The following is a 72,089-nucleotide window of genomic DNA, read 5'->3' as shown; positions in this document are numbered from 1 at the left end:
GATTTAATTATAATGTAGGGTGACAATGCATTATGGTTTGATTGTTGGCACACAAGTAGATTTCATTTGTTTAGGTTTCACTCTTGTTTTAGATTAATTTCTTATCCGTTGTGCTTTACTTTTGTAGATTTAGATTCAAACTTAAACTCCCCCATTTACATACTAAAACCCCAAAAATAGGAAATAAAAGACAATCCTAAATTACATTCTACCGTTGGTTCCTCGGGATCGATCCTGGGCTCGTTACTACAACATTATTGTGAAATTAAGGGGTTCAGTGGAAAAATACATTTGTACAATTTGATTAGCGGATGTGACAGATTCGCCTCATCAATATGCCTCAAAGGAAGTAGGCTAATATCGGCTAGGATATACTTTCGAGTGAGTAGGCCAATATCAGCCAGGATATACCTCCAGGGGGATTGGCCAATATCGTCCGGGATATATTTCAATGGAGGTAGGCCAATATCGGCCGGGATATGCCTCAAAGGAAGTAGGCCAATATCTGCCAGGATATACTTCCGAGTGAGTAGGCTAATATCAGCCAGGATATACCTCAAAGGTGGTAGGTCAATATCGTCCGGGATATACCTCAAAGGAGGTAGGCCAATATCGGCCGAGATATGCCTCAAAGGAAATAGGCCAATATCGACCGGGATACTCAACCATGATACTCATATAACACTCATATAACAATCCATGATACTTTCTCATGGAGGGGAATTCAGTATACATTCTCCAATACATACCCATGTGTCAACTTGATATCTCTATATCCATGACTTGTGAGATCAAGTCATCGAGTTGACCTACATGCTAGTCTTATTGCATTTACATTGTCCCTGAATGTTAATACTCGACTAGGAATGATTAAGAGTAGTGTTCCCTATATCATCTCACTATCGGTTCAACTAACCGATTGATATAGGTGAGAACCTTCTACTCAAGGACGCTATTATACTTAGTTTATTTGGCACCAATACAATTAAGTATAATAACAAAAAAAAATGCCTTTATTTATATAAGAATATGATACAACAAGTCCATAATACAATCATCAAATGATTGGCTCTAGGGCTCTAACTAACAGAGAGTATATAAGAAAATTCAAAAGAAGTTAAGAAAATTCAAAGAAATTTAAAGAGGAGCTTTTATTAAGGGGGAGTTCTTCACTTACTTACTGTACTTAATTTATACTATCATGCTTGTATTGTTCTTTGAAAATTCTTTATAGCATTATATTACTTAACTTTGAATTTTTGTTGCTATAATCAAAAAGGGGGAGATTGTTGGTGCGGGAAACATCCGATGATCGAACCCGAGTTTTGATAATGGCAAGAGGATTCAAAGTTAAGGTGTATTGTTATTTGATATGTTGATTGAGCTTTGTAGGAAAGTCCTAGCTGTGGTTAGGCAGGTGGAAAACCCTAGGGGGCGGTAACCCTAGGTCTTAGGGGGTGACAACCCTAAGCAGAAAGTCTTGGCGGGTCAGAGCTTCGGGTAAAAATCCTAGGAGGCGTAACCCTAGGTGGAAATTCTGGTGTCGTGAACCAGGTGAAAGTCTGGACGAGTCGTGGAGCGGGGGTCCAGCATGAAGACAGGAAGATTCGAGCACCGAGCAAAAGTCCAGTCGATCTGGAGGACCGAACTGGCAAAAGGTAACTTCTCCTGAGTGGAGTAGGTGAGGACACGTTCTCCAGAAGAGGGAACAGTAGGCGTCGGTTCGACCTAGGATTTCCAGTTGAAAATCCGAAGTCAGAACTGGACAGTTGGAAGACTGTCAAACTTAAGTTTCTTATATATTTCGTTTTATTCTAACTCTGTTTTGCAGGAAACTAACAGTTTTGTGCAGGGTTAGAACTGACCGGGATCTGTCGATCGAATCTTGGGATCGGTCGACTGAACCCCCAAACCAGTAGATCAGAATTCCAGAGATTGGACTAGGCTCGACCAGAGGATTGGTCGACCGAACATTGGGATCAGTCAACCGAACCAAGGATCAGTGACGACTGGATTAGGCGAGGTTGATCAGATCAAAGAAGCAGATCGGTCGACCAAACAACAGGATCAGTCGACCGAACCTGGGATGAGACTTGACCAGATCAAAGCGGAGTGAACGGATTTGGCGGATCGAATAGAGGAGATCGCATGATCGGTCAACTGAACGCAGGGATCGGTCGACCGATCCGCCTCGGGTCAAGCTTGATCCCGAGACTTGGGGATCTGGATCAGTATTACAGAGCCTATAAAAAGGAGCCTCGGGAAGCAGCCAGAACATCAATCTCGAACAGAACAACCGGTGCTTTTGAACGCTCTCCGAATGCTTCCACCACGCGCTGCTACTCCGATAACCGACGACCTCGTTTCTTCAATTCTTGTGTATTGTCGGTATCATTTCTTTATTCAACACTTGTAATCCTTAATTGTAAAAGTTTTTCGAATTGATAGTGATTGCCCACTCATTTCCGCTGCATTAATTCGAACGTGTTACGATTACAAAGATTGTGAAAGCCACAAGCGCTATTCACCCCCCCCTTCTAGCGCTTTCGATCTAACAATGAAAAGTTTAATTGACTAACTGAAAAAGCATTAATTTGAAATGCTTTAAAGGATTACTCAATTTGTTTTAGACAATTCTCAAAAATATTTATGTTTGTAAAAACTTAGAGAAATTTTCTTATTTTTTTAAAATTATCTTTAACTCAGAAATTTTTTTACTTAGAAACTTTTTGCAACCCTTAGCACTTATTAAAATTTCTTCTAAAAGTTTCACTTAGAAAAATTCAATATTATTTCTGTTAAAATATGTTATTCCATTACACAAAATGTTATGTTTAACTTAGAAAATTAAATTTCTTTTTACTTAGAAATTTTCATACTTAGATTTTTTTTAACACTTAAAATTTTCTAATTTATTACAAATTCTTTTAAAAAAATTAATGTTAGACTTGTTAAAGAACGCCATTTTTTTATGTGATCAAAGGGGAGATGAATGTTAAGTCTAGAGGGAGGTGTATTCAAATTTTTTTTCATTGAAAAATCTTACTTACACTTATTTATAAAATTATTTGTTTCTACATTATGTTTGTTTTACCCTATCTTAACTTGGGTTGCTCATATCAAAAAGGGAGAGATTGTTGGAACCCCAATATGTTTTGATGTGATCAAATAAGTTAAGTTAGGTCCTGTTTAGTTTAACCCTTGTGTCTAAGTGTGTAGGAGCTTAGGAGCACAGGAAGTCGAGCGGAAGAGGCGGCTAGCGAGAAGGATGGCATAAGGAGAGAGCCGACGGGCTCGGTGCGTCCGAGAGACAAGGTGCTGCGGAAGAGTACATCGGTGGACGAGAAGAACGTACACGACGTTCTAGGGATGAGAAACTGGGGAGAAAGGCTACTCGAGGAGAAGGCCGAAGTTGGGTTCGGGTGAGCCTTATTCCGGATGGCCGAGATCACCCAAGCTAGCAAAGCCGGAGCGGAAGACCTGTACCGAGGCGAGCTGAACTGGAGCAGAGGTCCCGAACAGAAAAAGTCAACCAGATTGACTTTGGCGGTCTGGGCGCCCGGAACAGTCTGGGGCGCCCGGAACCCTTCCGGACACCCGAAACAGTCCGGGCGCCTGGAACAGTCCGGGCGCCCGGAACAGTCCGGGCGCCCGGAACAGTCCGGGCGCCCGGAACAGTCCGGGCGCCCGGAACAGTTTTATCCAGATAGCGGTCAAACCGTGATTCGTGTGAAAGAGATAAAATTTTATCCCCCCCAGGGCGCCCAGAACCCTTCCAGGCGCCCCGAACAGTGCTATAAATATAACACTGATTTTCATAGTTAAATCAATTCACTTGTAATCCAATTCTTTGTGCTATACTTTTCTGTCTGTACTGTTAATGCTGTAAGAGGCTACTCCGCTCGAAGAAGATCTTCATATAGTGCACCATATTCTCCTTAGATTAGCAATTTTCTGATTGCAAATCAAGTAACTCCTTTGTATTTGCTTTCTTTTAATTAGTCTCTTTACTTTTTATTTACAAGTGTTCTTTATTTAGTTATAAGCCAAGAAAAAGTTGGTTTATTTTTCAGGGCAATTCACCCCTCTCTTCTTGTCGGCCTCCAAAGGGACTAACAAAAATCCTTTGACACACACATCAAAACCATGATCATACCCAATCAAACCTATGTCGATTGCACCCACAGAAGCTAGCTCCTCAAAACAAAAATATGAAACACAAGGTGAAGATGATGATGAGAAACCAGTTGAGGTTGAGCTTAGACAGAGCAAAAGAACTCATATAAAAAAATCCTACGGATCATATTTTATCACTTTCATGTTAGAAAGTGAGCCCCAAAGTTACTCAGAAGAGTAAGCTCTTCTGATGAACCTCACTGGAGAGAGGAAATTGCAACTAAGATAGAATCTATCTTGCAAAATCACACTTGGAAACTTGTGGATCTTCTTTAGGGAAGTAAATCACTATTACAAGTGGATCTTGATGAAGAAAATGAAGTCAGATGACACAATTGATAAGTATAAGGCCAGATTGATAATTAAAGGATACCGACAATGAGCATGCATTGATTAGTTTGATACGTATTTTTCGATATCGAGAATAACTTCCATTAAAGTATTGTTGATTATAGCTGCTCTATAGAATCTCAAAATATATTAGATAGATGTAAAGATAGTCTTTCTAAATGGGGATTTAAAAGAGAAAATCTACATGGAACAACCTGAAGGGTTTTCTATGCCATGATAGAAAAACAAGGTTTGTAAATTGATGAAATCATTATATTGCTTGAAATAGACACCAAAGTAGTGACATGAGAAATTTGACAATGCCATGAAGGAATGTGAATTCAAGATTAATGAATATGATAAATATGTCTACATGAAAGCCACATAGAATGACTATATCATCTTGTGCATATATATAGATAACATATTTATCATTGGGTGTAATGATAAGATAATCAAATCTACTAAAAATATATTGAACTCAAGATTTGATATGAAAGGCATGGGCCTAGCTGATATAATTCTAGCAATCAAAATTCTTAAAACAATAGAAGGACTTGTCTTAGTCAGTCTTATTACATGGACAAGATTCTTGAGAAATTCATCAAGAGTGATACTGCGTTGGCACGAATACCGATAGATACGAGTCAACATCTATCAAAAAATTGAGGATAAAGTATCTCTCAAATATAGTATTCTCAAGTGATTAGAAGTCTGATGTATCTAATGAGTTGTACACGACTAGACTTAACTTACGCAATAAGTAAACTGAGTATATATACTAATACTCCCGGTGTTGAGCATTAGAAAGGGATAACAAGAGTAATGAAGTATACTCGTGAATATGGACTGCACTATATGAGATATCATGCTGTGATTGAAGAATGCAATAATGCGAGTTGGATATTTGATATAAAAGACTCTAAGTTTACGAGTGGATATGTATTCACTCTTGGAGGTGCAACAATTTCATGGAAATCTTCTAAGCAAACTGTAATAACTAGATCCATGATGGAATCTGAGTTTGTACCTCTTGACAAATGTGGTGAAGAGGTTGCATGACTATGACAATTCTTAGAAGATATTCCAAGAAAGATGAAACTTATGCCGATAATTTGCATACATTACGATAGTCAATCGGCAATTAGCCAGGCACAGAGCCATCTGCATAATGGTAAGTCTAGACATATACATCATAGACAAAATACCATTTGATAACTAATCTCAATAGGAGTTATCACTGTTGACTATGTGAAGTCAAAAGATAACCTAGCGAATCCACTAACCAAAGGGTTATATCGAGAGTTAGTTGCAAACTCATCACGAGAAATGAGTTTAATGTCGTTGTCAGTGATTAGTATAGAGGACACCCAACCTATACTAATTAGAAATCCCAAGAACTATGTTTAAAGGGACAATCAATTTGCACTGACAAGACACACTGTGGGGAATAACCCAATAAAATGGTGATCAGACCAAAGTAAGCCAATGGACTTTTAATGATTAAGAAGAGTAGGTGACTACTCTCGAGAGATCACCTATATGAGAAAGAAGTGGGGCTTCTTCAAAGAGAATTAGAGGTATAATTCTTAGAACTTCTTACAGAATCAGACGTGTTTATGGCCAAGAATGAACACACTCATGAGAACTAAGTTGTATCAAAGAGAGTTTTGTGTGAGATATGTCAATACTTACACAGACGATAGTATAGTTCAAGGGCATCATATCTACTATTAGCTAGTAAGCAAACGGATTTTCATAAGAAAGGGTTCAAAGGATAAAACATACTTATCCTATACTTACTCAACTGTTGAATGTTATCATATGATCTATCTCCATTCATGTGGACGATTGTTCGATATATGTGAATGAAAAAGAGGTGGAAAGGAAAGAGGCTCCATTGTGAATGAAAATTTAGTCCCACATTGAGAGTTTCAAAGCATATTGGTTGATTTATATTGGTTCACATGCATGTATGATGTGAGCATATGCATAGAGAGACTCTCTCACGCATGGGTACGCAAGGGTGAATGTAAATTAAGGGCTCGGATTGAACTGAACCAAGGTTGACTCGTGTGCAAGCACAACTTACACAAGTCTAATATCAGACCAGTCATGGCCATTAATTGATTCAATTAAAACTATCAGTAATTAATGACCATTATTTTGTCATTTATTACGTGCATGGTTTTACCGTTGTATCCTAGAAAGCAGACAACCCGAGAGAACCTTGAAGCACAACCGAAAGTGGGGTGAATCTGTTTCAAGAAAACTGCGTTGAGCGTAGGCCTTGGTATCTTACTCAGTGAATTCTCATCCCGACTCGACAATCAACTCTCAATTCTGCTATGTACCGCATTAACTCCACGACTCGGACCGCCAGAAGTTTGGCAGAACCAACCCCGCTGACAGCCAGAAAAATTAGAATTAATTTTATATAATTTTAATTTAGTAATTTTAACTAATATCTTTGATAACAAATTGCCCAACATTAGATGTACTAGAGACGCTGACTACCCTGCTTGTGACATTAGTTGTTTCCATGACACCCCAATTTGCATCACTAAATCCTGGCACCGTACGTCGGCAAGATCTGCTCGTGTACGAAGGAAATGGGAATCCATTAATTAGAACAAAAGAACAAGATTATATTGTTAGTGACTATTTAATCTTTCTTTCATGGTAAAAACAAATTAATGTTTTGACAGAAGGTCTGGTAATAAAACCCATACTCATGCTCTTGAATATGAATTCATTCCCTCATTTTTAAATCTCCAAATCAAACGTCATTTTAGGTGTATTCAATCAAGAGATTGAATGACTTTACTTTTTTTTAATGATAGATTTTTGTGCAGTTGATAGATTTATATTTATTTTTATAGAATCTTATATAGTTGTGAAAAGAATTCTATGAAGTTTTATAGTTTTTTTACAAGACTTTTACAAATATTTATAAATTTCACGAAAACTTATGGATTTAACGGGTGTATTCAATCTTAGAAAAGCGTAGGTAGTCATGGTCTCACACGATATTTATTTTCAAATAAAACCTAAAATATCTAATTAAATTAATTTTTTTAATTAAATAATAAATAGCATACTTGTCCATAAAAAAAATTTAAACTTTTTATACTTTTATCTTATTTTGGCTAAAACAAAGAATTTAAACTTTTTATACTTTTATCTTATTTTGGCTAAAACAAAGAGAGAATAACGTCTCACTTTATAATTTTTAAAAAACTTTAATAATATAATTTTAAATCTAACAATATTGTAATAATTTTAAATATTTTTATTTGCAAAATTAATCCAAATTATCATGAAATGTTGGTTCACTCTTTAATTTGGTCAAACTTTTAATAAAGTGTTGAATTAAAAATTTGATTAGTAATAAAATTAATAATAATATTATTAATTTGATTATTAATAATATTATTAAAATAAATAAATATAAATATATAAAATTTATTTACTAAGTTTTAAAATTTAAATAAATTTTATAGAATATTTTAGGGTCTAATTGTATTAGACTTTATTAAATTATGTATTAATTAACTTAAGAATTAATTTGATTTATTAATATATATTTTATATTAAAACCTACTAATATCTCAAGTTTCTCTTCCTTGTACTCATAGTGCCACTGTCCAAATCAACTTTAACTTTGACATGCTCGCAAGTAGCCGACGGAAGCATCGTTGATCACCTCAAATAATTTTTCTATTTGTTTTCCTCCTTTTCGGCACACTGCAGGCTTCACTAGATGGCACTACTCATTGTTTCCCATCACAAGCAACCAGAAAATAATCTTAGCTGACAGCCTACCACCATGAGCCACCAAAGAAAAGGCTGCAAGCGGCTGTTATTCCGCTTTGATCCGTTCTTTTATCGTTATAACGTCGAAAAATAATATTTCAAAAGACTCTCAGCTTCACATGAAATGCATGCTGAGAGGTTGATGGAGGCTGTCGAGAGGTTGATGGAGGCTGCCGAGAGGTCCTTTAAGATTAAAGAAATAATCAAAATTAAGGAGCGAGAAGAGAAAGGACTTATTCGTAAAAAATTAAGACGATTTGAAGTCTATAGAAATCTCAATGGTGAGAAAAAGATTTTTTATTTTTTTTTTAAAGTGGTACCAAGTGTTTTGGAGAGTTCTTATTGGTTAAAATTTATATCCAAAGAATTCTAAAAGAATCCATGAAAATTTATTGAAACTTTAGATGCCAAAAGATTTTCATAGAGTTTTAAAAAATCAAGTTTGAATACCACATGACTTTTTAAAATTCTATAAAAATCTAATTTGGATATTACCATATTTCTATAAAATTTATAAAAGTGTAGATTAAATATACAACTTTTAAAATATGCAAAAGTCTTTTAAAATAATTAAAAGTCCAACATTAAATATACCCCTAAATCTTAATTAGTTTCTTTCATGGCTATCATTATATTTAATTGTAACAATATATTTATTTAATTATAACAGATGCATGGTAAAATAAAATGACAAATTAATCATAATTTATAGAAAGTACATTTATTTTGATAAAGAAATCATTAAATTATAAATATTTTATTTGATTGTATGAATTTGTCTTCATTTAATTTTGTCTGATAAAAGATATTTTTATATTTTATATAAATTCAAAGATTTGTGAGCAAATTTTTTCCCTAGATAGGAGTCCAGATTCTCTTGTCCTCTTCCCCTCCCCTGTTAGTCTCTGCCATAATTACGAATCATGATTAAAATCTGGTTATAATTAATTATGATCACTCAGTTATAATTTAGGTAGGGACATGTGGCCGGAGGCCACCTGCAATATAATGGGCGTCTAACAATAATGTAGATGAACGAATATAATTTGACCGTCTAATTAAATTATACTATTGTAGCAATTAATATAGTAGATGAACGAATATGATACGGTGAGTTAACAATAATGGATTGCATTTAACAAAAAATACCAAAATAAAAGTAATCACCAGTATCTTGACAGAAATAGCGCAATTTTCGCCATTAATGGAAGGCATTTAATTATAAAAACTGCAAGGAAAAAACAGAAAAAATACAGTGAGAAAAAGAAAAAAGGGAAGGATTAAGAGCCCACAGTAATCAAATTTCCTGAGATGTCCAACATTTAATTGAATATCAATTTAAAAAAAATGATAATGCCTGGGGCAATTGAATACCAATTCATGTGATAAAAAGTGATTCACTTATCTCTAACTCATCTCCCTTCAAGTACAGGTGGTCAAGACATGAGAAAAATTGTATTCAGACATGTTAAGTTTTGACTCCAAAATTTCATATGACAATATACTATATCTTAACCATGCACCGTTCAAGTGAACTTATAAAAAAATAGATCCGCTACCGGTCCTTTAGTGTCGGTCTCATAGATATAGAGGGATATAAATATAGGTATACAAGTCATAAACGTATGATGAGATAAATTATAAGTCGTCAGTTCTTAAAAGTCAACCCTTAATCATTAGTCAGAGATGATATACGTCAACCGTTACACCTGGGGGCTTCCAAGTTAACTATAAGAGAAGATTGCTGTGGGCTCTAATCCTTCCATTTTATCTTTTTCTTTCTATTTTTTTTTCTTTCTATTTTTTTTCTTTCTGTAATTTTTTTAACTAAATGCCTTCCATTAATGGCAAAACTTGCGCTATTCCTGCAATTGAATATCAATTCATGACAATATAAATATGATGGTAAACTCCTGTCGATCAAATTAGCAAAAGTCTTACTCTTCATTCTCTCATCTCATCACATCAGTTTGGTTCAGAAAGAGATCGTCTAAAATGGCTTCCAAGCACTCAGTTCTCTCCATCGCCCTTCTTCTCTCTTTTCTGTTGCTTGTTACATCTGGTTCTAGTGCACGCTTTAATCATCAAATTTCTGATCTGGATCCATGTATGTATATATGTGTATATATATACATATTTCCCCCTCATAAGAAAACAGTTGATGGTTTATTAATTATATATAATCTTGAACTTCAAATTAATTTGGTTGTAATTGATATGCAGACATAGGTTGCTACTGGTACGTTGAAGTTTTGGAATGCAAGGACACTCAGGACTGTGCAGGGCCCTGCTTTGCAGCTAATTTTGGTGCTCCTCTGACCTGCTTCAACGATCCACGCGGCAAGGGGGATATGGTATGCTGTTGCTATCAGAAATGAGAAGCAGCCGAGGAATTAATTGAAGGTTTAGGTTTTTGAAAAATAAAGCAGTATTTGATTGTTATATGGCCAAGATCTAATGTATCAGTATCTGAATCTTTCTCAATAAATAAACTTGATATTGAAAAGAATCTAATTTTCTCTAGAAATCCAATCCTCTTACATGGAGCGCATTTGTGTGACATAGATCATTATTTTATAAGTTATCATCCTAATTAAGTTAGCTTCTTGATTGAATGGGAGAAGATCCTGTCCAAAATCTAAGAAGATGGTAACCTGATGATGAAGCTCACAGCTTGACTCAATGAAGATTCCACGGGGATCGGCTGTCCGCAAGTAGACTCCGCGCACTCCCTGAAAGAAAAGGGGAACGTTAGTACCGAGCCGGGAAGGAGTTCCCGACGTTGGTCATCCGACGTTCAAGTCAATCTCTAGTAAAGAATAGTGCAAATATTGTAGCTAGGGCGTGTGAGTAGAAGATGTTGCGCAACCGCTCCGGTGAAGGAACCGCCCCTCCCCTTTTTTTTTTATAAGGGTCGTGTAGTGTCTGTGCACATATCTCAAAGCACGAGCACATTTTCCCATTTGTCCTTTGAAAAGACAACTCCAAAAAGTGTCCTTGACACTATTCATTAAGCAAACTAACCATCCTCTGACATGCCGAGCGGACTCCCTGCTTCCTGGATGTTTGTTGTTATCATGCTCTGACCGGGTGTAAAGCTCGGTCGGCCTAACTATCTGCTGCTTATATCTCATTGTCATCGGCGGGCCATTTACCCGACTGGGAGAGAGCCTGGCTTCTTGCCTTCCTTGCTGGTACCATCTGCTCAGGCGTAAGTAGTCTACTCGACTGTGCTAAGCTTGCTCGGCCTCAAGTAGTCCGCTCGACTCCACTTAACTCTTTCCTCCCCGTCAGTCGGCCTTCAAGACTTTGACCTATATTTGGTGAGGCTCCTTATCATTACTGGATCACAAGCCTCCCTCTCAAGTCTAGTTGAAGGAGGTTGCAAGTCTGACTGACTGAACATTTGGTGTTGTCCTACGCTTCATCTTCCCGTGCGGTTTATATCTGTCATTCGGCTCCTGAGGGGAAGACATTTGGTTTTGTAGTCGTTGTTTGACTACTGATGGTGAAGACTTTTTGGTTTTAAAGTCGTGGTCCAACTATCGAGGCGATTGGACCTCGCAACATGGTGTATGAACCCAAATGCTTTTAAATCCTAGAGTCACGGTGTATGGACCTGAGTGCCTTCATCTTTGAGATTTTGGTCCGCGCAGCTATGTGAATTGGTCAGCCGATTGCTAAAGGCACGGTGTATGAAACCGGATGCCCTTAACTCTCGAAGACACAGTGTATGAACCCGAGTGCCTTCATCTTTAAAGCTACAGTCCGACCAGCTATATGAACTAGTTGGTCGATTGTTGGAGGTACGGTGTATGAACTCAAATACCTTTATCACCCCAAGGCACAGTGTATAAACCTGAGTGTCTTTATCTTTGAAGCTATGGTCCGACCGGCTATGTGAATCGGTCGGATGATTGTTAGAGGCACGGTGTATGAACTCGGATGCCCTTAACTCCCGGAGGCACGCTGTATGAACCCAAGTGCCTTCATCTTTGAAACTATGGTCCGATGGGCTATGTGAACCGGTTGGCCGATTGTTGGAGGCACGATTATGAACTCGGAATCCTTTATCTCCCAGAGGCACAGTGTATGAACCCGAGTGTCTTCATCTTTAAAGCTATGGTCCCACCGGCTATGTGAACAGGTTGGCCGATTATTGGAGGCACTATGTATGAACTTGGATGCCCTTAACTCCTGGAGGCACGGTGTATGAACTTGAGTGCCTTCATCTTTGAAGCTATGGTTCGACCGGCTATGTGAATCGGTCGGTCGATTGCTGGAGGCACGGTGTATGAACCCGGATGCCTTTATCTCCCATAAGCACGGTGTATTAACCCGAGTAGCTTCATCTTTGAAGCTATAGTCCGATCGGCTATGTGAATTGGTTGGCCAATTACTGGAGGCACGTGTATGAACTCGAAATCCCTTAACCTGGAGATACAATGTATGAACCCAAGTGCCTTCATCTTTGAAGCTATGGTCTGACCGGCTATGTGAATCGGTCGGTCGATTGCTGGAGGCATGGTGTATAAATTCGGATCCCTTTATCTCCCAGAGGCACGGTTTATGAACCCTAGTGCCTTCATCTTTGAAGTTATGGTCCAACTGACTATGTGAACCAATCAGCCGATTGCTGGAGGTACGGTGTATGAACCCGGATTCCTTTAACTCCTAGAGGCACGGTGTATGAACCTGAGTGCCTCTGACTAGCTATATGAACCAATTTAACGATTGCGACCAAGCAACCGTTGGACTTGGAAATTCTTATTTGTAGTTCATTTTATATATATTAGATGAGAGACCACCCTTGATCCTCAGCAGGTCTCTTCGGCCCACTCGGATGTTACATGGCGAGGTCGATCAAGAGTTGACTTGGGTTGTTCTTTTATTTACCTCCTTCTGACTCTGCCATTCGACGAAGCCTCTTAGCGCGCTGATGGCATTTGTTGGTAGAGTGGTGATGGAATTGGTGATAGTCACAAAATGGTTTACGCCTCCCGGTCGGTGGTCGATCCTCTTCTCGCCCTGCTCTTTTCTCTTGGATCACCGGAAGATCCGCGTGAGCCTCTATGGGTTTCCTGCAGGTGGGGGTGGTTTTATGTTGTCCTAGCCAGACGGCTAAGCAATGGTCCCCTCCTTTTTCCGAGCAGCCTGAGCTTCTTCCAAGTTAATGTACTTCGTTGCTCACCCGAGCAGCTCCTCAAAGTTCTTCGAGGGCTCCATGATGAGTGAACGAAAGAATTTGCCCTCTATGAGTCCATGTGAGAATGAGCTTTGCAGAACCTCTTGGGTGGCTGTCGTCGGGACCTCCATAGCCACCTGATTGAAACTCTTAATATAGATCCTGAGCGGCTTTTTGGGCCCTTGCTTAACCGCAAAGAGGTTTACCTCCTTCCTTTGGTAACGACGGCTGCTAGCAAAGTGTTGGGTAAACGCCACTCAAAAGTCCCTGAAGCCATGAATGGAATCAATTGACAGCCGTTGGAACCACCTCTGAGCCAACCCTGAGAGCGTAGTAAGGAATACTTAGCATTTAACTCCGTCTGAATATTAGTGCAGGGTGGATACCATATTGAACTCGAGCAAGTGGTCCTCGGGGTTGGTTGACCCGTTGTACTTCCCGATCGTCAATGGCGTGAAGTTGGATGGCAACTCATCCTCATGAATGGCCCTACAAAATTGATGGTTTACCCATTCGGGGGAGTCATCGAGCCATGGAGCTTTGCCCTTTCGACTGTCCCAAACAGGGATCTCTTCTGAAGATGATCCTTGTGCCTGTTCAGCGCGTCCTTGCTCCTCTTGTGGAGTACAAAATAGCGCACGATGAAAGGGGATCAGCGCGTTAGGTGCCTCCTGATCGCCCCTGTTGGTCGATTGTATGTCTATTGATTAGGAGGGTTGTCGGCTCGGGAACCGTGATCGACTTGCTGAGCAGGTGCCGATACCACTTGGTCGTTCGGCGCTCGGATGTCGAGCGCCACTTCCTGCTGTTGCTGGTACATTTTCACCACATGGGCTTGTATCAGCGCCTCTAGCTCCTCTTGTGTGAGTGTGACTGTTGTGAGCCGTCTAGCGTTCTCCATCTTCACGTTTTGGATGCAGGCTACGTTCCCACAAACGATGCCAATTTGATCTTGTCCAAAATCTAAGGAGATGGTGACCTGATGACGAAGCTCACAACTTGACTCAATGAAGACTCCATGGGGATCGACTGTCCACAAGTAGACTCCGTACGCTCCCTGAAAGCAAAGGGGGAAGTCAGTGCCGAGCTGGGAAGGGGTTGTCGGCGTTGGCCCTTCGACGCTCAAGTCAGTCTCTAGTGAAGAATAATGAAAATGTTGTAGCTAGGGCGTGAGAGTAGAAGATATTGCGCATACCGATCCGGTGAAGGAACCCCCACCCCTATAAGAGTCATGTGGTGTCTATGCACGCATCTCAAAGCGTGGGCACATTTTTCCATTTGTCCTCTGAAAAGACAATTCCAGAAAATGTCCCTGACACTATTCCTTAAGCAAACCAACCATCCTTTGACACGACGGTTAGAAGCTTCTAAAATACTCTCTGTCGGCTGAAGTAATCTCGCTGTCAGCAGTACTAACTCCCAAATAAGATGTGCGAGGATACTAGCTTGAAACATGGGCAACCAATCGAGGAGTCCGATCGACTGGTCTACTTTCACTCGGCCTATTCACGAGGCATGCCGAGCGGACTCCCTGCTTCCTGGTTGTTGCGGTTATCATGCTCTGACAAGGTGTAAAGCCCGGTCGGCCAAACCATCTGCTGATTATATCTCATTGTCATCGGCACGCCAGTTACCCGATCGGGAGAGAGCCTGACTTCTTGCCTTCCCTGCTGGTACCATCCGCTAGGGTGGTAAGTAGTTTGCTCGGCAGTGCTAAGCCTGCCCAGCCTCAAGTAGTCTGCTGGGCCTCAAGTAGTCTTGACTCTTTCCTCCTAGTCAGCCAGTTTTCATGACTTTAATTTGACCTAGGTGAGACCCCTTATCATTACTGGATCAGGAGCGTATATAATTCATTGGTACTCTAATAAACAAATACTAACTTGAGTATTTCTAAGTATTAATTTTTATAAGACCGATAAAAATGGATGCGTTGACTAGCTGCTTAGTAGTCATGACTTTTAGTAGAGCAATATGGTGCTTAATGTTTTGACGGAAGGTCTTGTAATAAACTCATACTCGTGCTGTAAGTCTTAATTAGTTTCATTCATTGCTACAATTATATTTAATTGTAACAATATTTTTATTTAATTATAACAGATTCATGGTAAAATAAAATGACAAATTAACCATAATTTATAGAAAGTACATTTACTTTGATAAAGAAATCATTAAATTATAAATGCTTTTATTTGATTCTATGAATTTGTCTAATAAAAGATATTTGTTATATTTTATATAAATTCAAAGATTTGTGAGCAAATTTTTTCCCCTAGACCATAGCGCCTAGAAAGACCAAAGTGCGTTTATGATTTTTGACAGTCGAATTAAATTATTGTAGCAATTAATATAGTTGATGAACGAATATGATACGGAGATTTAAAAGTGAAATGGACTGCATTTAACAGTAAAATTACCAAAATAAAAGCAATCACCGGTATCTTTATTGAAATAGCGCAATTTTAGCCATTAATGGAAGGCATTTATTTAATAATAAAAATTGCAGGCAAAAACAGAAAAATTACAGTGAGAAAAAGATAAAATTGAAGGATTAGAGCCCACAGGTCACAGCAATCAAATCTTAATTATGAGATCTCCAACATTTAATTGAATATCAATTCATGACAATATAAATGATGGCAAACACCTGTCGATCAAATTAGCAAAATCCTTACTCTTCACTCTTTAGGAAAATCCTTACTCTTCACTCTCTCGTCTCATCACATCAGTTTGGTTCAGGAGATCATGTAAAATGGCTTCCAAACACTCAGTTCTCTCCATCGCCCTTCTTCTCTCTTTGCTGTTGCTTGTTACATCTGGTTCTGGTGCACGCTTTAATCATCAAATTTTTGATCTGAATCCAGGTGTATATATATATATATATATATATATTTCCCCCTCAAAAGAAAACATATATATATATATATATATATATATATATATTTCCCCCTCAAAAGAAAACATATATATATATATATATATATATATATATATATATATATATATATATATATATATATATATATATATATATATATATATATATATTTCCCCCTCAAAAGAAAACATATATATATATATATATATATATATTTCCCCCTCAAAAGAAAACAGCTGATGGTTTATTAATTATATAATCTTCAACTCCAAATGACATGCAGACATAGGTTGCGACTCATACATTGAAGTTTTGGAATGCAAGGATACTGATGACTGTGGAGGGCCCTGCTTTTTAGCTAGTTTGGGTTCTTCTCTGAGCTGCATCACCAATCCAAGCAACATGAAGAATATGGTCTGCTGTTGCATTGGGAATTAGCCGAGGAATTGATCGAATTAAGGTTTAGGTTTTTGAAAAATAAAGCAGTATTTGATTGTTATATGGCCAAGATCTAATGTATCTGAATCTTTCTCAACTTGATGTTAAAAATGTTGGGACAGCTAGAGGGGGTGAATAGTTCGCTTACTTCGATGATGATTTGCAACGAAATATTTAAAGCAAACTTCTCTAATACTAACAAGATTAATTTACTTGGTATCCACTTCGAACGAGGTGACTAATCCAAGGACCCGGCTCTTTCTCACATATCCACTATCAAAACACTCATTCTCGGAAACAATCCAGATACAGAGAAACCTTGTATAATTCAGCAACAAAGATATAATTCAAAACAAGAAGTAAATATACGAATACAAAATGAAAATCTTCTTCTTGCTTGATATCCTATTGACGAAAATGCCTCTGGACTAGTTGGAAAGTGTTGCAACACTTATCTTCCAAGCTCAAAGTCCGACAAACAGTAATGGAGAAGAATCATGTAAGCGTTGGCTTCAAAGTCTTGGTGAAAAACCCTTTTCTAGGGTTCACTTGATGTCTCTAATCGATTTAGCTTTTCCTTAATCAATTGTCATGTCATCCGACCGTTCACGCACCTGCAGAACGACTCTTTTTGAACTCTAATTGATTGGTGAGTCATTCCAATCTATTCAGAAAGTCTTAATCGATTATTCAATCGATTCCGCAACTCTCTATTCACTTACGAAAATGCCTTAATCGATTATCCTAATCAATTAACCTTTCTTAATCGATTCTCTCTTCTCGCAACAAAACACTTCCTAATCAATTAACCCAATTGATTAGCATGGTCGGAATCGATTGCTCAATCGATTATGTCACCTTCTGTTCTCGCAAACAACTTGCCCTAATCGATTGGATCATTTGATTAGGCTTGGCCCAATCGATTGACCAATCGATTCGGGTCTCTTTCTGTGTTCTCATAAGAGCATTCTAATCGATTACACAATTGATTAGCTTAAGATCAATTTATTACCTCAATCGATTGTCCAGCCCTAACTTATTTCATCTAAGTCTAGAGTTCCCATGCTTAACATCCGGTCAATCATGACCTGATAGGACTTGTCCACCAAGTGTCCAGTCAATCCTTTGACCTATTTGGACTTTTCTTCTCATGCCAAATGCCCAGTCAATTCTTTGACCCACCTGTACTTTCGAATCATCGGATGTCTGATCAACTATTGACCCATTTGGACTTCCTTCCTCATGTCAAATGTCCGGTCAGCCTTGACCCACTTGGACTTCAACTGCCTGACTTCACTCACCAGAACTTCAATTGTCTGGCTTCACTCACCAAGACTTCCTTATTACCTAGCTTCATTTATTAGGGCTTTCCAACTGTCTGATTTCATTCACCAGGACTTTCCAATCTGTCTAACTTCACTCATTAGGACTTTTTCACTGCCTAACTTCACTCTTTAGGGATTTTCACCCGACTTCACTCACCAGGACTTTTCATATCTGCTTAGCTTCACTCACTAGGGATTTTCATCACCTAACTTTACTCACTAGGATTTTTCAATCAACCTGGCTTCACTCACCAGGACTTTTCATATCTGCTTAGCTTCACTCACTAGGGATTTTCATCACCTAACTTTACTCACTAGGATTTTTCAATCTGCCTGGCTTCACTAATCAAGATTTTCCACACTAAGTGTCCGGTCAACACTGAGCCACTTGGATTTTCTTCGTCTACCAACCTTCCCGTTGGACTTGTCCTTGCCTAAACATCAATTTGGACTTCCAGTCAAGTATCCGGTCAATACTGACCTACTTGACTCTTTTACACATCAAACTGGTCAACTTTTGATGAGAAGAGAATTACACCAATAATTTCCCTAAACAGACAATTGCAACAGTAATATCTGAAACACATATTTAACTCCTTCCTCTCATATTATCAAATATCAAAAATCAAGCTCAACCAATTCAAATTTAATCAACTTAGTAAACATTGACTTGGGAAAATTACAAAAAAAAAATAATTTTCTCTAGAAATCCAATCCTCTTTCATGGAGTGCATTTGTGTGACATAGATCATTATTTTATAAGTTACCATCCTAAGTTAGATTCTTTATTGCGTATATAATTCATGGGTACACTAATAAACAAATAAATACTAACTTGAGTATTTGTACGTACTAATTTTTATAAGACTTATAAAAAGGGATGCATTGACTAGCTGCTTAGTAGTCATGACTTTTAGTAGTGCAATATGGTGCTTAATTTGCCATTGTCTCCGGAAGTTTGGATGAATAAACCATTCCAAACTAAACTAGTATAATTTAGATCGACAAAGCAAGATAAAGTTGGATATAGGCATAATCTAGCTAGAAAACAGTACACCAAATCACATGGTGGATATGGGTCATATCAAGAGCCGGCAGACGAGCAATATATCATTTCTGCCCAAGCAATAGCCTTCAACCTCTTTATATGCGAACCTTCTGCAACTATATTTGCACACTTCAATAATTGGATTATATACCTTTTTTCAGTAGTACAAACTGCAAAACGGGGAATGATGACGTTGAGTTGTAGAGAAATTAGTAGATCTCATCAATTACACACACCATTGGTGAAGACGAATTAAGCTTAAGAAGTGACTGCGTACTATATGCTCATTGTTCATATACTTTCTTTGCTAAAAGTGATGTTATTCAATAAATTCTACGTAAACGAACCAAGACTGTACTAGATTCTACAGTCACAACTAATCTACTGGAGCTGGTAGCTAGTGATAAAAGGAGAACTGTAACATTAAAAACTGAGTCATGAAAAGGAGAAATTCAGACTGCAGAGGTGGCTAGCTAGCCATGGACAAAGCTAAGTGATAACGATGATGATGGAGGGTCAACAATTCGAAGTTATAGGCATACCATAGAAATGTGCAAACATATTACTGAATTAATCGATCAGCTTATAAAACTAGACATGAATAGTTGAGGTATACATGATGCATATGATCGCATTTCAGATTGCAATATGTAAGTGTCGAGGATCAACGTCGCGATCATGGGGCTGCTTTGCCCAAGAGTTAACGTGCTGTGGAAATTAAAGAAGCAGAGAATGAAGTATAGAAGAAATGTACAAAAAGAAAAGCAATGACAAATGGAAGCGAGATTGCAACAAAGTTTATTAGAGGATTTCATCTTCTGCTTACAGGCAAAAAGAGTGAGGGATATAATACATCAAATCTTTAGTTATCTCGAATTCGATCTTTTTTTTAAACAAAAAAACATTCATATTGAGTTAGATCTGCATATTATAGTGATTGATCTAGAAAGAGAGAGGGGGAAGGGCAGGCTAGATATTAGGTATGGTGCATTGATCAGTGAGCAATGGCTGCAAATTGCCAAGAGACTGATGAAAGAGAAAAACGAGCTTTATGAGGCAGAAGATCATGAATGAAGAGCAAGTACGAGCGTAAAGATTGATCGATTGATTTCTCTTCGGGTTAACCTTAGCTACTTACAGCAAATAGTCAGACATTGCAGAAACGCTATCTCAGGTCTCAATCAGAGAACAAAACCTAAGACTGAAATTTTATGTGCTTTTGTTGCATCAGATCAGTACTGTCAGATCTATCCAGAAATCAGAGAACAAAACCTTGTGAGTTTGTTTATAATTTATAATTTTTCCCCCAAAAAATCTGGTTATAATGCATAAATTAATCATTAATGGACCTGAATCGAAGATCTACATGGATATTTGTATGTATCATGAACTTGAAAATCTACACTGCGACCTCAAAGCGTTTTTTTTTTTTCTCAATCTTTTTGAGTGCAAAAATCTGGTGTAAAGTTTTGGTTTTGAGACAAGAAGAGTTGAAAATGTTCTATATCCAAAGAAACTACAGAACAAAATATAGATTGACTTAAATTTTGAGAGATGCTGAAAACTAAAAAATAAACTCGAAGATATTCAACTAAACCACAAGTGTTTTTCAATGAAATCTCTCCGTTAGTTAATTATTTGTTGATCCGCGAATAGAAATCATCAAATCAATGCATGCTTACGAGATATCAGATAGAAGAGAGAAACAGAGATCTTTAACCGCGAGCGGAGCCACCGGAGCTCTCTCCGCTGATGGCGTTGGAGGAGGAGACAGACTCACCTCCGGCAGCTGGATCGGTGGAGGGTCCCTTGCTGCGCCTCTTTTTGTGAAAGGGGATGCCGCGTGCCTTGGCCTGGGCGTCGCGAACGTCGCGGAGGTAGATGCGGACGGCGCGGGCGGCGAAGGGGTTGGTCTCTGCGGTGCCGGAGCCTGACTCCTCGTAGGCGGCCCGGAGGCGGCCTACGAGGGCGTCGAGGGAGCCCCAGGCCTGGCGGAGCGGGCACCCGCAGGCCGACGTGGGGTCCGCTATCCCCAAGGTGGGGTCGGCGACGGCGCCGTAGAAGGGGCACCGGGGGAGGTGGACCTTGGTCTTTCCGTACTGGTCGAGGTGGCGCAGGAACTCGATGAGGTGGGCGGCACTGCACTGCGAGAGCACCAGCGGCGGCTTGTGGTTTCTCAGGTACTGCAGGAACGTGTTCCAGTCCCGACGCTTCTGCGACTCGTACCGGCTCGGCCGCGATGAAGACGACGACGGCCCTCCTGCCGCGGACGACGACGACTCCATGCGACGGCCGGAAGCTAAGTATAGTTAGGAAATGCGTGGAGTAGCGAAGGAGAGGAGAGCCGGCTAATTGGTTAAAGAGCGAACTGTGAGAGGAGAGCGAGATGCCACATGGTGGGCCCGAATTGGTTCATGAGTGGGTCATTGCCGTCTCTATAATGCTCATGTATTTTATCTGTATACAAATTTATACACGTATACCTAAGAGATCTTAAGGTTTATAATTTTTTAAACAAAAATGCATTATATTATCCTTCGTAATTGAGGGCTAATTGGTTAATATTTTCAACATTGTTAAAATGTCACTCCTGATATTGCAATCATATATGAAATGTTGGAAAGAATTTTTCAATATGAAAAAAGGATAAACTTAATTGGGGTGTAGAATCTGATATAAAATTTCCCTTAATTTTTTAAAGCTCTTTTAATGAGAGCCATTGAATTAACACATATTTTAAGTATGAACGTATAATTATATTAATGGATGAGCTGTGATACGATCCATTTAACACGTTTTAGAGTTTGTGGTTATATAGAATTGATGCACATATTCGAAGATTTGAAAATAATACTCAGCCTTAACTTTATGATAAATCTAGGGAACCACTAAAATAGGAAGTGCACCGTAATTTATCATCTTGCTCATAATTAATTAAGCAATGTATTTATATAAAATCTGGAGGAGTTGTAAGTTCTGAAAATTATAGCCGATCTCTATGTCTCAAAATAATGTCTTCTTTGCTTGATTAGTCTAGGAAAAAAATACTAATTAATTTTTTTATCTAATAATCAATCAAAAACAGAAGAAACAGATAGAAAAAAAAAAATAGGTGCAATTTTGGATCTGATGGCAGAAATGTATTTATAGCAAATTGAAATATTAGAGTTAGGTTCTGATGTAGATGAGATATCAATATTGCACTGTGATGAGCTGCACCTGGCTATGCATGTCCCAAGCACTGTTCCCTGACTACTGGTTCCAGACAAATTAATACAGTAGGTTGAGCCATGTTAAGGAGAGAGGGCCAATTCATGCATGTACGTTCTGTCCATTAAGTTAAACCTGATCTCAGTCATCTATATGCATGCCTCCAAAACTCTCTCTTCCAATCGCACTTTTTCACATACCTGGTGCATTAATTATGAAACCCTAGCCGAGCAGCCACGGAGATGGAGTCAAAGACCCAGGCAAACTAACACTGCTTGATTAATTACTTTCACTATCCAGGTAAAGCAGATAAAAGCCACTGACACTATATATATATATATATATATTGAGTAAAAGAACTGTGTGTGTATATATCAAATAATCAACATATTATTTATTTTGGAAGAATGAATGGGCACCACCTAATCCTATCCTTCATCCTTCAGTTCATATGTATGTGGAATTAATTCAAGATGTGTGGTCTTCTTTGGCTCTATCCAGTTTCTCAGAGAACGTAGTTCGATTCAAAGGAATAAGACAAAAGCTATTTAATGTGATCGATCACATCAACATGGATCAAGGGTAAAGGAAGAGAGCATCAAAACCTAAAGTTTGAAGATAACTTAATTACCTGAAGCTCTCTTTTGTATCTGTTATTTTTTAACGGATTTCTTTACCAAACAAAATCGACATGTTTAATGGTTTTTTTTCTAATTGCTTAAAATAATTTTTACAAGATTTAATTTCACCCAAAATATTGATTTCAGAATTGGCTTCTCGAGCTCATTAAAATCAAAGTGATCAGAGAGTGTTTCTGTAAAAACTAGGGAGAAAAGCCGGTAATTTAACCTCGTTTATGTATCTGCAACAAAGCTATCAAGTTGCAGTAAATATGGTACAAAAGTGCAGTCACTTTTCCTTACGCAAACAGTTAGATTTGCTTCAAATGACTGCAGTGTGACACTGTTGCTGAGGCAGTGGCATGTCAGATTGCACAGCAAGAAATAAACTGGAGCAAGCATGAGCTTTCAATTCCAAGGAAGGGGACAGGAATTTCTGTCTTCCAATGACTCCACGTTGCAAAGTTTAAGACCACTGTGCATGTATTTTGAAGTATCTCCGGCCTCCTCATGGTGCATAGTAGTTTTGATAAATATATTCCCTCACTTTGACACCCTTAAATCTGATCTACTTGATTCAGTGCAGTGAGCAAGTGTATCACTAGCTACTTGGATTAAAATTTACACAGAAACATATTAAAAAAAAAGTATGTCTGTCTAAAGTTGGGTGGATAGGCAACAGACAAACAGTATTCACACAAAATAGCATGAATGAACCATGTTCTGCGTGCTGTCATGATTTTGGTTATAAAACGGCTGAAATATCTGGCCTGACAAGGTAGAATATATGAACCTACATGTTCAAATCGTGTGGACTAGACATGACAAGTGACTGAACCAATGCTATCATACAATTAAGAAGAATATAGCAGGAATAATGCATGAGGAACTGAGACATGATCTTTCAAGATAGAAGGGAACCCTGAGAAACTTCAAGGAGTAGAAAGAAAGGAAAGTATAATACCTTATTGGCTGAACTAAATCAATCTTTATTTTTTCTAGGTTCCTAGGCTTTGGAACTTGATCTGCAGCCGTGCCTACAACAATCTTTAGTTTTTGTAGGTTCCTCCTATTAGCTTGATTAAAACTTTTTTCATATTCAGTGACTAGCTATATATTCTCACTACCCTGTGGGGCAATCTAATTAATTAACAGTATTATTCATCTTAATGTGGAGCAATACTTAATCTCCGGTTTTAAGCAATTTTTATGATGTTTAGGAACACAAGAATGTTAAGGTTTCCTTCCCATTGGCCTCATTTACTCTTTAACTCGTGCATATTAATAAGTTGGACAGCCAACTTCATATCCGTGGTTTCATGGCAACAAGCAAGTTCATTAAAACTAGAGATCTGGACGGAAAGTAGAAGAATGGATGAGCAGGAAGGAAGTGCAGAACGTCCTCGTCCTTTCCTTTTAATTATTTTCTCACTTACGTATAAAATTAAACAGTCTGTGTCTTAGTGGAAGGCCTCTCACTAGTTGGACAAATATAGATGAACAGAACTTTAATTAAAAATAACATCTAAGTGCAATTAAGAAGTAGATAATTTCCATTTAGGTTTGCAAGCTTTTGGAGACTTGGTCACAACGAGATTGAGATTCCATGCATTACGTAATTAATTAATAAGTGGTCAAGCAATGCGCAATTTAATTGCTTTTTTTTTTAAAAAAATGGTATGGTATTAATTCATAAGCACTTTTTGATTATGTCTACTAACTGTATTTTTGTTTAAAAAAAAGTTGACAGTTATTTAAGTCTTTTTCTAATACCATATTCTTAATAAATAAATTGAATAAAGCATATGCAATCGTAAACCTCTTACATACTCTGTCACATCATTATTATATAAAAAATTAAAAACCTCTCAACTATTTTAAATCTCTTCAATAACTTTTTTTTTTAATCTCACTGTCAATTTATTTATTTTAATTTATATTTTTTATTTATCTTTATTTATAATTTCATTTACTATATATAATATTAATTAATATTTAATATTTATAATTATATTAGTATTTTAAATTTTATACACTTATTTATGTAAAAATAATAATTTGATAAAAATAGAATAATGTTTAATGAAAAAATACAAATAAATATTTTTAAAAATATATATATTAAATAGAACAGCAAGTGTATAAATCTTTTTTACAGTTTTTTTTTTAAAGTATAAATCCAATGCTAAGATTTTCGAACGGTTTATATAAAAAAAATTATAAACGTTAATTACCAGTGCAGTGGGGTGGGATTTATAAATCCCCAGGTAGAAAAGTCGTCGCTGTAGCTCATAACACAAAATCCAATCCCAATCCACATCTCGACGCCGAAGACATTTAATCATATCAGAATCTACTAACTTGTGGGATTTTGCCATGCTGCTGTAGTCATCGCATTAATTGTTAAAAGAGCCATCGCTTTACTATGATGATGCTCCATTTAAGATGATAAGATGGAAGGAGAAAAGTTGAAAAAGAAAAGAAAAAAAAAGAAGCCAAAAGTCTGTGCCACATAATCTTGCTGATGATTTGGAAGACAAAGATTGTGCATGATTTTCTTATATTTAATTTCCAAGTGAAACAAAAAAATACACGTGAGGTTTCTACAGCGGCAACTGAAACAATATTTCTGAAATTAAAGCAGAACAGTTTCTGAAAACAAATTGACGCTAAACACCAATCCTCCAAATATAACGGAGGAAGGTAAAATTTATACTAACAAGAGAAAAGAGACCAACATCACCAATCACTCATTTACTCTTTAGTTTTCAACAAGAACACAACTAGAAACAGAGAAAGAAAGACACGTCAACTGTGACCATTTGATAAAAACACATCCACAGAGGTATCTCTCCAACCTTACGGCACAACGATCTAAAGTATGCGGTTGCACTGTTAAAACTAGCAATCGGAGGATCAGACAGAAATATTTCAAGGTTACTTAATCTGAGGCATCACCAGGGCTGGCGGCGGAGGCGGCGGAGGCGGAGGCGGAGGAGGCTGAGCTGTCTCCACCGGCGGCCAATTCAGTTTCTCCAGTCCTATTGCGCGCGCCGGCGGGTTGTCATTCCGAAGTGAGATGAAGACGAAGACGAGCTGCTTGAAGATCTTGACCTTGATCTGCCCTCGTTTGGGGAAGGCGTTCCCGGTGGGCTTCTTCACCTTCTCCATCTCCCAGGAATTGAAATTGGAAAACGGTAACAGAGTGCTGAAAGTGGTTGCAGAGGTACGATGAGATTTACTCCGTATTTTTATGGCCGGAGATCACGCGAGTCGCACGCTGATTTCTTTTGTGGTGCTACACGGAGTGGGGTGATGCTGATATGGGGGAAGTCTATTGGCATGGACTTTGAAAAGTGTTCTTAACCTACTCATTACTCATACAAAAAGTTCATATTATAATAATGCAATGAAAAATGAGGAAAAGGGGAGGAAATGCCAAAATGGGCAATGTCGTGCGAAATGAAACATGGTAAAAAATTTAAACAAGATTTATAATTTTTATTTCACTTTAGTTTCTGTGTGTATATTTCCCTTTCATCAATCCCATGTAATACAAGAGATAACTAGGAATAAGTCAGAGGATACAATTCGATTACTTGGTCAACAATCTCGGGCGCAAGTTGCACCGCCCACGCTTTAACTGTGGACCCCTCTTCCATCTCCACATAAGTTCGTCATTGACTTCCATTAAAGGTCAATCGCCTAATTAACTTTGTAATTTTATTCGAACGTTGGTCAGGTTCAATTGGTCCGGTCTGATTAGTCCATCTTCAGCTTAATGGGCCAGATAGATATGTCATGGACTAAGCCCACACGCTACTCAGAATAAAGATTTATTCTAACAATTTTAAATTTTACCACTGGGAAAGGGGCAGTTTCTTTTGCGCCCGAACCTGCCGGAGAGAGAGTGAGAGAGGAACGAGATGGGCGACTACGCGAGGGAGATGCCCTCGAGAAGAAAGGCGTCCTTGAGAGAGGAACGAGATGGGCGACTACGCGAGGGAGATGCCCTCGAGAAGAAAGGCGTCCTCGCCAAGATTAGGTTAAATGTAAATGTCTGATCTCCTCTCTCTTGTCTCTCTCTCCTATCATCGTCACTAAATCTTGTCATGGAAGTTTTTCATGTCGGAGTTAGAGGTATTAGGTCCTGGATCTCTTTTCAATGCGTCGCTGGTGAGGTCTGTCTAGTGTTTGAAGCTAAAGGTTTGTGTTTTATGAGTGCATTGTTCTTATGGAGCTCGACCGCCTTGACCGAGCTTGTCATTTCATCGTTTCATCTCCTTTGGTGGGAGATTCATTAGGGTTGGCATCGCGGTGGCAGAGCTTTCTTCGTTCTGTCATCTGATTACAGATTTTCATCAGATCTTTGAGTGTGGGAGATTCATTAGGGTTGGCATCGCGGTGGCAGAGCTTTCTTCGTTCTGTCATCTGATTACAGATTTTCATCAGATCTTTGAGTGTGGAGACATAGATCCGCGCATATAATCATCTCTAGAGCATATTTTTTTTTCTAACGGATTGGACAGTATTAAGAGGCTTTACAGGGTGTGGAGAGTCATTCCTTCCTAAAGGTTTAATGTCTTCATACGCTTCGGGGTGCCTTTCTAGTCATCCATAGTGAACACTGAATAATTCCTTGATGCTCCATTCGGATCGGTTTTGTCGTGGTTCATCTCTTTGTTTTATGCTGTCTCCAATTTTATTCGTTACGGCAAGGTTAAATCAATTGTGTTATGCTGTTGACGGGGCCATCCACTTTTGGTTCTGAGAATTAATTATTGTAAAAAAATTAGGATACATCAAGAAAAATTTCTTTTGCGATGCCCAACAAGAAATTTTAACGAGTTAAAAATAGTTAATTGGTAATTTTGTTGGTCTTTGATTATTCTGCTTAATCACACACTTTGATTGTTGCTCGTTTGGCTTCCTCTGATTCATGTTAGGCTGAGCTCAGAGCTAGTGTTTTTGAGGCCATAGGAGAAGAAGATCAAGCTCCTGAAAATGAAGACAACATTCCTCCTGCTTTATTAGGAAGCTGCAATGATTGGGCAAAGCAGCTGCATACCTCTCCTTCAGGTTTCATATTCTACAAGTGAATCTCTTTATCTTAACTACTTTAAAGTTATTTTGTCTTTGGAATTCTGCAATGGAACATCTTGAGGATCAAATAGTTTTCACTTTTAGTTTGAAAATTTTGATTAGATTGACTTTTAAATCCCTCTATTTTTTCCTATTGAGTAAAAACTATTCTCCTAGTTTTGCTTTTAGTCTCCTATCATATACAACATTTGTAGGAATTTTTCTAGGTATTTATGCACAGGAAGACTGCATTTGAATTGTATCTTTCTTTAGGCAATTTTTTCAATAAATGCTGTTTTTTTTCGAAATTATGCCCTCCCTCTGTGTGTGATGCAAGGGACTCCGAGATAAAAATTTAAGGTGCAAAGAAATTCAAACAAGACAATTCTAGTAAAAATCAAACTTGTAAATTAATTTGGAAACCTACTGGACCATTCTGTGTCAATTAGACTACTATTAAGATGTGGGAGACTTCAAAATGAACATTTTAGATGCAAAGGAAATTAAACAAGCCGATTTTTATTGATGAAGGATGTGATTTGGTAAAAATAATAATTATTATCAGGGCGTCATTTGGTAAAAACCAATTGTGAAGGCCTTGATATGGCAAATTGCCCATTTCCTTCCAGTAAGACTAACATTGTGTTGCTTGCAGGAAGGTTACTAACAGCATTAGTTTCTGAATACTTGGAACGGGCCCAGTTAGGTCACACCCTGAAAGTTTATCTACCTGAGTGTAATTTGGTAAGCTCATTAGCTTTTCTTTTCCATCTTGCTTCTGCGTGGGATTCATATGCTAGAACAGAATGTATAGTTTTTTATCTTGATGCCTATCCCTTATGGCAGCCAAAAGACTTTTGGAAAGAGGAATTGAGTGATTTTAATACCAGAATAAACAAAAATGGTGAAAGTGGACCACTGCTATTAGATGTTCTTGAAGGATATCTAAAATATAAGGTTCTGTGACTTGATTCCCTTATGTGATCGAGTTTATTTCTCTTGTTTTTGCTGATTAGAAAAATACACAATTCTATGTATGCTGCTAGTGATAATTGCAGAACTGTATAGTTTATAATTTTATTGGTAGTGTGCATATTCCTTTTCCAAAGAAACGGAGAGCGATGTTGAATAACCAAACTCGGTAGTTTCAAATATTTGAAAGACTTGATTTTTAAAAAGACTTATAAGGTATCAATTTGATCCAATTTTGTGCTTACACTAGCAGAGTTAAAGCAGATTGCTATATTTAAAAATCAGGCAATCAGCATATAAGTAATCTCAAGTGAGATTTCTGACTTTGTTATCCTCTGGATATGCAATTTGATGTTCATTACTTTGTCTGCTTGACCATATATTGAATCTTGAACATATCAAGACGATGCATTCTCCATAACTAGACTGTGTTACCTTGGAGTAATTTTTGTTGCATTTACATTTACTACATGAATCAAAATGGAACATCTTTTTAATAAAAAGAAAGCTAGATTAGAGCATAGATTTATTAAAAATTGGTACTGTACCTGTTACAGTGCTTTGTTTTCATTTTAGCGATCATAATGTTTATCCGTATAACAAAAATTCATGTTGAATGAATGTAAATTTTAGTACTGTAGCTTGCTTTTTTCCATTACTATTCTTTTAAATTCTTAAAACTTGTTGTTCAACACTATTACTTATGATTGACTCCCTATCTTGGTTCCAGGGAAAGTCAGAATTTAGGTTTAAATCTTGATTTTTGTTCTTACAGTATTCCCACTCACCTTACAATATGTATCCAATGTTAGTTTCCTTACTCAGATGCAAATTGTGTTCCATATGTTGAATAAGTTGAATCCTTTAGAATTGAAAGTAAAAGCCATAGGACATTAACTAAAAGTGACTTAAAATATCTGAATACGACAACATTGTAGTCCTGCATAAACTTCAATGAATGGATTAGATTCATTTAGTCAAATCCCAAGTTCTAGGGAAATATTGTGTGATTTCAACCATCTGTAAAATTGCATGCAAAGAATCAAAGCATTGCTATGTTTAAATTTTCAAAGTTAATTAAAACTCTTTTTTTTCTAATCGGACAATATGCCTTGAGGTACACATATGACAGCAGTTCTTACTATTAGATATAGATTTACATTTGTAGATATAGATGAATGATTATTATGAACCAAATGCACAAATCCCTCTTTTATTTGACTGTTGTTTCTTGGAAATACTGATCCTTTAGTGTGTGCCAATTCTTTCTGGCATTTTCATACCTCCAATAGAGATAAGAAATAAGTTGTTTATAGATTCCTTAAATATTTTTCCTTGGCCCTTGACATTTGTTGAACAGAATTTGACTTAAAATAGGTTGGCTGGTGGGAGATTACTAGATCCAGATAATGATTCATCATCTGATTTAGAAGTCAGGAATGTCCGAAGGTCTTCCTCACCTGCTGCTTCTGGAGGATTTTCCTGCATCGATCAGGTTCAGTTCCTGATTATCCTTGTTAGTTTCTGCTTTGACAATTTCCTAATTGATTTTCGTTTTCAACGGTTTATACAATACCAGGCCGGTAGCTCGTAATCAATCATCAGGTAAAAATAATAAATATTCATATCGCATGCTATAATTTAGCAATGTCTGACTTCTACTCATTTGCGCTTCTATATCAAAAGTCAATGTCCTCTATTCCCATGTCTAGGAAGGCTGATTATGCATGGAAATACAATGTTGGTGAAGTATCAGAAAGTGTAATCCATGCAGCAAATGCTTTAGAAAACATCCAACTTGATAGAAAAGCTCGAAATTTGACAACTTGGAGGTATATGCCTGAACATTTCCTTTCATATTTAAATCTCATATCATGCCTTGTTGAATTTTCTACACCATGAAAATTCAAAAATAATCCAAATTTCTTTGGTTGTCAACGATATCAATCAGATCAGAGCTTTCGTTTTTTACTTATCCTCCGACTAACAGTCACACAATGCACTCACTACAGATAAAACTTATATAAAGCCTCTTATTAAAAATGTGAACAGGGACTTTCATGTGCATTACTAATTTCAAAGCAATTTGGTTTTATGTAATATCACTGGTTTAGATTTATAGGGTGGCATCATTTGGTTGTACTAGGTACCATGGTTTAGTTACATCAGGTGTCACAGTTTGGTTGAGAAATTACAGTTACATAGCTCGCTTATTATATAAGTTACAGTTCAGTTGTAATAAGTTCAGGATTTGTTTTAGTTATGTATTGGCACAATAAGGTGTCACAATTTCATCGAGATGTCACAATTTGCTGATAATATATGTTATAATTCAGCATACAAACGGCACTATTTTGAGATCAGTGCTGTCGCAATCCCACTTATTCTCCCTTCACTAGATTTTCATACAAGTTTAATCCGCTTTCCACTCCAATAGCATGATGTTAAATTCAAAGAAAGCGTTTAAAATACCACTGTAGATTGCATGATTAGCGATGGTTTAAAATTCTTGAAATTTTAATAAACAATGCAGGCATACAAGCGACGATATATAATGGACGGTAGCAAGGTTGATCGTCGCTAACCTCGTTGTCAGTTTGTTGTTTTAATGTTGTTGGTAGCTTGTTTCCAGACCTAATCCCTTGCTCATCAACCCAATGAATGAATGAATAGGACCTCTTCTGGTCCAAAAAAATTCTGGACAAGAGGATTTGGCCACGTAATTTAAGAACCTCTTATCTTTTCTATTTAGAGGTTCCTTGTATTTTTTTTGGATTCATGTTATCTATTTTTTATGCCTCAGCTCGTTTCTGATTTTATGGTATCAATTGACACAAGCAGTCGGTATATGAATTGTCCATCCATCAAATTTTGTGTTTATGAATCTTTTTCTACTAGTCTGGAACATTAAATATGTAGCGCTTTGTTCAGCAAATGGAAGGAAAAAAGAGACATGAGAGGAAAATGGAGGAAATATTAAACCCTCATCTTTACATATATATTGATACTAGAAATGACACTGATGTCAAATAAATAAATAAATCTACATATTCATTCCTTAATTTAGTCAAAAAATGAAATAGGCAGATTCAAATTCTCATGTTTAATTTATACTAAACATTATGTTATATACAATCAATAAAAAGAACTGTATAATGATAAGATATCTACATAGTAAACACTATCAATTCATTCAGCTCAAATTAAACCAATTCAATCCTAAAATTTGACTCACTTTGCTCATTAATTATGTGTACATATGCACTTTTTGAAGAATACATGGGTAATCATCAGCGAAGGAAATGGATATGTTTTCAAAAATGAATTAAAAGAATATATATTCCAAAAGATTCGATATTCTGAATTTACTTTTATAATTTGAATATTATTAGTCGGATTGTGAGTAATGAACTTTGGCATATTCAATTAAACCAAATTCCCCAATCAGAAAACCAAGAACACAACATTGACAAGAACCAATTGGAAACCATAATAATCCCAAAATAAAACCATTGACAGGATTGAAATATAGAGTAATTCAGGAGCAACAAGATCACAGACCTACAAATAAAACATGGAACCAGTTTCGATTACACTGATAGAAGAAATAACTGATCAAAACCTTTAAGATCTCAACATTCGATGGAGCAAACACGCTCAGTCGCCCTTCCGCCGGAAGGAGCATCCCTCGGTGAGTCTTGCGCGGCCGCCAGTAGGTTGACAGAGCACTGTCTGGCAATTTCCGCAGACCACTACGGTCTGCGAGTGACTAAAAACAGTGGTTCTGCAAGGGAGAGAAAAAGATCAAATACGGTCCATGATATAATAACAGATCGAACCAAGAAACGTGGAGCCTTGATCTTACATGTTGAAGCAGCCTTGACACTTCACGTCCTACAATTTCAAAGAAAACCAAGTTAAGAGAGGTATAAAGTTGAGATTTTTACGGGTTAGAGACGTGCAATCACCATGAAGAAGGAATTGGGAGACTGGACAAGACGCTTCAGCTTGTGCCTCTTCTTTTCGAGCTCGGCCGGAGGGTTGAGAAGATCGATATCGTTGGGAAGAACCTAATCCACCGGAAACAAAGCGAACCAAAAGATCAAACACGATGACTCGAGGAAAACAAAAAAAGAACATAAAAAGAGATGGAATTTTGCCATTTTCGAAGAAAAAAAAGAGGAATTCTTGAAAGTAGTAGAGGCGGCGGCGGCGAGCGAGAAGCTTTCGAAGGTAGACGAGGAGGAAGAGCAACCCTAGAGAGTTTGTCGCAATAACGAAAGCGAATATATATATATATATATAATGAGAGTAGAGCTTCAGCCGTTGATCGAAATGTTTAATAATAAGCTGATCTGATCTCGTCCGTTAAAAGCACACTATCTATATGCAGATGAATTAGCCATTGATCATCTTTTCATGAAAAATTAATCTGATCTGGTCCGTTGAAAATATTTAACGATAGCCTGATTTGATATTGTCCATTAAACAAAGCCTGAATTGATGTGGTCCATTAAACAAAAATATGTTGAGAGTGGGATTTGAACCCACGCCCTTTCGGACCAGAACCTTAATCTGGCGCCTTAGACCAACTCGGCCATCTCAACATTGACATAATTGTTTCATATTAATTTTTTATAAATATATTAAATATTCTCATTATAAGTTGCTACATATCTTTTTTTAGTATAAATAATATTAATTAAAGAGGTAGTTGACATTTTCATAAAATTTTCTACTTTTTATTTTTTTAAAAAAAAAGGTAGACTTAGTAAAATATTTTTCTTGTGGCTTTATTTTCTAGGAACGTGAGTGGAGATGAAAAAAACTTACTTGGTAAGAACTTAGAAAATATTCGCTATAAATTTACTTTAATTCATGTTGTAATGTTTAAGACAAAGTTTTTTTATATTTCTAACTAATAAGATTATTAAATTAAAAAAAAAAATCTTCTGTTTTTTTACCCTCAAAAAACAACTATATTTGTTTTCTTTCCTTTAAATAAATAAAAAAAAAATAAAATATATATTTTATATTTTATATTTTTTCCGAATGAAAATTTTTAATCAACTTTCTTTTCTTAATATTTTATAAAAATGCACCTATAAGATAATTTTCAATAAAAAAGGTAAAATAATGGAAAAAAAAAAAGGCATGTGCTCCAATGAATTTCTCATGTAGATTTTGAGATTAAAAATTATTCACAAGAATTGCTGTGCATAATCCAAATTGACAAACAAACAATTCTAGTAATCACTTATACATCAATACCATTTACATATTATTCTTCACAACATGATATATATACCTCTATAAAGCACCAAAGCAATAGTGGAGTCCAAAGAAGGCTACATGGAAGTTGGTGATTTGTTGTTGATAAAAGCTAATGCTTCCTTTATGTGCTTTCCTCTCCTTGTTCCTCACTGTCACTTGTTTCTTTCTCAAGTCCCAAATAAAACTTGGGAGAAAGAATTACTGTAAAAAAAAAAAACTACCTTTCAGTTGGAGTACAAATTTTGATGTCCATGTGAAGAATTGCCAAGTAAACTTTTGTAGAAATTCATATTCTTAATGGATACCACAGGTGATATACTGTTTGGACAATAACACAGCAGTAACATTCACAAAACTCAGATGCACTGCCAAAGCTTTTGACAAGTGAAGATGTTGCGATCAAGAACAACAAGAAGCTTTGTGGAAACAAAAGACTATACATTGGTACGTAACGGCACCAGTTTCAACAAAAAAAAAAGTGGGACTTAGCTTGAAAGCTAGATAAGTATATCTTATAGCTACGCTACTGTCAGAAATTCTGTTCAGACTGCATCAGGGATGCTCCACCGAGGAGGGAGCGCATCAGGTTCAAGGTGCCATGAGCCTTGTGGGATCGCGTTGTTTTTAATATCGACTACATTGTACGCAGGGATTCTGTGAGAAAAGCTGAGCATTTCTACTCTGTTCAGTTGCTTTGTCAATTGGAAACCATCATCCAACTGCTTGGTGAAAAAGGTCATGTATCCATCCACCTCCACTAAGCTTCGTATGCTAATTCCACTCTCAGAGAAATCTGAAAGTATCTCCACCACTCGACATTTGTAATGGAGAAAATCTGAGCTTCTCCAACTCTTGTTCCAGTTTCTATACAAAGCCCAGATCTCACCTTCCTTGGGAAAAATTCTATAGAAGGACTTCTTTTTGCTTATATCAAAATTGACACGATGAGAAAACCTGGAAATGTCCAAATGAGCCTCCCTGCCAACTCGAAAAATACCACATGCACATGGTAAATTTTCTTCCACCCATCGAATTTCTTCATCAAGCATTGGATTTGGTTCTAAGAATGCCACACACATTGTGCATGGTGAAACGATATATGTTACCTTGGCATATGACCGAGGCATAGCATCCCTTTCATCATATACAGCCCAAACTTGGTCTACTTTGAAATCATTAGCAGACAACTTGGATTTGCAGTGTGGGACACTGGCATTTGACCCACCGGAATCTGTAGTCCTAGTAGGACTAGAGAACTGAGAAATACTGTATTTTTCCTTGATGCAGATTGCTTCATCAATGCAAACCTTCTTTCGTTGCTGATTAGCATCGTCTTCTGAAGATTCTCGCGTGCTCATTTTACTTTTGGAAGAACCACCAAAATCTAAATTACTTTCAGTAGTCATATTCCTTGTCTCTGACTGTGGTTGAGAAGATTCATTTTCTTCTGGCAATTTCAAATATAAACCATCACCGAAATTGGAACTCTCTTGGAATTTGACAGAGCCTGAGACATGCACCAAATTTTTCTTTTGTTGGTAATCAGTGGCATCTTCTGAAGCATCATTAGTTAATGTAGAAGAACCATTTTTGCTCCAAGTATTTTCTGAAACCTTGCTTTCAATGACCACTGGATGGCCAGCATCCATAAAGTAACTGGCCTTAAACTGAGAGTTTGATCTGCATGGAGCAGCACGAGAACCACTTCGTTTGGAATCAAAGACTGCTCGTTTAACAGGATTTGAAAGCACAGCATATGCCTCCTTCACAAAATTTAGTGCCAACTCTGTACCTGGCAAATCATTCTTAACACGATTCAGTTGTGATACAAGTATTGAATAGCGGGCATGTATCTCAGAAGGCTCGGGAGAAGGGCCAAGCTGTAAAATCAGGTACCAATCAATGCCATAAAGTGGGAGATAGCTCTCTGTCTCAGCATGGAAAAGAATATCACAGACCGCAAGCAATTCTGAGGCATGGTCAAACAATAAGGATGATTTCAAGGCTTCAAGAATAAGGGCCCTGGCACCACTATAATCTTTCTGATGGATTTTGTTGAAGATTGCACTTTTAGCATGACTAATCTCTGCATTATCACCAACCATTCTGCTTTCTAGAGAAAGAACAAAGTTACAACTGCTTATCCAACATGAAAAAACATATGCATGAATGTATTTGGAAACACTTAAAACCTGCGTGCGATATTTATTTTTTTTAAAAAAAAAAGTTGATTTTTATCAGGTATAAAATCTCAGTCTGTCACATATGGAAGCCATAACACAGTGTATTCAAACGAACTGCTCACACCTTTTCCTTTTCAAGCAAAAAATAAAACAATATTTATGTTAGTGTGTGCACTTATGTGCCAAGACATTCCTTATGTATTTTGTGGATAATTATTTCATAAAGGCAAGTATTTATCGTTAATCATTTACTTTTTTGTACGTATATGATTAATGATAAAGTTCCATGTATTAATGAGTATATTAATCTTAAAACAGTCTTGATCTAAGATATCTAGAGGAGACATGGATATTTAGATCAACGTTGAGTATGACTAGGTCGAGATAGACCAAGGAATGGATATCCAAGTTGTACTTGAGGTGCCTTGAGTTTAGAGGTACACTAGACACGTCCCACTTAAGAGGAGACCAGATATTAAGCATCATTGGTCATTCCTCTTATGAACGAGTGTAAATGATCTTTTGACTTGAGACCTTCATTTATTCTATGCGTGGAATTATGTACTTTGACGTCGTTAAAAGTAGTCTTTAATCAAATTATGATTAAAATGGTTGTTGGGTGTATAGCAAAGTGTAAAGAGAATAGTGTTGAGACAATAAAAGATTCATCACTATCTTGGATTAGGAGTTAACATACTGACCGCTTGATAGAGATATTAGTGACTCAAAATCCATGGCCATAAGAGAAATGATTTATCATTCGAGTGGAGTCTTATTATATCATGGAAATCAAGTAAAACAATTAATTTGGTAACGATGCATAATGTACCGAATTAATTAGGATATAGGCTACACAGTAATCAGTTCATGGTGGTTTATAGTTTAAGACTAATATTAATTTTATCACGTTGGGTGACTAAAAACTATTGATAGACGGTTACCTTAGTCTGTGTATAAATTTACACTGTCTTCGTATATAAAACCTAAAGAGTCACACGCATAGTACGGAGACATGAACATTATCTATAATTGATTATTTTAGTGGATACTAAAATTAATTAATAAGAATTAATTAGATTATTAATTAATTCTGAAATATTGGAAGCTAACATGGGTCAAGATCAAATATGGTTTTATTTGATTCAAAGAAGAGGGAGTAGAGAATTCGGATAGACACAATCCTTGTGATCCTTGGAAAATTTGAAGAGTCATAACTCTTCATCTTCCCTGAAGAATTAATGGAGGTCATAATTCTACTTAAATGAAGAATTAATGGAAGTCATAACTCTTCATCTTCCTAATTAATGGAAGACATAATTCTACTTAAATGAAGAATTAATGGAGACCTTAACTCTTCATCCTCCTTGGAGGCTATAAATAGCCACCCTTAGAAAGGTTGGAATGATGAGCTATTTTTCACTTCTCTCTTTCTTCCATCAAAAGATCGATAGTGCTTCCAAAAGATTTTGTCGATCCAAGAGGCTAGCACCTAACAGATCGTATCAAGTTCGTGATCTAGTGAGTGTGGATACCGCTAGAGGAGTCACACGTCGTGTGACTCCTATTTGTTTGTGATATCATTCACTCTATCGAGAATTGCAAGGTATGTTTTATTTCATGTTATTTTATTTAAAAATATATGTACCATGAAGAGATCCATGATTTAAGAGAAAATTGGATTTTAATATGTGTATTCCGCTGCACTCCGATTCCAATAATTTAGCATTCACCACAACATTAGATTTTTTTGGTAAAGAAGATTCAGAGCGTTATAAGATTAGTTGTGGAGGATCCAAATATTGTTCAAGTTTCAATAGTGTGCCCTGCTTCTGTACCAAACAGCGGCTCTATGGTGTAGAACGGGCAATACTGACCAATTCAATCAAGATAACTAAAAGCTTGTTTATCTGCCTAAAACTTATTTACTATTGCTCTATAAATATCCAGGTCAATAATGCAATAGTAAATAAGTTCAACTGCAATACTAGGCCTAAAGCGTGTGATCGGATAATGCAAGCATAACAAAAAAGGAAATTAAAAGGAAGCAAAATAATTCGTACAACCTGGCATACTAACACCTTTCAGAAAGAAGGATGTTTGACCTTGTGATTTGAGATCAATTGTTATAGTCCATATGAGCAATATGCATACAACAATTCACATTAATGTATGTTCAATTGCTGATGAAATAACTAAAAATTAGGCCAAAATCTTGGTTATCAGTCCAAATATTATGTTAACACCCAAATAAAATCTTTTAACTGATATTGATAACTTAGCATATAAGATAGGTGGAAATGTTTGTACTAGGATTTTAAGGGTAAGAAGAAATGTTCATATTCAACATACACAAACAAGCATGAAATTTTCTTGACTATAATTTACACCATCGGGAAAAATAGTACAAATACATATTCAACACACTAATTAAGAATATGCCACAAGTTCCACTTAGAAACTTGTTACACTGTAATGTTTACCTCACTCCTAGCACTTGTCACATTGTCAAGATCTGTTCTGGCATTGCAAAGGCAGAAGCAAGAGGTTAGCATGGGTTACAAGGGATATCAGCACAGCTATGCATGACCAAATATAAAAAGTTAATCAACCAAACTAAATTGATCACAATTTAGCTATTAATCTTTGAAATGTTAAAATATGAAATTTATTACAGATTGACAACTACACTTGCTTGCTAGATGCAGCTCTTTTCATAGCTGACTCTTGGTATCCCTTTTCCAATCAGTAGTGTTATGAACCAAAATGATTCTATCCCTTGTGAAGTATAACTTAAGAGCAAGATAATTGTGTATATTTTTCCTGGATGGCTAAGTATCAAACCGAGCTCAACCACTGGATAAAGGTATATTTTTTCCTACACATTTCTCACTTGTGAGCTTGCTCTAAAGGTCCCTTTCCATAGAGATTCTAACTACGCATCAATTTCAGAACATGGACACGGTGCAAGGAAACAGATAAGGAATAGGTCAAGACATATCAAAACGCATCGAATTTCAAACAAAATTCGTCATTTGGAAAAAGAATCTGAAATTTAGAAAGTCAATGTTCTAACCAGGTGACACCGCAGCGACTTTTCCCAAAAAGTAAAGCGGCAGAACGGAGAAGAGTTGCGACCTCCGGTCGACAGAAAGCTCGAAGAAGAGGAAGCCGCGGCTGGAGGCGGAGGGAGACGGGTGGGGAAATGGGATTAGGGGACGGAAAGTGTTCCCTGTAATTCAGTCATTCGGTACACGTGATTATTAAAGAACCATAAATGAACTAATTTTATTTAATCTTATTTATTAAAAAAATTAACGCAAAGTGTTCCCTGTATAATATTAATATTATTGTTATGCTTATAATTTAAGTAATACGTAATATAGTAAATTTGTAATCATAAAATTCTATAATATTTTATATATTTAAATAAAAATTATTTTTTAAAGGACAAAATACCTTTTAACTCCCTCTATTTTCTCTAAGTAGCATTTTACTTCTCTATATTTTAAAAATATCATTTAATCTATTTTGACTAAAGTCAAATGTGAAAAAAAATATAAAAATAATTATGTCCTTGTCCTTCCTTTATTTATATCTGAACTAATTCTTCACTTTTTTTTTTTTTTGATATTTGAATTAATTTTAGATAATTTAATGTTCATATTTTTAACATATGTATAGTTTGATTTACTAATTAAAATCAATAAATTATAAATAACTATTAATAATATATAAAAATTAATACTTAATTAATTATATGAATAAAATAAAATCAAATAGTTTAAAATGACTGCGCAACTTTAAATACAATATCAACCCTCAACTGAGGGGTTTTACTTTGTCGAAATCGAACCAAATCATAAACTACAAATCTGAGTGCGTGATGAAGGACAGCATACTCCTCCGAAAATATATGTAATTATTTTCTATATCAATTCATTATATCTTTTTCTCTTAATATTATAAAAAAAATCAAAAACATAAAAATATAATTATCTTTTATAAGTTTTTTCACATTTGACATTAGTAGAAGGGGTTAAAGGGAAAGGTATTTTTCCCTTTTAAAAAACCTAATTTAGTAGATGAATGTAACTTACGAACGAGAAATTATTTAATCGTGGAGAATAAATTAAAATAGAACATTCTTTGCAATTCAATAACAATTTGGAAGAAAATAACAACAAATTTACATGCATGCAATTATCTCCATTCTACCGAAAGATCGATGAAACGAAACGGTCGAGCTCTCTTGCGATCAACGGATTCGATTTAATGTCTTCATCCTCCATCATGGCTTCCACCACCTCCTTCGACACCACGCATCGTCCCTCCCCCGTCAGCTTCTCTTGCACCGGCGTTGATCCGATGAGAACCTGAACCTTTTGCTCCACCTTACTGGGAGCATTCCATTCCTACATCATTTTATTCTCTATTTTATTTTCACAATCTGATTAGATAGATAATTAATCACTAAAATTCATTAGATTTTAGGAAGAAAAACAAAAAAGAATACGTACGAACCATGAGCCCCAGCAGTCCGACCTGCGCCTGCAGGAACTTGATGTACTCGTACGCCGCCTGAAACATCTCCGCCGTGCTCATCCTGCTCCCGCCGGGAACCAGCTTCCCCAGCCCCCGCGTCTTCTCGCTGATCCGCTTACGCCGCACTCGCGCCGCTATGCTCTGCGGCGACAAGCCATTCCCTGCCTTCCTATCCCTGTAGGAGGACTCCGGTAGAGGAGGCGGAAGTGGCGGATCCATGAGATCCGGAAACACCTCCAGTGCAGGAAGTACCGGAAGGAAGCAGGAGTCGGGGAACCGTCCAGGGCCGAGATGGAACTCGGCGGCGCCGTCGGTGGTGGGAAGAGCGGGCTCGATTCTGTCCGCCACAGGATCGACGAGTCCGGGAAGGCGATTTTCGTCGCCGTCGGAGAAGAAAGCGCGGATGGTGGCGTCCAATTCGGAGTGGCTGTTGACGGCGTCGAGGTCGAAATACTGATCCGCAGTCTCCATGATTTGCATCACACGAACCAAGAAAACAGAGTAATATATATATCGCATACGATAAAAATACTCAATTTAACTCATTCTTTGTTTATAACTATTTATTATCCCTCTTGCAAACTTGATCTGATTGAATGGCCTTGACAAACGAGAGAGGAGGACAGGTGAAATGATTTTATGGAAGTTAGAGGGTTAAATTGTACTTTTCAAAATATTTGGTACTGTAATAAATGAAAGAACTGGGAGGGGAGTGAAATATGTTCTCTTCCTATTTTCCTTCCCTTGAGCACGGATCACGGACCCACGTTCCCGGAAAACTCGGTCAACGATTCGCAAGCCGGGTAATGGCACGGTTCTTGTCCTAATCCGGTTCGCTAGCCGAATCGGTTCGAGTGTGGCTGCGGTTCACTGCCCGAATCTTGCGCCGCCATCGACCGTGACAGAGTGAGCGCAGTGAGCAAGTCCTCTTCTCCATTGCTTACAGGTTTGACATTTACTTACTTATTTATGTAGATTATATAGTATTTTGTTGTATCTATGTCTAATCCCATAGCAGTGAGCTAAAAAGATCATTGTATATCTGTACAACATTGTAGGCATTCCATAGAGGAAGAATGTACAACAAAGCCGACCATCCTGCATTTGAACCAATCCAATGATCAAACTCTGACATTGTGAAATGAACACACCTTGAAGAAAACCCTAAGAAGAAGACTGGTGGCACTGGCCTCTGCTTCTCCACTAGGTTTCGGAGATAAACTAGGGGTTTGCTTCACTCTCAGAATTGTCTGCCCTATCTGTCTCCTTATGCAATCTATGGTCTTGGCATCAACACGATTGCTTGCCGTCTCCGAAACATAGAAAGTGTCGAACGCCTTGCCGCCATCCGTTGCTATCGCTGCTCTTCGGATGCACAGGCCATACTCGCGAAACACCCGAGTGATATCCGATAAAAGCCCAATCCTGTCGTCAGCGTGCAGCTCCAGTTCTAGTCCCTTAATTCAAGACGTACGGGATTCAAGTTCAACCAAGTTCAGAGAAGCTAATCATGATCACTTGTGAGATAGATAGACAGATAGATAGTGCACTTAGTTTCCAATACCTCAGATACTCGTCTCTCGATAGCTGCCTCAAGACACCGTATGATTTGATGCTGTTCGGTTTCTGAACTCACCGAGTGGCCATCGCTGTGCCGCAAATAGAATTCCTGGTGCAAACGGTAGATTTTAGTAGAAGGAAATAAGTTCGGATTTAAATATTTATTGCATAGTTTGAATCAAATGTTTACTGATGATATGTCTACCTGATAGGCTTCGCTCCTTGTTGCATCAATGGAGGCATGGAACACCAAATAGTGCATATCAGAGAGCGTACAAAGAGTATCAAATAGAAGCTTTGGTCGATCCTTGGACCTCAACATGACTACCGTGTAGTGCCTGTCCACGCAATTGGTAACGGTGACTTGTGACCTTGATTTCTTAGGTCCTTTTGCCACTCCAGTTTGCTCGTAATCGCGGTCGTCGAACATCAACCGGTGCAGCCTCCTCTCGGTGTGGGCAAGACCCTCGGAGACCACCATCTTGGCTCTACTAGTGTGGCTGTCACCCTTGAGGACGTTGTACAAGAGGTCTTTGATTCTCGACAATCGGTTTCGATCCTCGATGGCCTGAAGGGTGGACTCATCGGCGACTTGGATTACGGCGGCAGCTCGGGTGTTATGGGTCCATACCTCAGCTTTCACTACATTGCAGTGCAGGTCTTTGAGGACGGCGCAGACCTCCGATAGAAGACCTGGTCTGTCATTCCCAGTTAGCTCGATCAAAGTGAAATCCTTTGAGGGAAGGATGTCAACTGAACTAGGGAGCGAAGTGATGGAACAAGCACTCGACTCGAGTGCCTGCATTCGAATCATAGTTTCAGATCGAAATCAGAAGAACCAACAATTGTATTGCTCTTGGAAAGTTCAGTAATTAAGAACATAAGAGTATCCTTACTGTTTTCAAATAATTGAGGGTCTTATGGTCCTGAAGCTTGTTTCCCGCTCCATCAGTGACATTGAAGACTGAAATTTGAGATGAATCAGTAAAATGGATAGGTGAAATAAGGGTCGAGGTAATAATTAAGAAGAATCAGTGATAGAACTAATTACCAAACATGAACCAGCTTGCATCAGAAGTTATGTAGGCCTTCTTGATGACAAGGTTTAGATCAGTAAGGACTTGAACAAGCTCAAGAAGGATCCCATGTTTACACACACAATCGACCTAGGGAATAAAACAATCTTGTACGTGAAGAATTCCAGAAAAAATTAAAATAAAAGGTAGAAGAAATTTAATCCTTTACTTGGACAATTGTAGCGTGATCACAAGCATCATTGTCTATTCCAACCCTGCAAGGTTATTTGGATTGGATGGGATCAAAACTTCATTAAACAAAAACATTAATATTAAAAGACAGGGGAAGATCAGTGTAAAATAAAAACAGGGCAAGGTGTCCTATCTTTGAGATTGTTAAATTTCTGAATTGACACTTTATCGTTTCAAGATTTTTTTTTAAAAAAAAATAAGGAACTCCAGATTCTGAAAGTGGAACAGAGTAAATGGAAGACAAAAATTAGAAACCTTGAAATTTTACCTTGGAGAATTCATCTTCCTGATGAGCTTCGCGTATTCATCATCATCCACCTGCCCTTCTTGATACCTCTCGCTCCCCATCAAGAGCAGAGGCCTCAGAACCCTAAAAATCGAAAGCAAACAACACCAACAACGAGATGGACCGATCGATGGACTCACCGATCCGAAGAGATGACGAGAGATTGAATGGATCGAAAGAAGGCAAAGATAGACGTCTCTTTTTTCTGTAGGAGAAGGAAGAGGCGGAGAGCATGGAAGCTTAAGCCGTTTAAAACCGCTCTTTTATAGCACATTGCGGCGGTCGCTGCCCGTTTGCCAGCAACCGGATTTACTCGTGGAATGTCGCGCCGACGTGGAAGCTTCCCATTGGGCGACATATCTTGCCGAGAATCTCGTCGCTGCCCGCATGAGTAAAATGCAGAAGCGAGTTCCAGACTCGTTTAACTCGTTCCTCCGTGGCCTTCTCCGTCGGCCCCTGACTCGGTTGACTCGCCCGATTAGTTGCCTTTTTTAGGTGCCGGAATCGACGTTAGAGGGTGACGTGTCGTGCTGCCAGGGCCATGTCTTTCCCGATTTAGCTGGCTATTTTGAATGTGATGTTGGAATTGTGGGAGTGAATCACGTGGATAAATGGAACGGGTCGAAATCGAATTAGTGGCTAAATTAAATTGAAGTCAAATCAAAATCTCACTGTTTATTGTGGTTCCATTTTCTTGGAATTAAACGGAATTTTTTATTTATCATCATTTAAGTAGAAATAAAGCGGGACAAAGAACCTTCGTTTAGGGAGGAATCTTGATGAGGTTGGATTCAAACACAAAGAATCCACGCAAATGTCTTCACTCGGTTGGTTGCTTGAGGAATATGAATCACACAAATCTACTCATTTGTACCTTTTTCATTCCTTTATTTATTCTCATTGTTATAATTGTTAAGAGTTAATTGACTTAATAATAATAAATACATTTTACTTATTTATATATCTAAATTCTATTACATTATTTTTTTTTAAAAAAAAATCTCTCTCATAATCGTTATCCCAACATTACGTTATGTGATGATTCACAATGTGGGCCTTCTTTAAAGCATGTAGGCATTCTTCCACTTTATTCCTCTAATAATGATTCTCCAACGCCATCAAGATACGATAACCCATGAAGCAACAAATGCTAGAGAATATATTCCAAATATCTAAAACTTGATGATGTGGCTTGATGTATTCTCTAGATTTGCATCCAAATATACTTGAAGCCAATCTACGCGAGAATCATACTATTTATGGTTGACTCGAGTTGGGAGCATTAGATTCTAATAATAACAAGGTGTTTCTTGTTTCTTTTCCACTCGCCCACTTATAATTATTCCCTTCCAACAATATAGGTGAGATTCAATTGCACGTCAAAAGAATCATTAAAATAATTATTTAGAAAATAATTTCACTTATGAATACCGTACCTAAAATTCCATATATGATAACAATTCATCATCTCTAGATTTGAAATATATATATTAAAATTTTAGTGCACAGCAAGAAAAAGATGTGCCAATATGATATTAATTGATATAGTTAGTGGAGTGGAAAAGAAAATCTATTGCTAAGATGAAATATTCTTGAATCTTAAATGATCTATTTTTCTTTTCATCGTGAGCTAGAGTTTAATTAATTGAGCCCCCACCGTTGGAAGTGACGATAGCTAGACTTGCATCATTTTTATCCAGGGGCAACATGATATATTATTTAACACCATAGTTAATTATAATAGATGCTATTTTATGAGTCCTTCAGTTTCAATAAATTGGGAAAAGAAATCATGTAAGTTATTTTTTTATGATTTCATGTGGATCGATCCACATACAATTATGATCGTGCTTTACTGTATCCATGATTCAAAGCTATCAAAGAAAAAAAAGGGAAGTCATTTTGACTATTTTTTGTTTAAAAAAAAAACAAAAACAGTATTTAAGCAACATAGCTATATAATCCATGAAAAAGAAATATGCTAAAATTCAGTTGCAAACTAAAGAATCCGATCCTTTATTCTGGGGTATCTTAGTGAGTGTTTATGTTGGTATCTTAGCCAAAACGAGTTATAGCATCTTATCCCAACAACCAACGGCATAGTGCAACCTCATCATAATCATAATTATAATCATTGTTACTACTTCTATATGCAATTTCTTAAACAATAAGAATCGACAAGTAGAACATAATAATTTTTCAATTTCAATTCCTCATTTTTAAAATATATAGTCTATTTATAAGTTACTTATATAACTCATGACAAAAATACTAATTCCATAATTCTATCTTAGGACATAGTTGAGCTGATCACTATGTGATAGATTTATAGAAATGGACAAGGAGTTGATTCTTGACCAAGCCGATGAAAAATAGCCTCCAACGTAGTGTCTTGTTAGGTTTCTTGATTTACCTTTATGTGGATAGCTATGGGACCAACTATATGAGGTGCTCAAATAAGCGTATGACATTTTGTAGAAAAACTAACTCTATAATTCTACCCCGCTAACGCAACTTGTGTAAATATATTAAACGCAAACATTTTTTCCTTTAACTACTAAATACCATTACTACCACTAATTGTCACCTCATTAACCTACTAACTCAATTATTAATTTTGAATTATTTTATCAACACTCCCCCTTGATTCAAAATTACAAATGATCCGGTAGTAATAGCAGGGGGCCCCGCCCTGTGAAGTCAACGCCACGTGGAAGCCACAGTGGCAGTCGTCCATCCGAAGGGGGACGGGTCCGGCCGGACGTCCTGAGAAGGCCGGGACCAATCGGACGGCCGAAGGGGGCAGGGTCCGACCGGACGTCCGGACGGACGAGGGAATCGAACGCCCGGAGGGGGATGGGTCCGATCGGTTTGCCGACCGGAAGATATACGGCTGATGGTTAAAGGCGCCCTGTCGAAATCAGGGTTCCGGCGCTCAGGGGGAAAGATCGCAGGGAAGAGCGGACTGCACGCTCGGCCAATGCCATAAGGTAACATACTGCTAATGGTCTCCACAAAGCACGTGATGGAGAATCTCCCCAAGTAAATCACCGCATACGTCCGGCCGGATGTTGAAGGAGCTGGTCGACCGGACGACAGATCTGGAGCAAAGGGGAAAAGGTCAAGGGACGTCTTTTTCTGACAGCAGGTATGTCTCACACGCAAGCCATGCTCCAAATCTTATGACAGGAGATTTCGCTGTCCCATCGAGGACATGCTTGGACTGTAGCAGTATGGGTTAGGGAAGCTCACTGACAAGCCCTTACTGGGGTATGGGCAATGGACACGTGTACACCTCGGTAAGTGTACACTCACTTCTTCACTACCCTATATAAATGGCCTCATTATTCGCCGGAGGTACGTTTTTGGGGGGAGACGAATTCGGGAGCCACTTTTTCTTTCTTGAGCTTCGCTTGACTTGAGCGTCGGAGGGTCACCGCCGGGAACCCCTTCCCGGCCCGACTTCTGTGCAGGTTCGCCGGAGCTGTGTTACCAGTCGAAGATCCACGTCGACAGCCGGAGAGCGCCCCCTGCCCAGCGTCCGTTGGTTCAGCATTCGGACAGGATCAATTTGGCGCCGTCTGTGGGAACGCTCCTGCATCCGATCGGAAACAATGGACGAGGCTGGACGACAACACACGGTGACGCTTTCGAACGAGGAACTCGACGCTCTGATCGAGATAAGGGCCGCCAAGCTCGTGGAGCAAAAATAGAAAGCCACAGCCGAGCGTCCGGAGCAACAAGCAACATCAACGTCTGGTGGTCGAGCGAAAGCGCCGCCAGCCACCGTTGCATTTCATCGAGCCCTGTTCCGCACCCCTGAAGCCGTACCAGCTCACAGAGATAGGGGATCTTCTTCGGATGAAATGCCTAGGCGAGATGACAGGAAGGGGAAAGCCCTCCGAGCGGACGCATCGCCCGAGCGGATCAATCGCCAATTTACAGAGGCTATTCTACGAGACCCTCTGCCTAAGCACTACACACCTCCGACGATCGCCGAGTACAATGGGACAACCGACCCAGATGATCATCTGGGTAAGTTCGATAACACAACTACTCTCCATCAATACACAGATGGAGTAAAATGTCGAGTTTTTCTTACCACTCTCTCGGGATCGGCTCAACGGTGGTTCCGGAGGCTGCCGGACGGATCCATCACAAGCTTCAAGGACTTCCAAACGGCCTTCCTCCATCATTTTGCAAGCAGTCGGCGCTATCAAAAAACGAGCGTGAGCCTGTTCGCCATCAAGCAAGAAGCCCGTGAATCGCTTCGAGCTTACATCCAGCGGTTCAACCAAGTAGCGATAGACATTCCAACGGCCACCTCGGAAACCATGATGAATGCCTTCACACAAGGCCTAGTGGATGGGGATTTCTTCCGATCGCTCATCCGAAAGCCGCCCCGAGACTATGATCACATGCTACACCGGGCGAACGAATACATCAACGTGGAAGAAGCGCAAGCGGCAAGGAAAAAGGAAACTCCAGTCGAGCGGGCTCCTCCGGCTGAGCGGAAACAGCACGCCACTCATCAACCGCCTAGAGGCCCAAGGGCCGAAGCTATCCGATCCCCCCACGCCAGGTCCCATGTGCAAGAGGTAGCTGCCGCCCGGCCCAAGTCAAAAAAGAAATGGACCCCGATGTTCTGCTCCTTCCACCGGACGGACACGCACAATACAAGGGATTGCCGAAGTCTTCCCTTCGTGACTCATCCTGTGCCCCGGCACGCCGGACGACGGTCTCCCCCAGTCGACAGGCGACAGAGAACTCATGAAGCCGATCGGGCGAGAGATGGTAGGCCACAGCAACAAACTACCGATCGGCATCGTTCTCCAAGGCAGGAAAATCGCCGAGCGTCCAGGGAACGGTCGCGACCGTCCGCTCGGGAAGAGGAAAATAAAAGTAATACCTCCCGAGGCGAGATCAACGTTATTGCTGGCGGGCCGACCGGAGGAGACTCCAATCGAGCCAGAAAGGCGAGCGTCCGGCAGCTCCAAGTCCATGCCGTTGGCTGCAGCCAAGAACGGGCGAGCGGACCGGAAATAAGTTTCGGGCCAGGGGACTTGGAAGGAGTTGAAATACCCCACGACGATGCTCTGCTCATCAAAGCGGTAATAGCCAATTACACTATTCACCGCGTATTTGTTGACACAGGGAGCTCAGTCAACATCTTATTCAAGAAGGCGTTCGATCAGCTGCAAATTGATCAAGCCGAGCTGTTACCCATGACAACTCCGCTCTACGGGTTTACGGGTAACGAAGTTCAGCCGGTCGGACAGATCCGGCTAGCTACCTCGTTGGGAGAAGAGCCGCTCAGGAGGACAAGGACTACAAACTTTGTGGTGGTCGACTCTCCCTCTTCCTACAATGTCATTTTGGGACGACCGGCGCTCAGCGAATTCCGAGCGGTCGTCTCAACATTCCATCAGAAGATCAAGTTCCCTGTGGAGGACAAAGTGGGAGAGGTACGGGGAGATCAGCTAGCAGCTCGGCGATGCTACATCGAGATGGTCCGAGCAGAATCCAATTCCGCTCGGAAAGCACCCCGGATTGAGGTAAACGCCATCACCGAAAAGTCACCCTCTTTAATTTATGAAGAAAAAGAGGAAGTGCAGATTCACCCAACCCGATCGGAGGCCACGACTTTTATTGCGTCCGATCTGGAGGAGAAGCAGAAGGAGGAGCTGATCCAATGCCTTCGAAGAAATCATGATGTCTTCGTCTGGTCGACACATGAGCTGCCCGGAATTTCACCAAGTATTGCGCAGCATGAGCTCCACGTCCGACCGGACGCACGACCAGTCAAGCAAAGAAAAAGGGACTTCAGCGCCGAGCAAAATTCCATCATCCGGGCGGAAGTGGAGAAGCTTCTAGAAGCCGGCCATATACGCGAAGTACAATTCCCGAGCTGGTTGGCTAACGTAGTATTGGTCTCCAAGCCGGGCAATAAGTGGAGAGTATGCATAGATTTTCGGGATCTTAACAAGGCTTGCCCGAAAGATTTTTATCCTCTGCCCCGGATAGATCAGCTGGTGGACTCTACGGCCGGCTGTGAATTAATCTGTATGCTCGACGCCTACCAGGGATATCACCAAGTGTCGCTCGCCCGTGAAGATCAAGAAAAAGTCAGCTTCGTGACGGCCGACGGCACTTATTGCTATAATGTAATGCCCTTCGGGTTGAAGAATGCGGGGGCCATATACCAGCGCTTGATGAATAAAGTATTCAGAGAGCAGATCGGGCGGAATCTAGAAGTTTATGTGGACGACATTCTCATTAAGTCCGTCCGAGCGGCTGATCTCTTCAAAGACTTGGAGGAAACCTTCCGAACGCTGCGCAAATATGGAGTCAAGTTAAATCCCCAGAAGTGCCTGTTCGGAGCAAAAGGAGGTCGTTTTCTGGGGTACATAGTGACCGAGCGGGGAATCGAAGCAAATCCCAGCAAGGTGAAAGCTCTACAGGATATGCCACCTCCAAGAAATACAAGGGAAGTGCAGCGCTTGACCGGTCGGATCACCGCTCTGTCCAGGTTCATCTCCAAAACCGCTGACCGGAGCCTTCCTTTTTTCAAGATCTTACGCAAAGCTATAAAATTTAACTGGGACGAAGAATGCGACCGGGCGTTCGAGGATTTGAAGGCATTTCTGAACTCTCTCCCGGTATTAGCCAAGCCGACTGCGGGTGAGTCACTTCATATGTACTTGTCTTCAACCGAGCATGCAATCGGCTCAGCTTTAGTGAAGTCGAGAGGAGAAGAGCCTGTGTATTTCCTTAGTCACATTTTAAAAGATGCTGAATCTCGCTACACTGGGCTCGAGAAGCTGGCTTTCGCTCTGGTCCTTGCCGCTCGGCGCCTTCGTCCATACTTCCTGGCGCATACCATTATTGTCAAAACCAATAGCCCGCTCGGACGTGTGTTACTGAATCCAGAAGCATCCGGGCGGCTCATCAAATGGACGACGGAATTAAGTGAGTTCGATATCCAATATCAGCCCCGCTCGGCGATCAAAGCGCAATCCTTGGCCGATTTCGTGACGGGGGTGCAAAGGCCGGAACCGGAAGCTATGTGGAGAATATATGTGGTAGGGGTGAGCAGTCAATCCGTCAAACCGACCAACCCGTTTATACCGACCCGATCCGACCCGAAAAAAAATAATCCGTCGGATATAGGGCCGGATGTAGGGCCCTAATATTACATTATCTGATCTAGTAGGGCCGGATAGTTTTTTATCCCAATAACCGAACCAACCCGATCCGATCACCCCTACTTGTAGCAACTAATGTTGATAAGTTGTTACACGTTGTAGCAACTACTGCCGATAAGCTACTACACGTTGTAATAGTTATTTCCGATTAGCTGCTATAACGTGTAATGAGCAATGTCTATTATCATTTTAAAAAAAATTATTTTTTTTGTTATATTTATATTTATATTTATATTTTATATTTCATTGGATATAGGGTCGGATATCCAAATAACTGACAACCCGTCGGATATCTGAAACATAAGAACCGCCGGATATAGGGCCGGATGTAGGTCCCGATTTTGCATTATCTGATTTAGTAGGGCCGGATAGTTTTTTACCCCAATAATCGAACCAATCCGATCCATGATCATCCCTAATATGTGGATGGGTCGTCCACTCGACTCGGAAGCGGGATTGGAGTATTGTTGCTCTCCCCTCAAGAAGAAAAGATGCACCTATCCGTCCGGCTGGATTATAAAGCTACCAACAATGAGGCGGAGTATGAGGCCCTCATAGCTGGCTTGCAGGCTGCCCTGCATGTAGGAGCCGGTCGGGTAACACTCCACTCGGACTCACAGTTGGCCGCTCAGCAGCTCTCGGGTACCTTCGAAATCAATAGTGCTCGGCTCAAGCTCTACGCTAAAGCCTTCGAGAAGCTGAAAGCAGATTTTAGAGAAGTCATTGTCCAGAAGATACCCAGAGCAAAAAATCAAGCAGCCGATGAGTTAGCCAAGCTCGCGAGCTCAATAACGCCGATCGCCATTCAGCAGCCAATTGAAAAAGTATTGTTGGTGGCGCATGTCGACCGGATGGCAGGCCTCACGATTCCGAGCGACTGGAGAACACCCATCATAGAGTTCCTCCTCTCGGACTCCACACCATCCAATGAGTATGAAGCCCAGCTGCTAAGGAGAAGAGCCGGTCGGTTCACACTCATCGGCGATCAGCTTTACAAAAAGGCTTTCTCACGCCCGTTGTTGAAATACGTGAGCTCGGAGGACTCGGCTTACATCCTCCAAGAAGTACATCAAGGATCGTGTGGAGGACATCCGGGCGGACGATCGTTGGCCAAGAAGATCCTCCTGGCTGGATACTTTTGGCCGACCTTACAAGCAGACGCCGCTCGGACAGTATCTACGTGCCTTTCATGCCAGAAGTACCATAACTTCAACCATCGGCCGGCAGAGGAAATGAAGGCATCTACAGTCTCATGTCCGTTCGACCAGTGGGGAATGGATATCGTTGGTCCATTTCCTATGGCGACCGGACAGCGGAAATTTCTACTAGTGGCGGTAGATTATTTTTCCAAGTGGGTGGAAGCCGCGCCGCTAGCCAGGATCACCGAACAAATGGTCAAAAAGTTCATATGGCAACACATCATTTGTCGGTTCGGCATCCCTCGCCGATTGATTTCCGACAACGGACGGCAGTTCACAGGAAAGTTGCTTGAAGACTGGTGCAAAAGTTACGGCATTGAGCAGCACTTCACGTCCGTGGCTTATCCCCAAAGCAACGGTCAAGCCGAAGTAGCCAATCGGGAAATTCTTCGTATTCTGCGCGCTCGGCTCGACCATTTGGGAGGAAGTTGGCCGGATGAAGTGCCGGGCGTCTTGTGGGCCATCCGGACGACTCCAAAGGAAGGGACGGACGTCACGCCATTCCATTTGGTGTATGGTGGCGAGGCGGTTATTCCGGTTGAAGTCGGCGTCGAGTCCGTCCGGATTCAGAGTTATGATGATGGCAACGCCGAGCGGAGGAACATGGAGCTAGATTTGGTCGAAGAAGAAAGAGCCAAGGCGTCCGCTCGGCTGATGGCGTACCGGCAGCGGATGAAGCAAAACTACAATCGCCGCGTAATCCCCAGGTCATTCCAGGTCGGCGATCTTGTCTGGAAGAAAGTCAAGCCGGTCGGCGACGTTGGCAAGCTAGAAGCACCGTGGGCGAGCCCCTTCAAGGTTATTGAAAAGCTTCGCTCTGGCGTTTACTATTTGGAGGATGAGGCTGGGCGGCAGCTGGATCGACCGTGGAGTGCGAATCATCTCCAGCCTTATCGAGCTGGATGAAAGGTGCACGAATGTAATTCATTTTTGTGTATATGCTGGTCGCCTATGTCCTTTTAATGCAGGGGCAAAGTGATAAAACGCATTTTGAAATTATTGGTCGAACGGCCGACTACACAAAGACCACGTGCTGCTCGGACCGTGTTGAAATTAGCCTTGAAGGCCGTCGAGCTCTGACGTTAAATATCGAGAGACGAGCCGGCGTCTATAAACCCGCCGAGCGGAAGACCGTCGAGCTCCGACGTTAAATATCGAGAGACGGGTCGGCGTCTATAAACCCGCCGAGCGGAAGACCGTCGAGCTCCGACGTTAAATATCGAGAGACGAGCCGGCGTCTATAAACCCGCCGAGCGGAAGACCGTCGAGCTCCGACGTTAAATATCAAGAGACGAGCCGGCGTCTATAAACCCGCCGAGCGGAAGATCGTCGAGCTCCGACGTTAAATATCGAGAGACGAGCCGGCGTCTATAAACCCGCCGAGCGGAAGACCGTCGAGCTCCGACGTTAAATATCGAGAGACGAGCCGGCGTCTATAAACCCGCCGAGCGGAAGACCGTCGAGCTCCGACGTTAAATATCGAGAGACGAGCCGGCATCTATAAACCCGCCGAGCGGAAGACCGTCGAGCTCCGACGTTAAATATCGAGAGACGAGCCGGCATCTACACCGGGCGGAAGACCGTCGAGCTCCGACGTTAAATATCGAGACGGGCCAGCGTCTATAAACCCGCCGAGAGGAAGACCGCGAGCTCCGACGTTAAAAATCGAGAGACGAGCCGGCGTCTATAAACCCGCCGAGCAGAAGACCGTCAAGCTCCGACGTTAAATATCGAGAGACGAGCCGGCGTCTATAAACCCGCCGAGCGGAAGACCGTCGAGCTCCGACGTTAAATATCGAGAGACGAGCCGGCGTCTATAAACCCGCCGAGCAGAAGACCGTCGAGCTCCGACGTTAAATATCGAGAGACGAGCCAGCGTCTATAAACCCGCCGAGCGGAAGACCGTCGAGCTCCGACGTTAAATATCGAGAGACGAGCCAGCGTCTATAAACCCGCCGAGCGGAAGACCGTCGAGCTCCGACGTTAAATATCGAGAGATGAGCCGGCGTCTATAAACGTCCGAGCAGAAGACTGCAAATGTCCGAGAAGTTCGCCGCCAATATTGTTTGACCGACTCTACGTTCCGTTCGGCTCAGTGCCCAAAGGTTGGCTTATAGCGAGTGATCCTTGCTAGCAAAGCGGAATGTTACGCGTCCGGAATATTTGCCCGAGCGGAAGGGCATGGCCAAGTACTTCGCGAGAATGCCTTTCGAATGCCAGAGGTGTGATAATAGGCGAGCGGCCAACACACATATTAATTAGCAAAAGGACAGTGCCGAAAGATAGAGTGCGCGAAAGGAAAGCATTGCATTAAAAATAAAATCTCAGGCCGGGCGGCCTAAGTACAAAAGGGATCATATTTTGCCGAGTGGCCAAATTACAAAAATTATTCGATATAATCGTAGAGGGTCTTGGGGATGTTATTTAGGAGCGCCACCTGATCGTCGGCCGGAATATTGGTGGACTCCGGAAGAAGGCCCTTCGACTTCAGATGGGTCATAGTGGCAGTCATGGCCAAGTCAAAGGCTGAGTACATCCGCTCGCAAATTTTCTCCGAGAATTCGAGCGATCGGATGTAGCTCTGTCGCAGAGCGGCGACTCGGCTCGGCTCGACATCTTGATATTCTTTGAAAGCCGCCTGGGAGCCTGTGAGGGCCTCGTTCAGATTCTTAAGTTTTTCTGCGTCGGCCGAGCGACCCGCCTTCTCCCTGTCGAGCTGCTCCGTCAACTCTTTTATCTTCAGCTCCAGGCCCCGAGCCTCAACGTTCTTCTTCTCCAGATCGGAGATAGCTGTATTCTTCCGAGTGGTGGCCAGGGTTATTTTGGTGTCAAGCGACTTGACTTGTCGCTCGGTCTCGGCCAAAGCGTGGGCCTGGTCGGCTGTCTTCTTCTGCTCGACCACCAGCAGAGTTTGAGCTTTCTTCAGCTCCTTTTGCAGCTCGGAATAGGAAGGGCCCTGAAGGCCGGACGGACCAACTGCGGCCTTCAGTTGCCGTAGCTCCTCATCCACCAAGGCCAAGCGGTTGGAAACCACAATTTCCTCCACCCATCTCTGGCAAAAGAAAATTATCGCTATTAGCGGCCGATCGGAAAGAATGAATACCAAAGTTTGTAGATTACAAACTTACCCCTGTGGCCTGCTGCATATGGCTGTTAGCCAAATTTCCGAGGGGTATCAGCGCAGTACAGGCCCGAGCATCGGCCCACATCTCAGCTAGGGGCCCTTTCAGGGTGATAGTGTGCTCGGGCGCAGATGGACGGTCGGCCTCTGGAATCAGCTCTTCAGTCGGAAGATGAAGAGTGACCCGAATCGTGCGGCCATGATCGGCGGTCGTCTGACCGGCAGTCGGAAGGGGATCAGAAGCCGGCGTAGAAAACTGGGAATGAATGGTCGAGCGCTGGGCTGAATGGCAAGCGGGCGGAAGGGTGCTGATTGGAATAGCCTCCACTAGAGCAGCTGGCTCATCCCAATCCGAAGGAGTCCGGTCGGACGAGATGGTTTCGGCCTCTGGCGCCTTGCCCCGAGCAGTTGCAGTGACCCGCTCGGATGGTTGGACTGCGGAGGTTGCCGATCGTAGGGGAGTCTCCACTCGACGCCTCTTTTGCAAGGGCTGCTCCTCCTCCCGAGCGGAACCTTCCTCGGGAGCAGTTGGTTCTCCAGGAGGAGTGGCTCCGCTGGCCACGTTTTGCTGAGAAGCAGGAGCGGTCGACTCAGCCTGAGCCCCGCTCTCCCCTTCGTGGGATCCGACCGGCTGGATACCCAAAGCTTCCATTTCTCTGGCCGCCGCGGCTTCCAGAGTGGCCGCCTTCTTCTTCAAAACACCGGCCATGACAGAATCCATAACGATGTCCGCTGCAAAGAAAGGAAAAGAAATCAGTTAGAAATCAAAGCAAATGCCCAACCAAAGTTCTTACCAAAGCCGGCCGGAAGAGGGGTCCGTATAGGACTCAGCCCGAAGATGTACATCACTCCCTCGTGGAGAAGTTTGTTGATGTCAAGTCGCAGGCCGGCCAGTATATTTGCAGCGTGGAGGTAGTCCGGTCGGATCTTGAACTTCTTCAACTCAGGAGTGGGGGGCAGACTGACTTGCCACTGGGTCGGGAAGTTTGGCTGATTGGGCATACGGATGTAGAAAAAATAATCCTTCCAATGTTTATTGGAAGTAGGGAGTTTGTTGAAAAAGACCAAGCCGGGCCGAGCTTGGAACATGAAGGTGCCCGGCTCGGCTTGCTTGGGGTAATAGAAATAAAAGAAGACCTCCGGTCGGAGGGGGATGTTGTGAATCTTAAACAAAACGACAACACCGCAGAGGAGACGGAAGGTATTGGGTACTAAACTGCCGAGCGGCACACCGAAAAAATTACAGACATCTATAATGAAGGGGTGCATAGGAAAACGAAGACCGACGGTAAACTGGTCTCGGAAGACACAGAAAGCTCCGCGCGGTGGCCTGTGAGGCCGAGCGGAGGGACCAGCCAAGCGAATTTCGAAATCCTCTGGGATTTCAAAATTGTCTGTCAAAATATCGAAGTCCCGCTGTTCAAATCGGGACTGCATGGTAGTGTACCATGGGCCGAGCGACTGATCCGCGGGATGGGAAGAACTAGCCATGGGCCGATCGGAAGGAGTCAAAAGGCAAAAAGACAGGAGAAAAACAACAGCGAACGAAAGGAGGTTTCAAGGATCGAAACTGAGGAAGAAATGCGGAGGAAACACCGGAAAGGAGGAAGGAAAGCTATAAAACCTTACGGCGGGGAAAGGGATCGCGAAAAAGGCGTCGGAGAGCGTCGGAGAGCAGAAACAGGATCGTCGGAGCTCCAAAGCGCAGGGGGCGGTGGTTGGAATAGCGGAGGCAACTGAGGAAGAGAAGGAAAAACGAAGAATTTATAGGGCAAGGGCCGAGCGGCCTCCACCGTTGGATCCAGGTCACGGGAATCGAAGCCTGCATCGAGCCGTCCATTTCGAATCGCTTCGATCACATCAAAACATCACGCCACCGCCGCCGTACGCCGATGGCAATGCTCCACGTGGCATTCAATCATTCGGAGCATTTAATGAAAGCATGCTCAACCTTAATGTCGAAGATTGGCGCAGAATACGAGGAGATCCGGTGAAGACTATTGTTGATACGCTGAAGGCTATCTCTATGGTTGGCCGAGCGGATGATACAAGCACGGAGGAACCGCTCGACCGGATTCTTAGTCCAGTCAGTCGGACTATTCGCCTCCTTCGACTAGACTTGAAGGGGAGGCAAGTGATCCGGTAGTAATAGCACGGGGGCCCCGCCCTGTGAAGTCAACGCCACGTGGAAGCCACAGTGGCAGTCGTCCATCCGAAGGGGGTCGGGTCCGGCCGGACGTCCTGAGAAGGCCGGGACCAATCGGACGGCCGGAGGGGGCAGGGTCCGACCGGACGTCCGGACGGCCGAGGGAATCGAACGCCCGGAGGGGGATGGGTCCGATCGGTTTGCCGACCGGAAGATATACGGCTGATGGTTAAAGGCGCCCTGTCGAAATCAGGGTTCCGGCGCTCAGGGGGAAAGATCGCAGGGAAGAGCGGACTGCACGCTTGGCCAATGTCATAAGGTAACATACTGCTAATGGTCTCCACAAAGCACGTGATGGAGAATCTCCCCAAGTAAATCACCGCATACGTCCGGCCGGATGTTGAAGGAGCTGGCCGACCGGACGACAGATCTAGAGCAAAGGGGAAAAGGTCAAGGGACGTCTTTTTCTGACAGCAGGTATGTCTCACACGCAAGCCATGCTCCAAATCTTATGACAGGAGATTTCGCTGTCCCATCGAGGACATGCTTGGACTGTAGCAGTATGGGTTAGGGAAGCTCACTGACAAGCCCTTACTGGGGTATGGGCCATGGACACGTGTACACCTCGGTAAGTGTACACTCACTTCTTCACTACCCTATATAAAGGGCCTCATTATTCGCCGGAGGTACGTTTTTGGGGGGAGACGAATTCGGGAGCCACTTTTTCTTTCTTGAGCTTCGCCTGACTTGAGCGTCGGAGGGTCGCCGCCGGGAACCCCTTCCCGGCCCGACTTCTGTGCAGGTTCGCCGGAGCTGTGTTACCAGTCGAAGATCCACGTCGACAGCCGGAGAGCGCCCCGTGCCCAGCGTCCGTTGGTTCAGCATTCGGACAGGATCAACAAACTTGAAGATATGATCAAAAATAAATAAACTTATCTCTTGGAAGTGACTTCATCAAGATATTCACTACTTGTTCATGCGTATAGCAATGCTCCAATATAATTTTATTATTTACAATTACTAAGTCTCGAATGAAATGCAGACGAATATCAATATGTTTTGTCCTCGTATGGAAAGTTAGATTTTTTTATCATTGTAATTGTCACATTGTTATTACAAAAATAGTAGGTGCATTTTTTTATTGTTGGTGAAGATCTTCAAGTACTCTTCTAACTCAAATTGATAGACATGTCGCTGAAGTTATTGCTACATATTTAGCTTCTGAACAGAATAGGATTGTAGTAGCTATTATATTGGAGATGTGTCTCAAGGCAATCGCCTTAAATATTGTATTATTCATTAAATAAATAAAATTCCTTATTTGAGTGTGTATTTTATATGTATATGTTATTGATCTTAAACTCAATTAATGAAGTTTATAATACAATGTATAGTATGAGAGAAATTGTGATTGAATCATAATTGGTGGGTATCTCTCAATGTGTAATTATGTACGAATTGAAATATTCCTAAGTTGATGAATTAATGAGATTGGAAATTATCAATTATGTCAGACTAACATATGATATGCTCCTTGGTTTATCTAAGCAGTCATCCTTACCAACCGGAAACATTGGGATGTTGATAGTTAACATATAGATGTTGGTTAAGGGTAACTAGTTCATTGGATGTGACCTGCTATAAGACTTCATGTGGTTCTCTATATGTCGATGGAGATCTCATTACAATTTGAGTACAAGTTTTCTTAGACTTGAGATATTCAAGTCATCTTAGTCATGAAACCTTATACTTTGATATCTTCGCAATCATCTCCTAGGAGGTGTGAGTCTGGGATAATTGGGTTTAAGTTAATATACCCAAAGATGTTTGAATATCTCACAGAGGATTTACCGCTCATTTTATAAAAGGAGATATATACCCAATGACCTCTTGTTAGGATTATTACTCGTAAATCTTTGGTCAAAGCATTACACATTAAGAGGATGGTTTTCTTGGTGACAAAAGGTGAATACGCTCGTCCCCAGCACCCCCGTCAACCCGTCCCAGGGCCAACACGAATGAGGTAAATCACGGACGACTACTAGCCTTTAGAATAGTGACTAGCACATAAGGGAGGTACTTACCTCGACTTTGCTGAGATTTGAACTCCAAACTTCATGGTGGCAACACCTTATGTACTAGCCACTAGACCGTCCCGAGAGGACAAAGGGATGGTTTTCTTGAACATATATATGAATAATTTGAATCAATAGGACAAGGGATTACTACTTGGACTAGGTGTGACGTAGTCAGCTTAGTAAGGACTTATGTCCTAAACCAAGTAGATATAAAATGAGTAAAAGGAATAGACACACTGATAACTGTAGTTGTTGAAGGGTTCAGATTTATTTATGGGATCAATTATGATTTTTTGATTAATTGGATATTATAATATACTACCAGGTGTCACTAATGATCAATTCATAATTAATGGTTAATTATGAATAACCAATATAAACTGGAAATCTATTAGGTTACACGTACTACGAATATATATGGAAAACTTAAAACAAATTTAAGAATTAGATTCTTAGATTAAGAGAAACTAAGTCTAGTAGGACGAGATAAGGTACAAATATAGCAGATATTTGTTAGAATGAAAGTGATAGTGAGCCATGCCTCTTGAAAGCAAGGTTAGATTCATTATGATTTAATAATAAACCAAATTGGTTTGGTTTAGTTATGAACCAAAATTGATTTGGTTATAAACTAAGATAGTTTGATTTTGAACCAAGCTTAATTGTCACGCCCCAGAGGAGTCCCTGCCCGAAGAAATTTCGGCAGCATCTCCTCTGTACGGGTGACAATCTAAAGCATTACTACATACAAAATATACCTCAGCCACACTCGGCTGAAATATATATATACAAAATATAAACAGCAGAACACACAGTTTAATATACTCAGCCTACCCGGCTGGACAAAAATGAAATAAACCACGCAGTTTAATAAGCCTACACGGCTGAATCCAAAACACACAGCAGCGGAAGACATAAAACGATACGGACGTAAAACCAACAACGACACTAATAAAAATACCCGTCATCACAGACTTGACCCAAAATTAACATCGACTTGTTGGAAAACAAAATACACAAAATCAATATACCACCCCAAACGATAACAAAACCAAAACGAAAACTATCCTCGAGTGTGACGTAGAACCCAGGACTGGCAGTCGGCACCTCTCCAAGCATCCATGACTCATCTACCTGTTACCTGGCGAAAGAAAACCATTTTGTGGGGTGGTGAGTATTGGAACTCAGCGGGTAAGGAAAGAGATAGTGCATGAACATAACATGTAAGTAAAGAGTGTCAACAGTATACAGCCTCATAAGAGAATAGCAGATACTATAATAGAACCAAAATAAATGCTCATACCTGAAACCATATCCTAGGCTAGGTATAGTAGGTCAGAACTGGTACTAATCTGCTACAGTACTGCTTATATTACAGAGGTAATAAGCAAGGTATATACAAATTTACAATGACTAAACATCTATAATGAGAATATATCTCAACATAAGTAAGCGTATCAGCATATGTGAACAACAGCAGTAAGTAAGCAATAGCAGCATATATAGACAGCAGCAACCAAAACAAATATAATAACAACAGCGTATGCACGGATGGTCACTCCCGCCCACCTCTCTGCACCATGACCTCCGTATGGTCGAGAGGCCGGGTCAGTGACAGACTGTACACCACTCCAGCTACCACTCACACGAGTGGCCGAGGGGACAGTTTCATAGTAGCTAACTAGCTACATCTGCGACGGGGTCCCTGCTGCTCGTACTCCAGCTACCACTACCCATGAGTGACCGAGTGCAGCACGACAGGACAAGCGACATCAACTCAGCTACCACCCTCTCGAGTGGCCGAGGATGCGGCCCCTTTTTAACAATTCTCTCGACCGCAAGGGAGAATTGGTCGTTGGCATGATGCGCCAAATGCAACAATCATCATTCAAATATAAACAAATTTAGGTATGCTACATGAAGCCAGCATGCTCAATATAGTACATAAATAAACAATAGTCAAAGTATACAAACATGGTATCTAGTATCTGCTACTGATCATGGATAACAATAAGAGACTGTATAGATATGGAAATAAATTTCTCAAAGATCGCGTGGAAGTATCAAGCGCAGGAAAATAAGAGTGGAGTCAAGGTAAAATAGTCTTTATCCAAAAATAGTTCATGCACTAAGTTCAAAGAACTACAGAATCAAAGTAAGAAGTACCCGCCTTTACACGTAGGTCGTGCATCCAATGTTTTCCACCCGTTAAGTGCCTCGTCGTAAATCAAAGGCCTATAACAACATATATAATTAATCTATTCCCCATGTATCCAAAATAAACTTGCACTCCAATTTAGGACTCAAATTCGGTTATTAATTCAGTTAACTATAATCTCAGAGCTAATCTAACCCTAGATTAAACCCAACATTTTATCTTAATCATTTCAAACAACCACCTGGAATAATTATCCCTAATCATACCAGCAACAATTCGGTTCTAGGCTACAACCCAGTACACAAGAAACCATCTAGCAAAGGAAGAACCAACGTCAAGGCCAAGACATGTACACCACAACCCACAACTAAATACGTAAAACAGAATTCCTCATAAAAATAGAAAACCAACCTGGAAAATCTTCTCCGAATTCGTCCCAGACTATAGCCATCACCAAACACGACCATGAAACAATCTAGAGAATCACCACTGAACCTACCCTAATCCACAACCTACTAGAAAACCTAATTGAGCAGCATACTAAAAGAACAACTAGAGGTACACATACCTTAAGATATGGCAGCAAAATCCGAAACTCACAGCCCCTACAAAACCACTGTCCGACAGCTACCAAATTACCCATACACCAATTCCTTCCAAAATTAGTCTAGAACCTAATCATAGAGCAATTAATTGCCGAAATCTTAACAAACAAAACAATACTCACCTCAACCAAATCCCCAAATCAAATCCGCAAGCTACCCACGGAGATCAGATCTCAACCCAAAGCCTTGACATCAATTTACCCTAATGGAATCCAGCTACTCACAGATCTACGCCGGTGATTGCTCCGTTGGGTCGGCGACGGACGCTCAGCGGCTGGGGTGCCCGAGTGAAGAGGAGAGGTCGTCGGCTGCTGTGGTGCTCGTGCGCAGGAAGAAAAGTCTGTTAGGATCGATGGTCGCGGCTAGAGAGGGGGGGTGTGAATAACTGCCCCAAATTCTTCGCGTTTCTTCCTACGATTAGGGTTAGCGCAGCGGAAATAACTTAATAGAAACGCAAAAAGGAAAGATCAAACCTCAAACTCGAACTCGACGATGTAACGAGGTTCGGAGATGAAACTCCTACTCCTCGGCGTGTCCGTAAGGTGGACGAAGCCTATCAATCCGTCGGTGGATGAATCCCCGGAGAACCGGCTAATAAATACTCCTTGTGGGTGGAGAAACCTCACCACAAACTCTTGCAACAGCAAGATCAGAGTACAAGTACAAGAAGCACAGCAAGATACAAATATAAAGATGAATGTAACAACTCTTGCTTGCCTTCTCGTCGTCGACTGAAATCTGTAGATGAAGCACCAACTTCACAGAATCACAGCAGCAGCTGAAACCAGTCGAGGAAGCTCACGCGAAGCTTCGGAGCTCAGTAAAGCTCAAGAGCACAGAAGAACAACAGCTCAGTTCCGAGGAGGAAGAAGAAGGAAGAAGTAGCTCTGTAGTGCCTCTCGATCCTTTTATAACCTCTGATATCCTGAGCCAACCTGCGAACCTGCAAGGCAAAAAGACCAGAACACATAAGCCCGAAATAGCCTAGCCGTTGAGTCACAACGGCTAGGCCTGGACCAATCAGGCTCCACCCTGATCGGTCCAGGGTGCTGCTGATCGGTCATGGGGACCGATCAGAGGCATGTCCCTTCCTTTTTCTCCCGAACTTCTTGCCTTCTGATCGTTGTTTCCTGATCGGTCTGCAGACCGATCAGATAACACTTAGTAGGCTACTGTTTGGTTACTGATCGGTCACCAGACCGATCCAGATACCCAGTGTATCACTGGATCGATCCACTGATCGATCCAGAGCTTGGTTTTTGCCCAAACCAAGTCCCAAGCCTTCCAAACCAATATCCGGTCAACCTTGACCTATTGGTACATCATGCTTAGCATCCGGTCACTCCCTTGACCTGCTAAGACTCCCCACCAAGTGTCCGGTCAATCCCTTTGACCCACTTAGACTTTTCTCTTCGTGCCAAGTATCCGGTCACTCCCTTGACCTACTTGACCTTCTCAACACCAGATGTCCGATCATCCTTGATCCATCTGGATTTTTCCTTGCCCGGCTTCACTCACCAGGACTTTCACCTATCTTCATTCACTAGGGTTTTCACCTGGCTTCACTCACCACGATTTCCAATCTGCCCGGCTTCACTCACCAGGACTTTCCAATCTGCATGGCTTCACTCACCAGGACTTTCACCTATCTTCACTCACTAGGGTTTTCACCTGGCTTCACTCACCAGGATTTCCAATCAGCCCGGCTTCACTCACCAGGACTTTTCAATCTTCCTGGCTTCACTCACCAGGACTTTCCCACTGCCTGCCTTCACTCACCAGGACTTTCCCACTGCCTGGCTTCACTCACCAGGACTTTCTCCAACTGCCTGGCTTCACTCACCAGGACTTTCACTTTCACCTAGCTTCACTCACTAGGATTTTCACCTGGCTTCCTGACTGCCTGGCTTCACTCACCAGGACTTTCCGAACTGCCTAACATCCCAGTTAGGACTTCCCAGTCAAGTATCCGGTCAACCTTGACCTACTTGACTCTTCTTCATCCAACCTGATCAGACCCTGATCAGTATCTCTCCGCATGGACAACTGCACCTGCATTGTCCATGTCTACATGTCTTTCTGTATTGTCAAACATCGAAACCATGACCAAGGTTTACGCTTGGTCAACTAGGTCAACCTTGACCTACTGGAAATTGCACCAACAATCTCCCCCTTTTTGATGTTTGACAATACCTTTAAGTTAGGCTAATCCAATAGTCTCAACTTTCTTCATGCCACTAAGTAATGAAACATAAGTTACAACCTTACATTCTCCTTCTAAGAAGGCAACCTCCTTCTTAGATAATGAAGGCCTAACTTAAACCCTTCATTCTCCCCCTATTGGCACACATCAACAAACTCTCCCCCTGAAGAGTAAGTTATCGTTGTTCACAACTTCACTCGTTGTGATCAACAAACTCTCCCACTAACTCCAATGTTCTTCCTTGAACATTCTCTAGATATTCTCCATTCTCCCCCTTTTTGACATACATCAAAAAGAGTGAATCAAGGTCAAGAGTTTCTTCCTAATGAAAGTCTCATACCTTTCATTGAAACTCTTAATTTCCCCCTTGATACTAAGGTCCAACAATTAACTTAGTGATAATCTCATATCACTCAAGTCTTTAGGAGTAAAAACTCCCCCTAAAAGTCAACTCCCCCTTGACTAATAGGTAAAACTCCCCCTAAAGGTCAACTCCCCCTTGACCATTGCACCAACAATGTCTTGGAGAGTTTCAACCCTTTAGAAATCCAAAACACCAACTTCATTGCTGAAATTTCAGACAGCACAGTCGAAACTGGCACGCCCTGATCAGTCACCAGACCGATCAGGTCTTCCCTGGATCGGTCACAGTGACCGATCCACAACTGCCTGGACCGATCAGACTCCCTTCTGATCGGTCCACAACCTCTGATATCTGATTTCTGAATTTTTCTTCTCCCGAAATTCAGAAACCTTTAGAAAATCACAGAAAATTCGAAAAATTGTGAAATTTTGAGGATACATTCCTCATAACATATACTATCATGGAAAAATAGTTTTCTATGAAAATAACTTCCATTTTTCAATCTTGATACAAAGTTCAAAAGTCTTTGAAATAGCTCAAAGTTAACTTGTCTTTGTATCACTTTGCTCAATGATGAATGCTATCACTAGAAAAGCTTCATCAAGGTTTTTCAAATCAATTTTGAAATGATTTTAAACCATTTAATTTAGGACCACAATCTTAGGGCTAAATGTACATGACTTGTACATAAGCTTTCCCTATGATCCCCAATTTTAAATTTGGCTCATCTAGGTACAAGAACTATGCACCTTGTTCCTAACTCATCATCCTAATATCTCACACACATCTAAGGTGTATCAAACACATCCAAGTCAATTTTGATGTGAGATATGGGTTTAGGTTATCTTAGGCTAAGGTCTCATGCATTTTCTAAACAACAATTTGATCTCCATATCAAATTGTGTTTTTAACCTTAAATCAATTTCATTGATTATAAATGCAAGAAATGATGACATGGCATAAAATGATATCATACATAATAACATGTGTCAATGTCATGATGTCATGGGATAAAGTATGAAACTTAAACAAATCATGACATTTAACTAACCTAAGCATTATCATGACATTTCAAATGATCATAAATTAAATATGATGTCATGACATGGCATATGGCAAACAATACATGGCAAATAGCATATAAAAGTATAGAAAATACCTAATTCTAGCCTTAGTTGCCATTTTTGATAATTTTGATCATTTTGCCATAAATTCTATATTCCTAAGTGTAATAGACCTAAAATCTTATACCAAAGATTTTTAGATCACTATGTGCCAACTAAATTGACTCTAGAAAATTCCTCAAATTTGATTGGCACATTCTAATCACCTTAGGAATAATTCTTAATTTCATTTTCAAGGCTTGATTATACCTTGAAAAATCCTAAAGTGCCACCTTTTGCCATGATTAGGTTAACTACCTATTCAAGTAAGGTTGGCACACCCTAACTAATCTAGCATGATGGAATCACGCTCCTAGGAACCCAATACCTATTTGAGCTCATTGGGTTCACTAAGTATTCACTAGGGATGACTTCCCTAGCAACCCTCCTAATGACCCTCCTAGGCTTTAAAGCCTTGGTCATTTGGAACTCATCAAGATCAACTCTAGGGGTGACTCCCCTTGTGACCTTGGTGATGGTCTTTCTAGCCCTAGGTCTTGTTCCATAATCGAATGGAACATTATGATAATTGGGCTTGACTACTTGGGACTTAGGTTTGTGACCCAAACCTTTCTTGTCCTTTGTCTTTGGTTTTTGACCCTTAGACCCTAGAGTTGACTTCTCTAAATTTTTAAGGGTCTTTTCTAAAGTGTCAAGTCTTGACCTCAAGACTTGATTTTTCTTCTTTAATACCTCAAGACTTGATTTGTCATTTTTCTTTGAGGCATTCCTAGGCATGTGTCTAGTTGATTTGGGATTCCTACCTAGATTTTCCTTAGCCTTAGATGGGTTAATTCTTGGGTTGGCTTTCCTAGTGTTATCCTTATCTAGGCTCACATGTTTGGCACCTAAGCATGTGTATCAATTTCTAAGGTTATCATGCTTATTATTGTTAACAGTTGCAACAAAACTACTAGCATGTGTTCTATTTGAATTGCAAAAATGAGCCTTAGAGATTACCTTAGGGTTTACCTTAGCTCCCCCTATAGACGTGCTCGGTCTCTTGTCCTTGTGAGATTGCCTCCCCCTCGGACATTGACTCCTATAGTGTCCCCTTTGATTGCATTGAAAGCACACCACGTGCTCTTTGCCTTTGCGTATCGGGACTCCGGCTTTCTTGACCTTTGGCGCCGGTGGAGACTTTCTAATCCTCTTCGGACACTAACTCTTGTAGTGCCCAAATTCCCTACACTCAAAGCACATTATGTGTAATTTGCTAGAAATTAAAATGCTTGAGTTACCTAAGTTTGAGGATGGATGAAAGCTCTCTTCTTCATCCCTTCCGGAGGTAGACGCTTCTTCTTCTTCTTGCTCCGAACTTGAAGAAGAACTCTTCTCCTCTTCATCCTTAGATGTTGAGTAGCCCTCAACTTCTAATTGAACACTTCCATGATGTGAGCTACTTGGCTCACTTGACTCCTCTTCATGGCTTGAATTGGAGCTCTCCTCATGGAACTTTGCCAAGTTATTCCACAACTCCTTGGCATCGTTATATCCACCTATCCTACACAAAACATCATTAGGTAAAGAAAATTCAATGATTTTCGTTACCTCATCATTGATGGTTGATTGGTGGATTTGCTCCTTCGTCCACTTCTTCTTCTCCAAAAGTTCTCCTTCTTTATCCAATGGAGGAGTAAAACCTAATTGCACACACCTCCAATTTTCTAGGTTAGTTATAAGAAAGTACTTCATTCTTACCTTCCAAAACGTGAAGTCATCGCGATCGTAGAAAGGTGGAATTGTGACGTCCTCTCCAAATAACTCCATTCTCTAGCTCGTGCTCCCCCGGGTGTTGATCCAACGAAGAGCGACCTGACTTTGATACCACTTGTTAAGATCGATGGTCGCGGCTAGAGAGGGGGGGTGTGAATAGCCGCCCCCAAATTCTTCGCGTTTCTTCCTACGATTAGGGTTAGCGCAGCGGAAATAACTAAATAGAAACGCAAAAAGGAAAGATCAAACCTCAAACTCGAACTCGACGATGTAACGACGTTCGGAGATGAAACTCCTACTCCTCGGCGTGTCCGTAAGGTGGACGAAGCCTATCAATCCGTCGGTGGATGAGTCCCCGGAGAACCGGCTAATAAATACTCCTTGTGGGTGGAGAAACCTCACCACAAACTCTTGCAACAGCAAGATCAGAGTACAAGTACAAGAAGCACAGCAAGATACAAATATAAAGATGAATGTAACAACTCTTGCTTGCCTTCTCGTCGTCGACTGAAATCTGTAGATGAAGCACCAACTTCACAGAATCACAGCAGCAGCTGAAACCAGTCGAAGAAGTCGAAGAAGTCGAGGAAGCTCACGCGAAGCTTCGGAGCTCAGCAAAGCTCAAGAGCACAGAAGAACAGCAGCTCAGTTCCGAGGAGGAAGAAGAAGGAAGAAGTAGCTCTGTAGTGCCTCTCGATCCTTTTATAACCTCTGATATCCTAAGCCAACCTGCGAACCTGCAAGGCAAAAAGACCAGAACACAGAAGCCCGAAATAGCCTAGCCGTTGAGTCACAACGGCTAGGCCTGGACCGATCAGGCTCCACCCTGATCGGTCCAGGGTGCTGCTGATCGGTCATGGGGACCGATCAGAGCTTCCTCTGATCGGTCCAGGGACCGATCAGAGGCATGCCCCTTCCTTTTTCTCCCGAACTTCTTGCCTTCTGATCGTTGTTTCCTGATCGGTCTGCAGACCGATCAGATAACACTCAATAGGCTACTGTTTGATTACTGATCGGTCACCAGACCGATCCAGATACCCAGTGTATCACTGGATCGATCCACTGATCGATCCAGAGCTTGGTTTTTGCCCAAACCAAGTCCCAAGCCTTTCAAACCAACATCCGGTCAACCTTGACCTGTTGGTACATCATGCTTAGCATCCGGTCACTCCCTTGACCTAACTAGGTCAACCTTGACCTACTGGAAATTGCACCAACAAGGTCGGCTCAGGTGCGGGAACACGCGGGTAGGAGAATCGACTGGTGCTCGCGTGAGGAGAGACCGACGACGTCCGAGGTGGCTCGGGGAAGATGCGGCAGTGAAGGAGAAGAGGGATGGGAGAGGGCACCAATGAGATGGCCTTCAACTGCTCTCCGGTGGATCTCGTTGTCGGCGGCAGTGGAGGTGGGGGAGGGCGACGCGAGGAAGAAGAGAAGGGGTGATATCGGCATGGGAAGAGGAGAGGCGCGCGCGTGAGGCTGCTAGGGCACGACAAATTTAGGTTTTTATAATATAAACTTAGGTTTAGATAAATTAAAACCTAAGTCTATTCCTCAATCAACTGTCATAATTGGGTATTCCAAACGGACCTTTTCCAAAACCTATAATTTTATCCCCTCAAAATACGTCATACGAGTTCCGATTAAATCCTAGAAAAATCCTAAAAATTCCAATAAGATTATTTGTCCATTAATCTTATTATTTAATTATTATCTGGTTCGATATTTTACATTCTCCCCCACTAATAAAAATTTGGTCCCCAAATTTACTGTTCAACTCAAAGATCCTCATGTAAAAGTAACCACCAAACAACATACTCATATACCATACCATTCAAATATCATGAACAAATCTCCAACCTCAAGGGATGACTCTGTGGGTTATGAGCTCACCCTACTTTCGCTGCGTCACTCTGATATCTCTTTAACTATGGGTAAAATCCATTGATATCGGATCACCAACTACAAATCACCAAATCCATAACTATCACACAAGTGCTATTCCTCGTGGTTCTATTAACCTCAAATACCAAACAATAGATCATCAAGTCATATATCTACTAATAGAGTATCTGAAAATCAGATATTACTACATTTAGACGTTGTGTAAGAAGATATCCACCAATGACTGACACAACACAAGTCATACATGGTATAAACAACTAGTCAAGTAATAACATAAATGTATGATAACGGTGTACCACATACCTCCTATAACTTGGAGATTCCTGCCGCTGCCTGGTCCCAAAACTTGAAAGTCACATCGAGGAATCGAAACCAAATTGAAATCTCAAAACGTAAAAACCCAGAATGTGAAATTAACTCGAAAAACCATAAATCGAAACAAGATCGAAATTTCAGAACACAAAACACAACATTTGACTCGAACGATGCTCTGATACCACTAAATTGTCACGCCCCAGAGGAGTCCCTGCCCGAAGAAATTTCGGCAGCATCTCCCCTGTACGGGTGACAATCTAAAGCATTACTACATACAAAATATACCTCATCCACACTCGGCTGGAATATATATATATATACAGAATATAAAGAGCAGAACACACAGTTTAATATACTCAGCCTACCCGGCTGGACAAAAATGAAATAAACCACGCATTTTAATAAGCCTACACGGCTGAATCCAAAACACACAGCAGCGGAAGACATAAAATGATACGGACGAAAAACCAACAACGACACTAATAAAAATACCTGTCATCACAGACTTGACCCAAAATTCACATCGACTTGTTGGAAAACAAAATACACAAAATCAATATACCACCCCAAACGATAACAAAACCAAAACGAAAACTATCCTTGAGTGTGACGTAGGACCCAGGACTGGCAGCCGGCATCTCTCCAAGCATCCATGACTCATCTATCTGTTACCTGGTGAAAGAAAATCATTTTGTGGGGTGGTGAGTATTGGAACTCAGCGGGTAAGGAAAGAGATAGTGCATGAACATAACATGTAAGTAGAGAGTGTCAACAGTATACAGCCTCATAAGAGAATAGAAGATACTATAATAGAACCAAAATAAATGCTCATACCTGAAACCATATCCTAGGCTAGGTATAGTAGGTCAGAACTGGTACTAATCTGCTACAGTACTGCTCATGCTACAAATTTCCAATGACTAAACATCTATAATGAGAATATATCTCAACACAAGTAAGTGTATCAGCATATGTGAACAACAGCAGTAAGTAAGCAATAGCAGCATATATAGACAGCAGCAGCCAAAACAAATATAATAAAAACAGCATATGCACGGATGGTCACTCCCGCACACCTCTCTGCACCATGACCCCCGTATGGTCGAGAGGTCGGGTCAGTGACAGACTGTACACCACTCCAGCTACCACTCACATGAGTGGCCGAGGGGACAGTTGCATAGTAGCTAACTAGCTACATCTGTGACAGGGTCCCTGCTGCTCGTACTCCAGCTACCACTACCCATGAGTGGCCGAGTGCGGCATGACAGGACAAGCGGCATCAACTCCAGCTACCACCCTCTCGAGTGGCCGAGGATGCGGCCCCTTTTTAACGAATCTCTCGACCGCAAGGGAGAATTGGTCGTTGACATGATGCGCCAAATGCAACAATCATCATACAAATATAAACAAATTTAGGTATGCTACATGAAGCCAGCATGCTCAATATAGTACATAAATAAACAATAGTCAAAGTATACAAACATGGTATCTAGTATCTGCTACTGATCATGGATAACAACAAGAGACTGTATAGATATGGAAACAAATTTCTCAAAGATCGCGTGGAAGTATCAAGCGCAGGAAAATAAAAGTGGAGTCAAGGTAAAATAGTCCTTATCTAAAAATAGTTCATGCACTAAGTTCAAAGAACTACAGAATCAAAGTAAGAAGTACCCGCCTTTACACGTAGGTCGTGCATCCAATGTTTTCCACCCGTTAAG

At 40.7% G+C, this 72,089-nt stretch overlaps 5 protein-coding genes, 1 non-coding gene and 1 pseudogene across 6 annotated transcripts; 1 reads left to right on the top strand and 6 right to left on the bottom strand.

Annotated features, from left to right (window-relative positions):
- Nucleotides 1–20,765: 20,765 nt before the first annotated feature.
- Nucleotides 20,766–21,547, bottom strand: LOC121977369 (protein LIGHT-DEPENDENT SHORT HYPOCOTYLS 5-like). Its single transcript, XM_042529960.1, has one exon. The coding sequence runs from the start codon at nucleotides 21,476–21,478 to the stop codon at nucleotides 20,909–20,911; it is 570 nt and encodes a 189-aa protein (XP_042385894.1). The 5' UTR covers nucleotides 21,479–21,547; the 3' UTR covers nucleotides 20,766–20,908.
- A 5,347-nt stretch (nucleotides 21,548–26,894) lies between these two features.
- On the top strand, nucleotides 26,895–31,924 carry LOC121974670 (annotated as a pseudogene).
- Nucleotides 31,925–32,543: 619 nt separating this feature from the next.
- Nucleotides 32,544–33,362, bottom strand: LOC121977368 (40S ribosomal protein S27-2-like). The gene is made up of 4 exons (XM_042529959.1): nucleotides 33,238–33,362; nucleotides 33,046–33,147; nucleotides 32,943–32,971; nucleotides 32,544–32,861 (listed from the first exon to the last, which is right to left on the bottom strand). Exons 1-4 carry the CDS (start codon nucleotides 33,238–33,240, stop codon nucleotides 32,735–32,737), a joined length of 261 nt encoding a protein of 86 aa, XP_042385893.1. The 5' UTR covers nucleotides 33,241–33,362; the 3' UTR covers nucleotides 32,544–32,734.
- A 241-nt stretch (nucleotides 33,363–33,603) lies between these two features.
- Nucleotides 33,604–33,684, bottom strand: TRNAL-AAG. The gene has a single exon. It is a non-coding gene; the product is annotated as a tRNA-Leu (tRNA).
- Nucleotides 33,685–34,366: 682 nt separating this feature from the next.
- Nucleotides 34,367–39,761, bottom strand: LOC121974669. The gene is made up of 2 exons (XM_042525822.1): nucleotides 39,608–39,761; nucleotides 34,367–36,464 (listed from the first exon to the last, which is right to left on the bottom strand). The coding sequence occupies exon 2, from the start codon at nucleotides 36,454–36,456 to the stop codon at nucleotides 34,894–34,896; it is 1,563 nt and encodes a 520-aa protein (XP_042381756.1). The 5' UTR covers nucleotides 36,457–36,464; nucleotides 39,608–39,761; the 3' UTR covers nucleotides 34,367–34,893.
- Nucleotides 39,762–40,745: 984 nt separating this feature from the next.
- Nucleotides 40,746–41,547, bottom strand: LOC121978089 (transcription factor bHLH52-like). Its single transcript, XM_042530471.1, has 2 exons — nucleotides 41,056–41,547; nucleotides 40,746–40,946 (listed from the first exon to the last, which is right to left on the bottom strand). Exons 1-2 carry the CDS (start codon nucleotides 41,545–41,547, stop codon nucleotides 40,746–40,748), a joined length of 693 nt encoding a protein of 230 aa, XP_042386405.1.
- Nucleotides 41,548–42,115: 568 nt separating this feature from the next.
- On the bottom strand, nucleotides 42,116–44,409 carry LOC121974668 (ACT domain-containing protein ACR6-like). The gene is made up of 7 exons (XM_042525821.1): nucleotides 44,173–44,409; nucleotides 43,882–43,927; nucleotides 43,688–43,802; nucleotides 43,533–43,600; nucleotides 42,842–43,435; nucleotides 42,641–42,745; nucleotides 42,116–42,533 (listed from the first exon to the last, which is right to left on the bottom strand). Exons 1-7 carry the CDS (start codon nucleotides 44,250–44,252, stop codon nucleotides 42,198–42,200), a joined length of 1,344 nt encoding a protein of 447 aa, XP_042381755.1. The 5' UTR covers nucleotides 44,253–44,409; the 3' UTR covers nucleotides 42,116–42,197.
- Between the last annotated feature and the right edge of the window lie 27,680 nt (nucleotides 44,410–72,089).

Source organism: Zingiber officinale, chromosome 4B (assembly GCF_018446385.1).
Source record: "Zingiber officinale cultivar Zhangliang chromosome 4B, Zo_v1.1, whole genome shotgun sequence".
Lineage (NCBI taxonomy): Eukaryota > Viridiplantae > Streptophyta > Magnoliopsida > Zingiberales > Zingiberaceae > Zingiber > Zingiber officinale.
Note: the sequence above shows the minus strand (reverse complement) of the source record. Positions and strands in the feature narration are given on the sequence as shown.

What these genes read in the sequence shown, in the direction of transcription:
- LOC121977369 (XM_042529960.1), bottom strand. Translation starts at nt 21,478, where the DNA reads ATGGAGTCGTCGTCGTCCGCGGCAGGAGGGCCGTCGTCGTCTTCATCG.
- LOC121977368 (XM_042529959.1), bottom strand. An exon ending in CTCCCAATTCCTTCTTCATG is followed by an intron (nt 32,972 to 33,045) that starts GTGATTGCACGT and finishes TTGAAATTGTAG; the next exon opens with GACGTGAAGTGTCAAGGCTG. An exon ending in TGTCAAGGCTGCTTCAACAT is followed by an intron (nt 32,862 to 32,942) that starts GTAAGATCAAGG and finishes TCTCCCTTGCAG; the next exon opens with AACCACTGTTTTTAGTCACT.
- LOC121974669 (XM_042525822.1), bottom strand. Translation starts at nt 36,456, where the DNA reads ATGGTTGGTGATAATGCAGAGATTAGTCATGCTAAAAGTGCAATCTTC.
- LOC121978089 (XM_042530471.1), bottom strand. Translation starts at nt 41,547, where the DNA reads ATGGAGACTGCGGATCAGTATTTCGACCTCGACGCCGTCAACAGCCAC. An exon ending in TCGGACTGCTGGGGCTCATG is followed by an intron (nt 40,947 to 41,055) that starts GTTCGTACGTAT and finishes AAAATGATGTAG; the next exon opens with GAATGGAATGCTCCCAGTAA.
- LOC121974668 (XM_042525821.1), bottom strand. Translation starts at nt 44,252, where the DNA reads ATGGGGAGCGAGAGGTATCAAGAAGGGCAGGTGGATGATGATGAATAC. An exon ending in CAAGGAGCGAAGCCTATCAG is followed by an intron (nt 42,746 to 42,841) that starts GTAGACATATCA and finishes CGTTTGCACCAG; the next exon opens with GAATTCTATTTGCGGCACAG. An exon ending in TCGAGAGACGAGTATCTGAG is followed by an intron (nt 42,534 to 42,640) that starts GTATTGGAAACT and finishes TCTTGAATTAAG; the next exon opens with GGACTAGAACTGGAGCTGCA.